A 72,089-nucleotide genomic window follows, 5' to 3' on the forward strand; every position below is an offset into this window, starting at 1 on the left:
GGAAGAACTGTTGTTCTAGAATTTTCTTAAAGCACTCTCTGAATACACTGCTTTTCAAAAAATTTATATGCTGCCTAAAGATATGGTCTAAATCAGGGGTCCCCAAACTTTTTGGCACCTGGGACAGGTTTCGTGGAAGACAATTTTTCCACAGACAAAGAAGGGGGTGAGGGAGATGGTTTTGGGATAATTCAAGCACACTGCACTGATTGTGCACTGATTTCTTTCTTTCATTATTGCATCAATTCCACCTCAAATCATCAGGCATTAGATCCCAGAGTTTGGGGATCCCTGGTCTAAATCTTTGGTCTACTTTTAAATCCTATTATGTCAAACTTCAGTCTACTTTTCTTGCTCTAAGGCCCCTTAAATTCTTAAGTGAAAATGTAGCTCAAGCTGAACTTGTCAACTTACCATCTCCAAAGGTACCTCGTGCTTTCTTGCTTTTATACTTTTACCTCTGTGATACTTGGAATATCTGTTCCTGACAATTGTGTCAGCAAATTCTGTGCAGTTACCAATGTCAAGTTATAAAGCCATATCTGCTGTGACATCCTGGTTCCTACAGCTAAAACTGAATTTTGCAACTAAACCCATTTGCACGTATTATTTGTGCCTAGACATTTCTCAGCTACCACTTCATATTTTTGCATTTATTTCCCAGTTCCATTTAAACTTATTGAGAGCAAGAAAGCTTGTCTTATATTTCTTTCTATCCTTTCACGCTCCTAGCATGGACCTTTGTCCAGGGTAGGAGCCTGATGTTTATTTCTTGATCAGACAGTGGTGTCGGGTGTTGAGTCCAAGTGTTGGAATTTTTTGCTAACCAGTGATTCTGGATAAGGGGGAGGGGGAGTCAACATTTGGCTCACAACAATGTGGAGGAATCAAAAATTGATAATTTGGCTGAATTGTCAATTGATATAGATAGCTGAGAGGGAATCGACAGTATTTTTTTAAAACTAAAACTAACACAAGAGCTAAGTGTTGGCGTGGTTAGTACAAGACCCAAACCTAAATTTCACATAAATATTTCTTCGAGAAGTTTCTCATAAAGTTCATTTTGGGTTTGATGGCCTCTTTGTTCTTAACCCTACCAGAGGCACAGGTGTGCCTTGCGTTCTTACAGCTACTGTTCCCAGAACCCAGACATCTGAAGTGTTTGACGGTGGGTTCAGTGAACCGTCAGAGTTGCTCTGTTCCAGAACATCTTAAGAGGTCATGTGGGATTCAGTGAGTCATAGTATGTAAAGTGCTCTGTGTTCAAAAGTTAATTTTCTTGTTATTGAAAGCATAATTGTGTCACTTTTCAAATTTAAACTGTGACTTGAGGGTGTTTATTTAGTTAATGGTAGACACTTAGAGGGCTTATCTTTTTTTTTTTTTTGTTAAACAGTTTTATTTTGATTTATAGATGTTTGCCAGGACTAAATATAGCTGATGAAATATCTGATCTTTTCTGCTCAAGGTAAATGATTTGTTACTTTATAAAAATACCAGGTACCAATAGAATTCAGAGTTTATATAAAAAGAGCCATTTGGTCATTTAATGTCATCCCAGACCCCAAAGAAATGGTACCTTTCAGGATTTTGTTACTACATGAAAAATGACATGTTATTGGTTCAGCCTGTATCAGAATAATCTTGGAATGTTTTAAATTTGTGTAATATGCATGTGCCTGCTTCCAACCAGGGGATTTTGGTTCCGTGTTTTTGGGGTTCTAGCATGTGAATTTTTCAAAATGCCAATGGGTGCTTTTGGTTTATTGTAGGTCTGTTTCATTGTGGCATATGTATGGCACTAGAGATGATGAAAATGGCAGGTAATAATGCCTTGGGAGTTAACCATAAGGGTGAAAGATAAAAAAAATTTTAAATTTTGCGCGCATGTGTGTGAGATGGTAGACTTACGCTTTCATTTTGCCTTTTATTCAATGAATGTTTTGATTATATTTTAAATAAAGCACTAAAAAGTTTATTTAACTATCTTCAGAGTTTAGGTTTAAACTCTAGAGTTATCTCAGCCTGAAAATTGCCATATCTGTGAATGAGACTTAAAATTTCTTTCATTTTGTTGCTTCAGGTTAATAAAGTAAGTTAAAGGAAGAAAGATCAAATTTTAAGTAAATAATTTCTTTAATATTCTTTATTTCAGAGGCTGATTTAATTGATTTATTTTCCTCACAAGTGAGAAGTCAGACACTATCAGATTTTCTCATAATAAAAAGTAATGGGTAAGTGAATGTTATGATAGAATTTTGATTTAATGAAGCTTTGTTATTCTCACGGGTTTTAAGGTTGTGATTTCAATGTTTGAACACTGATTTTAGTGAATAAACTTTTTCTGTTGCAGACAATCTTATCAGAAATACTCAATATTACAGAATTGTTCTCTTTATATTTTTTGACAGTTAAGAGTATTTAAAATATTAGAATTAAAATCTTAATGAAATTATTTCTTAAAAATACTATTTTCACTTTCAAAAAACAGCAAAAAGCTGCATTGTATTGGATTTATTACTTAAATTTGTCATATTTTGTATAAATGAGTATGTAAGGAAATTAAAAAAATTCTAACTTCTAGGCTCTATTCTCAGATTTACTAAATCAGAATTTTGGAGGATGATTTTTATATTCAGTCTGGCTTGGAAATCACTATATTATGAAGTGTTGAAGGATTATAGTTTTGGGCTTGAGGGTTGAAACTTGGAAACTATTCTTTGTTTAATAAATAAACTGTTCCTGTTTAACAAATAAACTATTCCTTTGTCTCTTATTGTTTTCATTAAGAGAAATTTTTGTTGGATTTCCACTAGTTGGAAAAAAAATCTTCATGTTTGGTTTATGTAATTGTCAGAAGAGAAATATCTTTTGCTTCTGAGGCTTTATTGGTAGCTATTTTGTTTTTTAGCAACTTTGTTGGATAAATTACTTTAAAATCTGCCTCTTTGTGGATTAAGCAGAAAATAAATGCAGTATGCTTTACTCTCATGATAGAGAATAAGGTGTTATATATGACATTGAGTGTTCACATGATGTGGGATTTTGTGTAGAAACATCATGGAAAAATTAACGAGCTTCACTAGAGTATAGTAAGTGTACTATTAGTAACAATTTAGGAATAGTAATTTCTTTTTATAAATTGAGTACTGTATTCAATACTGAACCACTTCCTGATAATTCTTAACAACTTACCAGGAAATCAGTAAAAATGTAGTCCTCAAGGCTTCAAGTATTGGCAACACATTATTCCTTTAGAAGATGCATAGGTCTCAGTGAAAGACAAATACTGCATATATGAGGAATCTAAAAAATAAACTAGTGAATATAGCAGAAAAGAAACGGACTAGCAGATACAGAGAAGAAACTAGTGGTTACCAGGGTGGAAAGGGAAGAAAAGAGGGGCAAGATAAAGGCAGAGAATTAAGAGGTACAAACAATTATGTATGAAATAGAGAAGCTACATGGATATGTAGTACATTACACAGAATATAGCCAATATTTTATAATAACTATGAATGGAATTTGGCCTTTAAAAATTGTGAATTGTGCTATGTTGTACACCTGAAACTTATATTGTGCATCAAATATTCCTCAGTTTAAAAAAAAAGATAGAAGGGTCTCAGTTCATTGCAGGCTCACTGATTGGTTCAGTAGCACATGGTGCCTTTTCTATTCTCATAGTTATTAGAAATACTAGTGAGTAGGACTCAAGAATGAATTTCTGTTCTATGGTGTTATCATAGCTATCTTCTTCACGGTAGTAAGGAATTATTGTGTTTTTGTCATTTTTCTTTTCTTCCAGTTTGAGTATTCAAGGACAATAGCCATCTGACTTTGGTTTTTCAACATGCAGAACAGATCAGGATATTGCGGTTTTTGTTGTGTATTCTATAATAACCTGGAGCAGGTGAGAAGATCCTATTACTATGGTTATACCACAAAGGACCTACTCATAACTTTCCCTTCTTTTACACAATCAAATTCATTTAACAGACCATATTGAGAATCTACTAATGAGGAGATGTGGCTTGTAGGGATATGGCTATGAACAAAATCAGTTTCTTTTATTCATGAAGCTTACAGTGTGATGCACCAAGACAGAAAATAAGCAGTCACATAAATTTAGTACATAGTATGTCAGGTTGTGATAAGTGATATGAGGAAGGTAAAATAGGGAAGAAGGTGCGATTTTAGGTAGAGTGGCCAGGTGAGGTTACGGAAGTGACATTTGAGCTGAGATTTGAATGAATTGTGGGGACCAGGCTTGCTTATATCTTGGGGGTGCAGAATTTCTAGGTTAGAGGGACAGGATAGCAAGGATAGAGACCCTGAGGCAGAAGGGTAGGATTACATCCTGATCATAATTTGAAAGTCTTTTAAGTTGATAATGCGTGTAACACACCTAACCTACTGAACATCACAGCTTACCTAGCCCACCCTAAAAGTACTTGGAATACTTACATCAGCCCACAGTTGAGCAAAATCATTTAATGCAAAGCCTGTTTTATAATGATTGGGTACCATGTAATTTACTGAATACTGTACTGAAAGTGAGAAACGGAATCGTTGTATGGGTCATTTACCCTTCCGTTAGAGAGACTGGTTTCCCTTTGCCTTTGAATCCCCTCCCCTGAGCACAGGTACAAACCACTTGCTTGTTTTTCTTCCCTTCGTACCCTTCCTGCCTCTCCTGTGTATCTTCCTTACAGCCATGGTTGTGCAGGAGTCCTTTTACTCATTTCCAGTTAGTTTTCAGTGAGAATTGTATCACATGTAGATGTATTTTTGATATGTTCATGGGGAGAAGTGAGCTCCATGTCCTCTAATATTCTGCATTGATTTGCACTCCCCTTAAAAGGTCCTCTGGAGAAGGAAATGGCAATCCACTCCAGTACTCTTGCCTGGAAAATCCCATGGATGGAGGAGTGTGGTAGGCTACAATCCATGGGGTCGCAAAGAGTCAGACATGACTGAGCGTCTTCACTAAATGGTTTTCAGATGCGTATTTTAGAATTGCTTTATATAAAGGGCATATCAATTTATACTTTTACCGGGAGTATGATGAATCTATAGTGTGATGCTCTCACTACTAATGAGTATTACCCATTAGTATGTTTACCCATTAGAATATTTAGAAACATTCATTTTCTTTTTACTTCCCAGCATCTATCCAGTGACTATCACAGATCCTTGATCACACAGAAAAGACAACGGATGGGTGCTGCTAGTTTGATGAAACGTTTCTTGCAGGATGTACTGCAGCACCACCCATGTCATTATCAAGAAAGCAGGTAGAGTAACTGAGTGAAATAATATTAGTATATCCATGTGTGCTAAGTTGCTTCATTTGTGTCCAACTTTGTGCGACCCTGTGGACTGTAGCCCCACCAGCCTCCTCTGTCTGTGGGATTCTCCAGGCAAGAATACTGGAGAGGGTTGCCATGCCTTTCTCTAGGGAATATTAGTACGTAGTTGTATATTACAGTAGATGTTTGTGTTAATGTCCTAATATTTCCTAAAATGAATCTTTGAATCAGGGAATATAAAGTGAACCTTTAGTAACTTATCTTTGCAGTTTAAAATTTTTTCTTAGGTTAAGTAACAAAAATCTCACTCTAAAAGATACGGACTACACTATGCTTTTTCTAAAGAAAAGTCAGGCCAGTAAATATGTATCATCAAGGATGTCACAGGATTAAGCAGGGTAAAAAGGTGGGAACAAACATAACTTTAACAAGATTACCAAAAGTTGGTGATAGTAGCTAAGTAAGGATAGTCAAGGTAAAAATTAATTGCACATTAATGGAACTATTTGCTAACTCTATGCTACTCTGTAAAACAGAATTGATTATTTTTATAATTTGTCAGTATCTTGATAGCTTACTTTTTATTAATATATTTTGATTGTTTTAATAAAAAGAAACATTTTGATAACATTTTAAAAAGTTAATGTCCTATGTTGAAGAAGAACTTTGGTAGAAAATCAGATGTACTCTGATGAGTTTGCTGCTACAGCTGTATAAGATAAAGCAACATAGATCATTAGCACACCTGTACAGTATTAGTTGACTTTAGTCCTAGCAGCAGAATAAAGGACAAACTTCTTGCACACTTTGCAAGTCACCAACCTAAAACTTAGCAAATGACGAAAAAGTTATGCTGGGGAAAAGTTAGGAAAAAATATTTGTGTTCTTAGCTGGTGGAAAGATGAAATTAACCTATCTTGAGGTCAGTATAAATTACCAGTTTATAGTGTATATAAGCAATGCTTCAACAAACATATTTGTACATCCAACTCTTTCTGTGGAGTAGACTTCTAGACTGTGAACTTTTGGGCTAAAGTTTATGGACATTAAAATATTTTTATTTTTTAACTTTGCATTTTAGAATAATTTCAGACTTAAAAAAATTTAGTTGCAAAATGTTTCTTGTGTAACATTCACCTAGCTTCCCCAAATGTTAAATCTAAAATAACCACAGTGGACTTCCCTAGTGATAGTGGATAGGAATCTGCCTGCCAGTGCGAGGGTCATGGGTTTGATCCTTGATCCGGGAAGATTCCACACACCGTGGAGCAACTAATCCTGTGTGCCACAGCTAGGGCCTATGAGCTGCAGCTACTGACACCCACGGGTCTAGAGTCTGCTCCACAACAAGAGAAGCCAGCGCAATGAGAAGCCCGTGCCCCTCAAGGAGGAGTAGCCCTGTTCCCCGAAACTAGAGAAAGGCTGCACACTAGCCAGGAAGACCCAGTGCAGCCAAAAATAAATAAGAAAAATAAAGTAACCACCCACTTGATCATGGTGTATGATCCATTAATGAATTGTTGGATTTGATTTGCTAATATTTTGTTGAGCATTTTTATGTCTATGTATCAATACATAAGTGATACTGACCTGTAATTTTTTCTTTGTGTGTGATATCTTTGTTTGGTATAGCATTAGGGTGGTGCTGGTTTCATAGAATCCTTTGGGATTTTCAACTTGTTTGATTTTATGATTACCTTCCTTTCTGTCCTTAGCCAGATGTTACAAAATTAATTTATTTTGAAACTCTCTGTTCTAGGAATCCGGCCCAGGATAGAAAGAACATAGCATTTATTATGCGTTGAAAAATCTTAAACGGATGTCAAAATAGTTTAATGGAATTTTCCCCCTTATTTTTTAGATCAGTGCAAAATGAGAGACCTCATATGACTACTGTGTCACCTTCAGAAGTGGTTCCTAATGATGATTTTAGTCCTGAAATAAAGACTGAGGATGTTGCTGGAGTCAGAGAAGAGATATCTACCAAGGCATCTGAACCCGTTGAAAAGTTGTATTCTAGGCCTCAGGGATATATGCATAGTGTTTCAGATAGACCATCAGTTATTCAAAAACTGGAGAAAGGACAACAGCATCCCTTGGAGTTCATTCATAAAATTGGGAGCAGTATGAAAGAGTTTAATCCAGTTGGTATTGGTCACAGTACAAATAATAGACAAAGTGTAATATGTTCATCAGTGATTTCTAATGCTCCTGTTAGTTGTTTACCTGAAAGTTCTGATGAAAGACCAGTTACAACTGACACCACTACTGGTTTATCACTTGGAGTCCATTTGGATTTAGTTAACAAATGTGACCCAAACAAAGCTGACAAGTACCTTAAACAGCTAAACAAGGGCTCTAGAAACCCTATGCTACTGTCCCATCCAGAAACTTCTTCAGTTCCATATCAGAAATCTAAAGAGTTAAACAGAAAGTCTTTATGTACAAATTCAGATAAGTTGACCTTACAGGAAGATGTAAATTCTCAGACTAAAGCATTGTCAACTGGCTTTAAAGTCCATGAATTTGTGGGTACTGAAAACTCTTTAAAATTGGAATCTCTTTCTAAATTTGCAGTAAATCCAGTAGTCAACCTGAGTAAAACTAATATAGGAATCTTTGAAGGTGACATTCCAAAGCACCATGAGAAATTCTTTCCTAATATGGATCATAACCAAGAAGGAAAGCATTTGGTTTTTAACAAGTCAGCCTTTTTGGAACAGAAGATCGCAGTGAGTTCTGAAATGAAGTTTGCTGGTGGCTCTCTTCAGTCAGCATCTGATCACTGTGAAGAGGCTGAACCAGACCTTTGGAAGGGGGAGCAAACTGACCAAGAAGATAAGAACTGTGAATCAAGAGATTCTGAAGTAAGTTTTGATGGCAGTTCCTCTTTTTATCCACTGATGGACCAATCCAAAGTGACTGCTGAAGAAATAAAGCTTTCAAAGGAAGTACATACTGATTTGCAATATAAGAATAATACATCTTATATTTCTGAAATAAGCTCTGATTGTGATGACTCCCTTCAGTTGACTACCAGCAGAACTCAAGTGAAAGAGGAAAGTGTTCAGAAGGTAATGCGTATTAGGCTGGTTGATGAAAGCTATGAATCCAGTGATTCTGAGATGAATTTTGATTGTGATGCCTCACTTCAGTCAACTGATGACTGCCGCCAACAGCCTGAGAAAGAAGTGAACCTTCCTAAGGGGGTGCTCGTTGGCTTGGTTGATATGAACTATGGATGTAGTAGCTCTGAAATAAGCGCTGATTCTGTTTCCTCGCTTCAGTCAATGCCTGGCCAATTCCCAGTGACTGTCACAGAAACAGAACTTCAGAAGAAGGTTCAGATCAGCTTGGTTGATAAGAACTATGGATCGAGTTGTTCTGAAACAAGTTTTGATTGTGATGTTTCCCTTCAGTCAGTCTTCGACCATCCTCACATGGCTGTCAGTGAAAGAAACCTGGAGGATAGGCCCGTCTCTCTAAAAGATAGGAATTATAAACCCAGGAGTGCTAAAGCATATCTTGATTGTGATGTCTCTCTTGAGACCGTGTCTGATGGACCTCAGAAGGATGTTGAAAATATTAATCTTCGGAAAGAAAAGAATGGCCTTGGGGATATGAACTGTGAATTTCATGGTCCTGAGATAAAGTTTCATCTGATAAAAACAGATCCTCAGTTAGTGCCTGCTCAATCCCAAGTAGCAGTTAAAGATGTAAATGCTCAGAAAGTAGCTCCTGACCTGGAGAACAAGAGTGTTAAGTCTAGCATTTTTGATCTCAGTTTTGATTCTCACCCTATAGGTGCTTGTGGTGAAGTAAATCTGAAAGCATTAAATGTTGACATGGAAGTTAAGAGCTCTGGATGCTCCAGTTTTGAGTCCACTTTTGACTCTGATTCTTCTTTTATGTCGGTTTCTGAGTATCCTGAGCTGGATGTTGAAGAAATAAGTAAGAAGCATGTTAACCTGGAAGATGAGAGCTTTGAATCAATTAGTTTGGAAAGAACTTTTTATTCTGATAGTCCTCTTCACCCAGTAGTTGACCAATCTCAAGTAACTGTTTATGAGGAGGATCCTGTTGATCTGGAAAATAAGATTAGTGAATCTTGTGTTTCTGAAATAACTTTTGATTCTGATGTGCCTCTTCATTCAGGGACTTATCAGCCTGAAGTAGTGGTTAAAGAAACATTCATTCAGAAAGAAGTGCGTACTCACTTAGGAGAGAAAGATGATGCACCCACCGGTTCTGAAATAAGTTTGGCTTCTTATATCCCTTTTCACTCAGTGATTAAGCAGCCAGAAGAAGCTGTTAAAAACCTAAATCCTCAAAAAGAAGAGTGGGTACACTTAGAAAATAAGGAAAATGAATCTAGTGATTCTGAAATTTTTGATTATGATATTTTTCGTTCAATGACTGGACATTCTGAATATCCTATTAAAGAAAGAAACCTTCAGAAAGGGGAGAATATACACTTAGAAAATAAGGATAATGTACCTGTTGTTTCTGAAAGCAGTTTGAAATCTGTTAGTACTTTTCATTTAGTGACTGGTCATCTTTCCATAGCTATTAAAGAAATAAACCAAAACGAAGAACACGTAAATTTAACAGATAAGAGTACTGAGTTAAAAGTTTCTGAAACAAGTTTGGATACTGATATCCCTGTTCAGTCAGTGACTCACGAACCGGAACTGATTGTGAAAGAACTAGGGCTTCAAAAAGAAAAGCATGCTAAGTTAAAAGGTCAAAGTGCTGAATATAGTGGTTCTGAAATAAGTTTAGATTCTGATTATTCAATGACCGAACCTCAAATAACTGTTAAAGAAAAAAGTGCTCAGAAAGAAGAACATGTTGTTCTAGAGAACAAGAGTGATAAATATAGTAGTTCTGAAATAATTTTGGACTCTGATGTCCCTCTTCAGCCAATGAATGAAAAACCTCAAACAACTATTTTGAAGGAGGACCATGTTGACCCAGAAGATGAAAGTACTGGACCTAGAGGCTTTGAAAAAATACTGAATACTAATAACCTTCTTCATTTAGTCATTGACCAACCTCAACTAGCCCTTTTGAAGGGAAAACATGTTCATTTGGAAGATACAAACAATGAATCTAGTGATGGTAAAATAGATTTTGATTCTGCTGACCCTCTTCAGCCATTGACTGAACAATTTCAGGAAGTGGTTGAAGAAACAAATGTGCAGAAAGAAGAGGATATGAGCCTGAAGAATAAGGTTGATGAACCTAATGATTGTAAATTAATACATAATTCTGATGTTTCCCTTCCAGCTGTGCCCAGTCAACCTAAAGTGGCTGTTAAACTAATAAACCTCAAGAATGAAAATCATGTGTACTTAAAAGATAAGAACAGGCAAGATAGTGGTTTTGCGATGAGTTTGATTTCTGATCTCATGGATCAGTCAGTAGTTGATCATCCTCAGATAACTATTTTGGAGCAAAAGCATACTGAACTAGAAGATAAGCACAATCAATCTTGTGGTTCTGAAATAAACTTTAATTCTGATGACCCCCTTCAATCAGTGGCCAACCAGCTTAGACAAAGTGTTAAAGAAATAAGCCCTTGGAGGGATGAAGTTGACATGGAAGATAAGAGAGATGAACCTAAGCATTTTGAAATTGAATCTGACTCTGATGTCTGTGTTCAGTCAGTGGCTGGCCAAACTGAAGTTGTTAAGGAGGTAAACCTTCTGAAGGAGCATGTTGACTTGGAAGATAAGGTTGTCAAACCTAGTGATTCAAAAATAAACTTTGTTTCTGATGAAGCCTTTCAATCTGTGGCTAATGAAGTTCAAGAGGCTGTTACAGAAATGAATCTTCCGAGGGAGGGACCTGTTTGTCTGAGTGCTAAGAGCTATGGACCTAATGATTCTGAAATCATTTTTGCTTCAAATACCCCTCTCCAATCAGTGGTTGAGCCACACCACGATTTGGAAGAGCAACAAGCCAATTTGGAAGATAAAAGCAATGATCCTTGTGGTCCTAAGATAAATTTTGTTTCTGAATATCCTCTTCAGTCAGTGACTGACCAGCTTCAAAGAAAAGCTGTTAAAAAAATAGGTCTTTGGGAGGAAGGCCATATTTACCTGGAAGATAAGAGATACAAACTAGGTGATTTTGAAGTAAGTTATGATTCTGATGTTGACTTTGTAGCTGGTCATTCTGCTGTGGCTGTCAAAGAAATAAACTTGCAAGAGGAGGATCAGAATAACCTAGAAAATAAGAACTGTGAACTTAGTGTTTCTGAAATAAAATGTGATTCTGGTGTTCATCTTCAGTTAGGAGTTGCCCAACCTCAGGTGGTTTGCAAAGAAATAAACCTTCAGATGGAAAAGTACCTTGGCATGCAAGAGGTTAGTGAACCTAGGGATTCTGAAATGATGTGTGATTCTGATGTTCCTCTTCAAATAGTGATAAATGAAGAGTCAGACAGAGAAACAGATAAGATGCTGTTTGTGGACCTGACAGCAAGTGATAATGACTGTGAAGTGATTTCAGATTCTGATGTCCCTTTTCAGCCAGTGATTGATTCACCTCAAAGGACTGTCAAAGAAATCAGCTGTATAAATGCGGAAAGTTTTGACCTAGATGAGAACTGTGACTCTTGTGATTCTGACCTAAGATATGTTTGTGAAGCCTCTCCTCAATCAGTGACAAATCATTCCAAAAAGGTCTTCAAAGTAGTAAAGCAGAAGCAAGACTATATTATTCTGGAAGAGACAAGCTGTGAGCCTTATGTTTCTGAACTGAGTTTTCAAATTGATTCCTCTCATCAGTCCATGACTTACCAGTCGCAAAAATATGAAAAAAAAAGGGCAAAATATAGTGACCCCAAAGATAAGAGCTGTCAATATAGTGGTCCTAAAAGAAACTTTGAACGAGAGGAGACTTCTCAGCCAGTAACTCAGCAACAGCAGAAGGTTGACAAAGGAGTCAGCCTTTGGAAAGATGTAGAAAATATTGGCCTAAAAGATAAGAACTGTGAATCTGGTGTTTCCGCAACGGATTGTAATGCATCTCCTGGATTGGTGATCCATCAAATGCCTGATCAAGAAAACCTTTTGAAGTTAAAACATACTGATCTAGAAAGTATGAGCTATGAACCTTGTGGTTCTGGGGTGAATTTTCAACGTGATCCTTCTCTCCAGTCTGTCAATGACTGGCCTCAAGAAGCTGTTAATAAGATCAACCTATTTACGAAGATGTCTTTTGACCAGAGAAAAATAAACGATAATAATTCCCATTCAGACTCTGTTCCCATGATTGATTCTATAAGGAACTTGGCAAAAGCAAAGGAGGTCATAGAAGATGATCTTCATGAACTACTTCCTGAAGACTTGCCTCCCGTCCCTCCTTCATTTGTGGGGAAAACGCAGTCTCAGATAATGAAAGAAGATGATGTGCAAATGAGTGCTCTTGTGAAGGAATTCAAGAAAGATCGTTTCTACTGTTACTTTGTTAGCGACTGTGAGATGAGAAAAATGAAAAAAAAAAATTTGAATGAAGAAAAAAAGATGACCTGGACTGACCTCAATCAGGATACCACATCAATTCAAGTTCTGTCAGATTGTGATGGTAATGCGGGTGGCATTTCAGATATTGATGACTTTTCAGTGGCTTTAGATAAACCTAACCATTATCCTTCAACAGGAAGGAATCATGAACAAACATGGCAAGTTGCCTCTCAAGGCCAGGCTATAAAAGTTAGCCATAGAACTCAAACCAGTCTCACAAGTCAGCCAGGGACAAAAAGAAGACTTAGTGGACAAGAGAAAGACTCTCCAGTAAGGAAGTGTTTACTTTTACAAAACAACGGGAAAACAAGAGAGAAAGTTAAAAAAAATGAATTTCCTGAATCATGTATTAGTGTTTTGAAGCCTTTGCAAGGAAATACCTTAATTTATATTCTTTCTTCAAATATTAAGTTGAAGAAAGGTGAATCCAACAGCTTCTCTAAAAGGAGGCATTGTAGTAGAAATAATTGGGATATTAACATACAGTACAAATTTAACCAGAGTTCCTTTAATTGTTATGACCCATTGAAAAAGAAAATTGTAATTGATCCTCCTCTGAACATAGAAGTACCAGGGTCTGACAGGAATACTGTTGAAATACATGTTAGCCCCTTAAATTCTAATGCAGAAGATAATGATCCTTTTGTACAAAGCTCTGCTTCAGTACCTTTTATGACAGTGCCAGTAAGACATGAACTAAACTCACGGCAGGAGGCCAGTGAATCTTCTGTGTTTCCAGAAAAATCCAAGATTTTTAGTTCTAGTGAAATTTCAAAGGAAAGTAATTTCCAGTCAACTTTTTCAAGTCGTGATGTTGCCAAAACTTCATCAAAATCATTTAGAAAAAAGTTTTTGAAAAGTAAAAGCAAAAATCAGACAAAGAAGGTATCAACAAATAATAAGCCAGATTCTCCCAAAAAAGATTGTAGATCAGTTATTCCCCAGCAAAATATCAGAATTGCTTCAGAAAAACGGTCGATTTGGATTCAGAGCAAACTAAGTGATATAATTAAAAAGTATATTCCAAAATACTCTGTTTTTTTGCGTCACAAATATCAGCCCAGGAGCACTTTTGTTAGGACCCATATTAAGAAGAAAAAACCTAATGTGAGTAGGTTAAAGAGGGCGAAGAAACCAGCTAATATGCTCTCAAACTCCTCAGTTCTGTCAGCAGGAGCTGAAGAGCAGTCACGAGCTATAGCAGGCTCTTCTAAGCAACGTGTGCAGACGTCTTCCAGCGTTGCACGAAGTAAGAAGAATGGCAATAAAAAACACCCTAGAAAACAACAGAGAAAGCCGTGTAGACCTATTAGAACATATGATTTGAGAAGTTTGTTTTCTGGTGTACCGTATTCGGACAGAGTGAAGACTCGATTCTCTAATAACAAATTGTGAGGTAATGAAGTAAACTAGAGGTGTTTCTGTTAAGGGCTGGTTGAAGATTCAGTGCTTCAGTTGAAAGTACATTTGGTACCTAGGTACTACCTAGTCTACATAGCTTTCTTAACTTTGGTGGAAAAAATGAACCTTCAACTGTTTTGCTATAGCCTTATTTTTCAGGGCTTTTAATATTCATTTAAAGTTAGTGTTAGGGTCTTTTTTTTTTTTTAAATGCCCTTTGTCCCTTTGTTGTGGAAGAGCTTCATCTTAATTTATATTACATAATTTAGCACAATGTATATACCATTTTCTACCTTCAATCATGTCCCATTTATTTTTTATGATTGTGTCTCATGTCAGCAGCTTAAAATATTGCAAGAATGAATGTGGCAAACATAAAATGCTCTCTTATTACTTACTTTTTAAAAATTGGAACAGATGAAGTTCCAATGTAGTTATGTAGTTATTTTCTGTGTGTTTCACAGTAGTGTTGTCAATGTCATATTCTAACTGGGTAGTTAAAAAGAAGAAGTTCTAATAGATTATCTCAGCTTTTGAGTGGGATTAACCTAAATAATCACAGACAAAATACAATTTATCTTTCTTTCAAAAGCATTACAGAGAATGAGATTTCATTTTTAATCCAGTTTTTTAAAAAAACTGCTTGGTAATTTAAATACATAACAGACTCCTGTTTCACTTAAACTGTATCTGCAGGCCTTCAACTTTCTTCACTGGGCCACATGCATATTGTATATATACAGGATCTGTAGGTTTTTCTTTAGCATTACTAGATCTTAAGGGGAAAATGATCTTGCCAGTGTGATTATGCTTTCCTACCAGCTTCCCTGGTGGCTCAAGCGGTAAAGAATCCGCCTGCAGTGCAGGAGACCCAGGCTCGATCCCTGGGTGGGGAAGAGTCCCTGGAGAAGGAAATGGCAATCCACTCCAGTATTCTTTCCTGGAGAATTCCATGGACAGAGAAGCCTGGCGGGCTGCAGTCCATGGGGTTGCAAGAGTTGAACACAACTTAGCAACTAAACCACCACCACCAATGAAACTGATAACCTAAGTGGAGCCCCATTTCGCTGTATTTGTACATTGGTTTGGCCTTCTTTCAACTTGCTAACTGATTTTAATAGTTCAAATGAAAGATGTCAAGATATGCAGTTTAGGTCTGACGTACTCAAAAGATCTTCAGATCTTTTATTCAGGGACACTGGTTGTGCTGGTACAGGTTCATTTGGTTATTCTGCTAAGTCAAGGAAACTGGATCCTTTTCTGTCATTGGTACTAAAAGGGAAACATGAATTTCAGCTTCTGTATTGTATAAACCATATTTAATTGAAATGATCAGTGTACCATGTTTTCAGAAATAAAAATGTGTTACTTCAGAATTAGGTGCAGTGTAACAGTTGGTTTCTAAATGTAGCTTTATTTCAGGTGCCATTATTTAGCCTGTGGATATGTTATGGTGTTACGTTGTATTGTATTAATAATTTCTTTTAGTTCTGTTCAGTTGCTCAGTTGTGTCTGACTCTTTGTGACCCCAGCACGCCAGGCTTTCCTGTCCATCACCAATATCTGGAGCTTACTCAAGCTCATGTCCATCGAGTCGATGATGCCATCCAACAATGTCATCCTCTGTCCTCCCCTTCACCTCCCACCTTCAATCTTTCCCAGCATCAGGATCTTTTCCATTAAGTCAGTTCTTCACATTAGGTGGCCAAAGTATTCCAGTTTCAGCTTCAGCATCAGTCCTTCCAATGACTATTCATGACTGATTTCTTTTAGGATGGACTGGTTGGATCTCCTTGCAGTCCAAGGGACTCTCAAGAGTCTTCTCCAACACCACAGTTCAAAAGCATCAATTCTTCGGCGCTCATCTTTATAGTCCAGTTCTCACATCCATGCATGACTGCTGGAAAAACAATACCTTTGACTAGACGGACCTTTGTCGACAGAGTAATGTCTCTGCTTTTTAATATGCTGTCTAGGTTGGTCATAGCTTTTCTTTCAAGGAGCAACCATCTTTTAATTTCATGGCTGCAATCAGCATCTGCAGTGATTTTGGAGCCCCCTAAAACAGTCTCTCACTGTTTCCATTGTTTTCCTATTTGCTGTAAAGTGATGGGACAAGATGCCATGATCTTAGTTTTCTGAATGTTGAGCTTTAAGCCAAGTTTTTCACTCTCCTCTTTCACTTTCATCAAGAGGCTCTTTAGTTCTTCTTTGCTTTCTGCCAGAAGGGTGGTGTCATCTGCATATCTGAGGTTATTTCTCCCAGCACTCTTGATTCCAGCTTGTGCTTCATCCAGCCTGGCATTTCTCATGATGTACTCTGCAGATTAGTTAAATAAGCAGGGTGACAATATAGAGCCTTAACATATTCTTTTCCTGATTTGGAACCAGTCTGTTGTTCCATGTCCAGTTCTAACTGCTGCTTCTTGACCTGCATACAGATTTCTCAGGAGGCAGGTCAGGTGGTCTGGTATTCCCATCTCTGAGAATTTTCCACAGTTGTTGTGATCCATACAGTCAAAGGCTTTGGTGTAGTCAAAGTAGATGTTTTTCTGGAACTCTCTTGCTTATTCTATCAGTGGATGTTGGCAATTTGATTTCTGGTTCCTCTGCCTTTTCTAAATCCAGCTTGAACATCTGGAAGTTCACAATTCATGTGCTGTTGAAGTGTGGCTTGGAGAATTTTGAGCATTACTTTGCTAGCATGTGAGATGAGTACAATTGTGCAGTAGTTGTACATTCTGGCATTGCCGTTCTTAGGGATTGGAATGAAAACTGACCTTTTCCAGTTCTGTGGCCACTGGTGAGCTTTCCAAATAATTTCTTTACTTCTAAATTTAAAGCAGTAATTTGGTTTTAAAATGGACAAATGTTTTTATTTTTAGTTGCAGAGCAACTTCAACTTACCCTATATTCAAATATTTTAATTTCTTTTCTTAAAATATCACTGTCAGCTGCTAATTTGGAATAATCCTCCAATTTTAATTTAGAAAGAAAACTGTCCTACTGATTAGGAAGTAAATAAGCAATTAATTCATAAAAATATTCTACTTGTGGTTATTGGTGTCTTTTTTCCCTATGAAGTAGACATGTAATTCTCTTGAGTACTGTTAATAGACATTCTGCAAGCTTTTAGTGTCAGTTTAAATGCAAGAGATCATATGGAAAAAAATGTACCATGTAATTGTGATGTATCATATCTACTGTGATTACATCATGCAGAGAGGAAAGTTCTTATAATTCAGCTGAACAAAAACTTGAAGAAAATTTACTACCATTTTCACATTGGAAACTCTTCTAAGTACCTTTTTTTCCCCCTAAGAAAAGGTTTATATCTAAAGTTTAAAGTATAAAATAGTCCTGATTATTTTAAAAAGCATTTTGAAATGTTTACTGAGTTCCCGTAGTCATTGTTATTTTAGACAGGCTTGAAATCTTGAAATTGTAAATGTTATAATTTAAACTAAGTAGTGAATAACTTTCAGAGTTTGGTAGGATACAAGTGTGTCCCTTTGTCAAAATTTGTTTGGGCTTAATTTACATATTAGATAAAAATTACATTTTTCTGTGTGTGTATTCAAGTATGCATTAAATTATTTTAATAGTAAAACATCAAGTGATAGCCATAGTCAGTATTTTATTAATCTTGTCCTTGCTGAGTAGCTTGCATAAATGTTTATTATAATTATTCCAAATTTTGTAGTATGTAGACAGTGTGTAAAGTGTGTTTTGGACTTGTGTGTTTAAATTTTTGTGCAACTCAGGCTCTGACTGACATGATTTTGCTAAAGAGAAACTATATTTAAATACTCAAATGATTATATATTTCCATGTAAAATGAATGTGAAGAGTAATGTATTTTTATAATGCAATTTAAAGAGTAAATTTGTTTTCAAAGTTAACACGATAAAATTTATCAAATATTGAAATTTGCCTCTATTTTCTCTTCACGTTAGGAACTTTATCTGGGAATACTTAAGGAATGTTAGAATAAGGAAAACAGAAGTTCATTTTATAAATCGTCATACAGATGATATAGGGGAATATAAATGTTGATGCCGGTGAGAAAATAATTTAACCAAAGATACGTAGGCTATATTCGATGAAGTAGTTATTTCAAAGGATTAAAATTAAACAACTTTTTCTTTGTCTGGTGGAGTGGTGAGTTAGCAGTTTTTCACTTTGTATACCTGTATGGAAAGAGTCCGTGAACAGATTGAGTTCAGGAGGCAGTACCTGTATCATTATTTGACACCTACTGGAAGAGAACTTGGTGCCTCCAATACCATAGCACTGTTTTAAAGAATGAGAAAACGTGGAAGAGCGTACGTATCTGTCAGTGCCTTTCTCACCAGTATTGGCTTCTAGCGTTTTGGTTCAGGATTATATTGGATTATATAAGGAGAAGTCTCTCTTATATATGTCTCTTAAATAAGAGACTTCTCCTTATATAAATATGTTAATAAAGTAAAAATGTTAGTTGAAGCCAATTTTCAATAAAGGACTTTTATGTATAGAAAAAATGTGGAAAACTGTGAAAAATCATGTAATTAAAAAAATCAGGAAGTTACCCATCAAAATGTCAAGATGAAAGGCTGAGGAAGAGTCTCAACATTTCCTTATACTTCACTGAGACCGCAAATATTAGGGAAATAACAGTATATTTAATAATTTTCATGTGTTCTTGTACTTGACTGTACATATTTAAAAAGTTCTCCTAAAGTCTTTTAAATTATTTACCTTGATTAGGATGAGCTATACTTAATGCTGAATCTTTAAAGTATGAGCTTGTACTGTTCTCTGTGTTTACCATTTATTACATGCATTTTTTTTACATGCATTTTATTTTCTGAATTTTTAAGCTGGACGTGTGTATGTACATGTTGAGCCCTATGTACCAGACATTGTTCTAGACTTTTGACCTGTGTTGTCTCCTTTGATCTTCAAAGAGCCCTTTTGAGCTAGGAACTGTAATTGTAACAAAATAGCCAATGAGAAAATTAAGGCATTGAGCTTCAGTTTGGTGATTAAAGATGTTTTCTATAATCAAATGAGGATTACAAATAATCCCCATTCCCTTCCTCATCCCCAATTTCAGGCTGCCCCTAATCTATTGTCTGTCTTTATAGTTTAGCTTTTTCTGGACTTTTCATATAAAGGGCACCATATAATATGTTGTGTTTTGTGTCTGACTTATTTTCATTTCCTGTAATGTTTTTGAGCGTTATTCATATAGCATGTAACAGTATTTGTTCTTTTCGAAATTGCTGAGTAGTGTTTATAATTAATTTTTGATAAAAATGGTAACAGAACACTGATCTTCTGATGACAAATATGATAAAAGCTATTAGGTGTGAGGTTAGATGTTTATGCGTCATATTCCTGTTACCCTTGATTACTGCCCTAGATCCACAACCAACTGGATATCTGCCTTTGTGAGTGCTCTTATTCCATACTTGAATGCTTTATACTTCCTGTTTTTGACTCTTATTTTCTTTACTGCCCTTCTTGGCATTCTTTTCATTGTGCTTTGTGAATTCTCATTTTCAGTGTCAACACATTACTTTCATTATGAATTCCTTGCAAGTAACTAAACTGAGAATCATATCCAAGTTGCCCATTTTCCTAATCTTACATGTACGTTAAAGCCAGGAAGTGTTGATAATGGTACCGGTCATAGTGAAAGTTCTTGTTTAAGATGACTGTCCTACAGGGACTTCCCTGCCGGTCCGATGGTTAAGACTTCATCCTTCCACTAGAGGGGGTCTGGGTTTGATTCCCTAGACAGGGAACTAAGATTCTACATGTCGCTTGGTGCAGCCAAAAAAGAAAAAAGTTACTCTCCTACATAACCACAGTGTACCTCATCAAAATCAGGAAACTAACATTGGTATGATTATTACCCTCTACTCGACCGGTCTCACTTGGATTTTACAGACTGCTCCAACGCATCCTCTATAGGTCCAGGATTTAATTCGGGATCACACATTGTCATGATTCTAGTTTCCTTCAATATGGAACAGTTCCTCAGCCTTTCTTTGTATTTTATAACTTGACATTTTGAAGTGTACAAATTTCTTTGTGGAATGTCCCTTAGTTTGAATTTGTGCAGTGTTTCTTTATAATGCTTTTTCTGTGGGCGGTGGGGTGGGGCAGAAAAATCTGTGGACTTCTCAGTGTATTAGAACAAAAGTCATGTGATGTCAATATGAATAAATGTGATGATTGAAAATATCTAATTTTTGTTTTTATTTTAGAGTAAAAGCGTTTAGTAATCTGAAATGGGGGCTCTCATATAAAGTAAATTATCAACAGTGGAAATAGTGTCAGACTTTATTTTTTTGGGCTCCAAAATCACTGCAGATGGTGACTGCAGCCATGAAATTAAAAGACGCTTACTCCTTGGAAGACAACTTATGACCAACCTAGATAGCATATTCAAAAGCAGAGACATTACTTTGCCAACAAAGGTCCGTCTAGTCAAGGCTATGGTTTTTCCAGTAGTCATGTATGAATGTGACAGTTGGACTGTGAAGAAAGCTGAGCTCCGAAGAATTAATGCTTTTGAACTGTGGTGTTGGAGAAGACTCTTGAGAGTCCCTTGGACTGCAAGAAGATCCAACCAGTCCATTCTAAAGGAGATCAACCGTGGGTGTTCTTTGGAAGGAATGATGCTAAAGCTGAAACTCCAGTACTTTGGCCACCTCATGTGAAGAGCTGACTCATTGGAAAAGACTCTGATGCTGGGAGGGATTGGGGGCAGGAGGAAAAGGGGACGACAGAGGATGAGATGGCTGGATGGCATCACCGACTCGATGGATGTGAGTTTGAGTGAACTCCGGGAGTTGGTGATGGACAGGGAGACCTGGCGTGCTGTGATTCATGGGGTCGCAAAGAGTCGGACACGACTGAGCGACTGAACTGAACTGAACTGATGTGCCTAGCCCTATGGTGGGTGCCCAGGATCCAAACATCAATTAAACAGGTCTCTAGTTGATCACTTTCATTGCTGATATGAATGAAAGACAATTTCTGTAGTGGTAAGTCTGTGGAATTGCAACATAATTCTTAGGCTTTCAAAAGATCATTAAAAAACCTTGTGTTAGATCAAGATAGTGCTCTTTGGCATTAAAGAATTCCCCAACTTTCTACATTGGGGCCCATTGCAAAGCATTTCTCATGATTATCTTGGAATGATTGTTTTTCTATATTTGCATTATTATGAATAGTCTCTCCTGTGTTGGTTGATGCCCCAGGATCAAGTGTTATTTATATAGATTCACTTAGTTACACATCTTATCGCAGCACAAAAATGACTTCCTAAGGAAAAGTTTATATTTTCATCAGATGTTTATTTGAAAATATTCTAATTGAGGTATAAGATGATTTACAATATTATGTTAGTTCAGTTCAGTTCAGTCGCTCAGTCGTGTCCGACTCTTTGTGACCCCATGAACCGAAGCATGCCAGGCCTCCCTGTCCATCACCAACTCCCAGAGTCCACCCAAACCCATGTCCATTGAGACGGTGATGACATCCATCCATCTTGTCCTCTGTTGTCCCTTTCTCCTCCTTCCCTCAATCTTTCCCAGCATCAGGGTCTTTTCAAATGAGTCAGCTCTTTGCAGCAGGTGGCCAAAGTATTGGAGTTTCAGCTTCAACATCAGTCCTTCCAATGAACACTTAGGACTAATCTCCTTTAGGATGGATTGGTTGGATCTCTTGTAGTCCAAGGGACTCTCAAGAGTCTTCTCCAACACCACAGTTCAAAAGCATCAATTCTTCGTTGCTCAGCTTTCTTTATAGTCTGACTCTCACATCCATACATGACCATCGGAAAAACCATAGCCTTGACTAGACGGACCTTTGTTGGCAAAGTAATGTCTCTGCTATTTATTATGCTGTTTAGGTTGGTCATAACTTTCCTTCCAAGGAGTGTCTTTTAATTTCATGGCAAATAGATGGGGAAAGTGCAAACAGTGGCTGACTTTATTTTTCTGGGCTCCAAAATCACTGCAGATGGTGATTGCAGCCATGAAATTAAAATTAAAATATTATGTTAATGTATAGCATATTGATTCAGTAGTTTTGCAGATTATATTTCATTATAGGTTGTTAATGAGAATAATTCCATGTGCTACATGGTATATCCCTGCAGCCTATCTATTTTATTATATAGAAATTTGTATTTGTTAATCCCATACACCTAATTTATTCCCCCCCCCATTTTCCTCTCCACTTTGGTAACCATAAGCTTTTTTTGAAAAAAAATCTGAGTCTGTTTCTCTTTTGATACATATATTTGTATTATTTTTTAGATTCCATATATATGGTATCATATAGTATGTTGTTTCAGGCTCTGTTTCTTTCTCCTCTGATATTTATGATTTCTTTCCTTCTACTAACTTTGGGTTTTATTTGTTCTCTTTTTTTCTTAGTTCTTTTAGGTTTAAGGTTAAGTTGTTTGTTTGGTGGGAGTCTTCTCAACCCAGGTGGCTGGCATGTTTCTCCCTCACTTGGCCATCCCGTGCCTCCTCTGCAGGACTCAGCCCATATACTTTGAAATCTAGCTCTTGTTTATTTCTCCCAGTTACCTTTTAATTTTCAAAACTTTGGTGTGGTGTGTGAATCTTTTTTTTTTTCAAATTTTGAAATTTAAGTAGAAGATCCTGAGGATGAAGAGGGTGAATTCACTGAGGGATATACACTTGAAGTGGCAGCATCCCTTTTTTTTCTTTACAATTTGTTTGAAAAAAAATTATACATTTATAACAATATATAAATTATATATTAAAATTCAAACACATAGCATTGGGATTTTGGAAGAGTTAATCTCTTGTCACTTTCCAAGCAATTTTTGACTTGTTATTATGAATAAGAGGTTCTTTTCCTTCCTTGAATTTTGTTTCAAAGTCCTCTCTCATAACTTGCCATTGAAGGATCCTATGAGTTTGTGTGTGTGCATGCAGCGTGCATGTGTTTGTGTTCACATGTGTGTTTTTTCTTAACTAGGAGTGGTAGGAGAGAGGGCAAACCTCATATGGGGGAAGATTGTGACATAGGTTAGATCTATTATAATCAATAATCAGTGAATGTTGAAGGAGCATTGTATTCCTCAGCAGCTAAGTGCCTATTCTACATTCTGACCAGAAGCTTCTGGGGACACTGGTGTGTGGGTAGTAGTTTTCCTTTAGGCTAGTTATTTGGCGCCACAGGACACTTTCACCTCTTACAGCTAAAATCTATGAGGGAAAGAGCTGTGGCTATCAAAATATTTATCTCTAGGATATCACCTATCTAGAAGTCATTTGTCACATTTACTTATTGATGTTCAAGTCAGAGGTGTTGAGGGATTTTCTTTACAAAAAACAAAAGTGAAAGCAAAACTTTTAGAAATTTAAGATAAGAGAAAAATAAATTTCCTTGTTTGTTCTGGAAAAACTTGAAGCTATGGACAAAGTTAAAATCATCCAGAAAGAACAGTTTTGGTATTTTGGTGTATATTTTTCCAGATATATTTTAATGAGATGATCCTGCAAATAGTGTATGGAGGATTGTTTTGTGACTAGTTGTCTCACCACTAAATACACTGTAATCATCTTTTCTTGCCACATTTTTGAATAAGGTACTTTTTTTTTTTTTAGGCCTCGCTGGGCAGCATGCAGGATCTTAGTCCCCTGATGGGGATTGAACCTGTGCCCTTTCATTAGAAGTGTGGAGTCTTAACCACTAGACCACCAGGGAAGTCCATGAACAACATTCTTTTTAATGGTCTTGCTGTACTCCCTTGCATGCATGGTCACATGTTTATTTAAATAATTCTAGATATATTAGATGGTTTTCAGTTTATTTTTTGCAAGTATGTAAAAACTCTGCAACTACTATTCCTGTGGATAAAGCTTTTGAATATTCATGATTATTTTCTTGTGGTAAATTCCTAGAAATAAAACTGTTGGAACACAGCCTATGTGCATTTTTAATAAGTGCTTTTCCTAATGTAGACAAACTGGTTTTATAATTAGTTGCTCTACCAAAAAGTGCAGCAGAGATTTAACATATGGCTTTTTCTTAAATTGTTCCATAATAAAAAGCTGAGGCTAATTTTTGTGCTATCATATTGTGAAAGGTAATTCTATTGAGGATAAGAGAGCAATGTAGTACAGATAGGCTCATTTCTGGCAGTCTGTCTATTATACTGTCTCTCTAACCCCATAGAATGTAAGTTCCATGAAGAGAAGGATTTTTTTCTGGTTTCTTTAATACTGTATTTCCAATGCCTGTATCTAACACAGAGTAGGCATTCAATAAATAACTGTTGAAAAATAAATAACTCTGGACTTTGGGGCTTCCCTGATGAAAATGAAAGTAAAAGAGGAGAGTGAAAAAGTTGGCTTAAAGCTCAACATTCAGAAAACGAAGATCATAGCATCCAGTCCCATCACTTCATGGGAAATAGATGGGGAAACAGTGGAAACAGTGTCAGACTTTATTTTTGGGGGCTCCAAAATCACTGCAGATGGTGTTTGCAACCATGAAATTAAAAGACGCTTACTCCTTGGAAGGAAAGTTATGACCAACCTAGATAGCATATTCAAAAGCAGAGACATTGCTTTGCTAACAAAGGTCTGTCTAGTCAAGAGCTATGGTTTTTCCAGTAGCCATGTATGGATGTGAGAGTTGGACTGTGAAGAAGGCTGAGCACTGAAGAATTGATGCTTTTGAACTGTAGTGTTGGAGAAGACTCTTGAGAGCCCCTTGGACTGCAAGGAGATCCAACCAGTCCATTCTGAAGGAGATCAGTCCTGGGATTTCTTTGGAAGGAATGATGCTAAAGCTGAAACTCTGGTACTTTGGCCACCTCATGCGAAGAGTTGACTCATTGGAAAAGACTCTGATGCTGGGAGGAATTGGGGGCAGGAGGAGAAGGGGACAACTGAGGATAAGATGGCTGGATGGCATCACTGACTCGATGGACGTGAGTCTGAGTGAACTCTGGGAGTTGGTGATGGACAGGGAGGCCTGGCATGCTGTGTTTCATGGGGTCGCTGAGTCGGACACGACTGAGCGACTGAACCGAACTGAACTGATAGCTCAGTTGGTAAAGAGTCTGCCTGCAATGCGGGAGACCCCGGTTTAGTTCCTGGATTGAGAAGATCCACTGGAGAAGGGATAGGCTACCCACACCAGTATTCTTGGGCTTCCCTTGTGGCTCAGCTGGTAAAGAATCTGCCTGCAATGTGGGAGACGTGGGTTTGATCCCTGGGTTGGGAAGATCCCCTGGAGAAGGGAAAGGCTACCCACTCCAGTATTCTAGCCTGGAGAATTCCATGGACTGTATAGTCCATGGGGTCATAAAAAGTCAGACACAACTGACTTTACTCACTGGACTTTTTATAGGTACATATTGAAGTCATTAACAAGTGCTTACACTGCATGGTGTTAAGTAGAGGCCCGTTGGCAGGATAATAGGTAGGAAATGTAAGTTATCTTTATTTAATTGATAAGAAAAATTTAATTATTGCATATATTCCAAGAAAAAACATAAATAGAGTTCGAAATGAAACTAGAGACTTATTGTGAAACATTCCTGTCAAATAAAAATGCCTGTGAAATATAAAGAGGGAGGGAGCAAGAGTAGGCAGAAAAGTTCTTCAGATGTAGTACATGTCTGATAGCTATGAAAGGAGAAGGGGGAAAGAAAGAGGGTTGGGTGGGGAGAGACACAGACTTGTACAGTTTGATAAAGTCTTGGCCAGCCAGAAGGGAGCTCCAGTGACCCATAGAAGAGTTCCACATTGGGTAGCAATGGCTCAGTGGTAGGCTGAGGGTTGTCCAAGAGACTCATGGGCTCAGCTCAAATACTTAGTGGATCCTGAAGATTCTGCAGCTAGAGGTGATAAGTTAACTGCACTCCTGGTTGCTGACCAGTGAATTCCTCTTAGAGCCAGGAGGTGTATCTTCTTGGTTGCCATAGTCCTTACCTTGAGCTGTGCAAATCCTCCTCTTCATGCACATTTTTGAGGACACCTTCATCAAGGTTTGTTATGGACTATTGCCTTTAAGCTTACACCTTAATAAGCCATGTCACTGCTGTTTCAGACTCATTGCTGTTTGGTGGTACTGTGTGTATTATGACCAGTGATTCCCATGGTCATGAGCTCATTACTGTACTTGCTTTGCTGTGAGGTAGCTTGGATGCGATGTTGTGTGTGGTTTTATGGTTGCAGATTAGTCCCTCTAAACCCTCAGATCAGGGATGTTGCTAGGAAAAGTGGAGGCAGAAAAGACATTGCCTTTACTTGAAACAAGTATCTGTTCTTGAGAGAACGAATCACTGGCTTTTCGAGGACATAGGGGGTCCAGAGTAGTCAACTGGCCACCAAGTGGTTGTTAATAGTTGGTTTCATTAAGAAATAGTGCCCAATCATGGGCCCAATCATTGGTCTCTATTGTTGGCAGTTTAGACATTCAGAGATAGCAGTACCTCAATTGGCCTTGGTAACTAAAAGTTCTTGCTCTTGGGACCATGTGCAGCCTCTATTCCTGCCGTGGCGGGTACTCTATTTGTATGTCCATCTTTCCTGTTCTCAAATGATTAATGATGAAAGCTATCTAATGTCACCATTCTATCTGCGCTGTTGTTTATTGCCTCTGTGCTTTCTGGTGGACGTTAACATTTGACATAAAAGTTTTTACACTTTGTACCTGTCACCAACTGTCCATCCACTTGTCTCTTCTCCAGAACTCTTTCCTCCAGTCACTCAGAATTTTCCTCTCAACCCCTTGACCAGCCTATCAGGCCATTCTTTTTTGTTTTGTTTTGTTTTAATTATTTATTTGGCTGTGCCAGACTTTCACTGTGACATGCAAATGCTTATTTTTGGCATGTCAGATCTATTTCCCTGACTAGGGATGGAACCTAAGCCCCCTGCCCTGGGAGCTTGGAGTCTTAGCTATTGGACTACCAGGGAAGTCCCTATCAGGCCATTCTTTACTGCTTATGATTTTGTATGTATTTTCACCTTGGACCATTTCTCCTTCCGCACAAGTGAGTGATCAGGTGTGCCAGGTGAGGCTCCTGTCATTGTATTTTTTTTTCTCACCACTGAATTTCAAAGTCACCCCTGGATGGGATGTAATGCAGCTTCCATTTATGTTCAGCTTTCACCAATATTCAGAGCCAATCCATCTGTGAACCTAGGTCAGGTTTTCTCCTCTTGATTCAGCTGTTCATGTGGGACCCTCCATATCACCATGAGGTGTAAGCTAAAGGAGGAACATTGATGCAACCAAGGAAGGCAAATCAGAGTCTGAACTACTTCCCCGTGCAGCTCACATATGCTTTCTCGTCTTGCATAAGCTTGATCTCAGGCCTATCTTTTCAATCTTCTGCTCTTGCTGGGCAGTTATGTGCCTGGTCTTTACCATTTCAGGGACCCATTGTCGCCACTGCTATCTCTGAGCCTCTCTGACTGGCTCTCCTATGGTCAGCCCTAATCTGCAGAGATGGACCACACTGAGCTTCCTAGTGACACTGGTGCATTTCCTCTCCCTATTGCATTTCTTTTTGTTGTATTTCTTTTTCTTAGGTCGTATGGCTTAATTTCTACATTATTATGCAAGTCCAAACTAAATCAGTTTTTCTTACATACATTAAAAACTCTACCTTTATGCACCCCACGAAGAGATATCTAACAAAATCACAGACATGGGGCTCAGATTCAAGACAGACAAAGCTAAGTCACAATACTAAAGAGAAACAGAGGGTCAGAGGAATCTAGGAAAGGTCAGAATCCAAAGGCAAGCACTTGACTGTAAGTCAGGGAGCACTGTTACCTCTGTAAGCGCCCCAGCACTCAGAGAGCAGAAATAGGTCAGGGGGCTCCTGTGGAGGGTCAGAAGGTTTACTTAAAATGCTGGCTCAGTTAGGAATACCTACATAGCTAGGGGCAAGTAATTAAATCTTTCTCAGGTTCATATTTCTCATATTAAGTGGGATAATAGCACACCTTTGCAGGTCTTTGTGAAGATGAAGTGAGTAAATGAGTTCTAAGTGCTCCCTACTGCATTTCTGATGGCCTTTGTGAACAGTGCGTCCTCCCGGTTCTCCTGTGGAATATTACTCTCTGGTTGTCTTCTGGCCCCACATATATATGCATTCTGGCATGTTCAATTCCCTGAGGCTTTAAATGACTTTTGCCACTGCTTTTCAGGGCAACTCATGCATTTAAACTTACTTAGCATGGCTCATTGCTTTCTCCAGGTGTTTAAAGTCACCCTACCAGTGAGTTTCTATCATCTCTTTGGGTCCTTGCCAGGGTGCTAAATCTTGTGTTCTGAGACAGTGTCTCTTAAGCCAGTAAACTCTTGCTTGTATGGGAATTGATCCAAGCACACTCAAAAATCCAGTCCTTTGTCTTCTACCTGTATGTCTTAGCTAATCCTTGCTGGTACTTTAGGGTGTAATCTCTTCTTCCCTTATTATTTCCAACATGTTTCCAGGGATTTCACCCTAGTTATTGATCAGACAGCTGAGGAGGTGGAAACAGCTTGTGAGATGGGGTGCTGGTTGACACACAAAGGGAGACATCTCCATAGTGTCTTTCTCATAGGGGAGGTGCTCACTCAGAAGGGAGCCTCATGGAGGAAATGCTGTCTTCATAGGGAGGGATAGGTAGTCTGTGAGGGATTGGTCTACAGAGCCAAAGTCTTATGGGAGACTTCATTCTTATCCTATATTTTAAAGTCCTGTATTTTCTAACCAGAGCCCTGATCTTAGTAAAACAGACTTGCCTTGGCTGAGTATACAATAGTCTTTGAAGACTGGCTATCCTAAATTGGCTCCACAGCTGTCTGTTCTCTGATTGTGGGAGATATATCTCTTTGGAAGCTGTTTTTTGTCTCACATGCTTAGTTTTAAAATAAGTGGCTTCAGTTTCTCATTGCCCCTTTATATCCTACAATAATAACCAGCCAGTTCCGTTGTCCTTGTGTGCATAGTTCACCCGCAAATGCCTGAATTAACGCACTGGCCAGAGAAGTCTCCTGCATCAGGACACGCTCTTGGGTCACCACTGGTGAAAGTTTGACGAATAGTGCCATTTTTTGCTGGGAACTATCCATGCCACTGGGGCACAGGGTCCTCATTTGCAGCCGGGCAGTGAGTAACCTAAGCCTGAAAGTCCCTTTTCTATCCATTGTTTTGGACCACTCTCAGGATCAACTGACTGAGTTTGAATCCTCTGGGAAAAAGAGGTCAAGTCCAAGTTGGTAGTGAAAGTGATGGGAGTGACTCTGTGAGATATAAACAGAAATAGGAACAGGCAGGTAAAAAAAGGGAGATAAATTAAGTACGAAAGGGCTAACCCTCACTCAGCTCAATGGAGGGCTCTGGCATAAGGACTGTGGATAGAGGGGTCCTATGTTGGGAGATGACCAGTCCCTTGCATACCTGCCATGCACGGTCATTGGCTTGGGGTTGCCAGGCAGAGTATGGCAAATCCTGAAGGTGTTATAGTTGGAGGCTGTCAGCTAACTTGAGTTGGGCTTGAGCTGACTGACAAATCTATATGGCACACATCTACAGCTGCCATATTACATCAGTTATTTATACATAAACCCAGGTGTGGTAGATTGATAATAACTCACAAATGTCCTTATTAGGAAAGAGGAAGGTCACACACACACACACGGTAAAGTGATATGAAGACAGAGGCAGAGTTTGGAGTAATATGGCCAAGGAACATCAGCAGCCATCAGGACTAGAAGAGACAAAGGTGAATTCTCCCCAGAAATCCCAGAGGGACCACAGCCCTACTGACACCTTGATGTCAGCCTTTGGGCCCCTAGAATTGTGAGGATAAATTTCTGATGCTTTAAGTTACAGTTCTGTGGTTGTTACAGAAGCCCTAGGAAACTCATGCACCAGGTTCATAATTTCTTTTTAATGTAATTTTTAGTTGAGATTTAATTCACATACCATAAAATTTCCCTTTTAGAAATATAGAATCGAGCGATTTTCTAGTATAATCACAAAGTTGTACAACCTTTACCACTCTCTAATTTTAGAACATTTTCACCATCCCCAAAAGAAACCCATGCTTGTTCACAGCAACTTCCCAATTTCCTTTACCCCATTCCTTAGCAGTCACTCATCTATTTCATGAACCTAATAGATTCGCTTGTCCTGAACCTTTCGTATAAATGGAATCTTGCCATGTGTGGCCTCTGATCTGTCTTCTTTTGTTTGGGATAATGTTTTCAAGGTTCATCCTTATTGTAGCAATCATCAGTACTTCATTCCTTTTTATGGCCAAACAACATATCTCTTTCAGGACTCGATCTGTGGCTTTGGTTGAACTATGGAAAAAAAAAAAAATGGCCTTAAGTAGATGTCAAATGGAACAAACAAGAAGTATTTTAAAAGTCTTGTCAAGTAATTGTGGACGTTTGTTTTTGAAATTACATTGAAACTTGACAAGTGGTAGTTTCTTAAAGGATAGTTGCAATGTGAAATCTAAAATCATACCAGTGATCATTTTATACTTTGTTACTTCAAGGTCCATTGGTTGATTTTGCATTTTGAATGAATCTTTAACCCTTGCATGATTTTGTAACTTAATATGCATTGATCATTTGGGAAAATGCCATTTCACCGAGATGTGCAGATCTTCCAAATGTTGACACCTATTATACAATATCAAAAACTTATTTATATTACTGCTAATTGTATCAGAAAGTTCTTAAAGTATTGGCAAACTGTTAAGTTCACAGTGTTGGATACAGTTTTCTAAAATTCTAATTTTCAAGTGAAAAAGCTTGCACTTTATCATTGGTAACAATACTGTCAGTTGTTTTCCTTGAAGTTAAAGGTTCATTTTGTTTATTTTCAATAAAGTGTCTGCCAAATATATAAATCTGAATAAGCATATCTTGCTCTTTTTTGTTTTTTCAAGAAAAATGAGGTTATAGGAAAAAGTCTAGTTCACAAATCAACTGTGCAAATTCTCTTCCTAGAGACTATTTTAGTTTAGTGCACAATAGTTCTTATTAATTTTATTTGATTTATTTATTTATTTTTTTTTTGATTTATTTTTATTGAGTTATATTTGGTTTACAATATGAAGTTTAATAAACTAAATACATAAGTTTCAGGTGTAATACTCAGGAGATTCATGTTTACTTACCATTTCATTTTATGGAATATTTAAAAAATACGTACCTAACCACCCAGATAGACTATAACTAATAATTTTTACTGATTCATCAAAGGTATTCTTAAATGAACCTGTTTTTCCCCTCAATAAGCACATTTTGGTAAAGACTATAATAACCATTGGTACAGCACCACTTTTATTATGTACTTATGTTCCAGCACTTTGAATCACTATCGTTTTGTGCTATCAATAGAAATGTTAACTTGGTGAGGCAAGCCCCTCAAATGATGTCTTAGTAATATTATAAAATTAATTTTTTGTCTTATGACCTCCTAAAAGGGTGGGCTTCCCTGGTGGCTCAGATGGTAAAGAACCCGCCTGCAATATGGGAGACCTGGGTTCAGTCCTTGAGTTGGAAAGATCTCCTGGAGAAGGGAACGGCTACCTACCCCAGGATTCTGGCCTGGAGAATTCCATGGACAGAGGAGCCTGGCAGGCTATAGTCCATGAGACTGCAAAGAGTTGGACATGACTGAGTGACTTTCACTTTCCTGGAAGAGTATCCCTGATCTCCAGTGGTCCATGGGTCATGCTGTGAGAACAGCTGCCTTAGATCATCTTGTGTTCTGAGTGCAATGCTGCTAGGAGCTTTAAGCACCCCATTATCTCAGCTAAGAAGCCTTGATAGCGGAGGTAGGGGGCTGCAAACTTCATAATTTAGCAGTAAAGATAGGCGTGAAACAAAGAAGCTTTGACTTGTTTAATCTACCAACTGTTTATCATCTGGCTTGTTTGCTTATTTATTTATATCACTTTGTTCATATGGTTTTTATTATAAGCTACAGCAGTGAACTCATCAATGCAATTTTATAAATATTTATATGGTATTAAATAGGTTGATGAGGTAAAATAAACTCTCAGCTTGACAAATGAAGCTGTTCAGTTTCCATAGAGCTCTAAGTCGTCCAAAGATAAAAGTCACTTATAAGAGCAAAGAACAGGGACAGAAATCGATTCTGGTATCTCAAGTGGGCAAAATCCATTTTCATGTTCCAAAATGATCGTTACACCAGAATCTAAAAGATGTCATTTTCAATATGAATTCTGTTTCTGTGAGTTGTTCAAAATGGATACCATTTACTGGTTAGTAGTTTCACAGAACAAGGAAGTTGTTTTCTTTTTTTTAATCATATGTTTCAATTCAGGTCAGTTTCAGGGTAAAGCATCAACAAGATCAAAAAGCAGTTATGTGGGCAGGAGTTATACTATAAACATTTTTATTATGGTCATGGAGATATACAAAAGGAGAATTTCAGGGTGTCTTCAAGTGCTATGAAAGGGCTTGCTTTATTTTAGTAGTAGCCAGTTAGAAAAAAACTAGAAATCTATAGGTAATGATACTTTAAGGGAACTAAGATGTGATATGCAGTTGCCTTGAGAGAGAAATCAGAAGGTTTGACCAAATATCTGTTAGGATTTCTTCTAGATAAAGTGCTCCTTGTCAGGGAACTTGCTTGAAACAGTAATCCTAAAAAGAGTGATACAGCTCATTCATTCAGACAACACTTATTTATTATGTTTTTTTAAATGGGCTGACTATATTCCAGGCACAATGTATTTGATCTGATAGAAAATTATGAATGTGTGTCAAATTTGAGTGTTGGAGTAAGCCATAAGTTTGACAGTAGTTCAGTAATATAGTGATATGATACAGGAAAGTGGAAGCATGCTGCAAGCTCGAATGCCCACTTAGTCTTCCAGTCCCTATTTATCTACTTTCTACCTTTCTATTTATCTACCTTTTATCACTCTGAGTAACTTGCACTTTTACTCTTTTAGTCTTCCACCCTCTGAGTAGGTCCCAGGTGTTACACATCTCCTTCCATCCCACTTCACTCATTTATCCAACAAATATTTATTAGTCACTGGTTGTGTGCCAGGTGCTCTGCTAAGCACTAAGCATGCAGCCATGAACAGGGCACGTGGACCCATGTGGCACTTGCAGTCTATTTGAGGAGATAAAATTAGACACACAGTTGGATAACTAACAAGCACAGTTGTGATAAGCAAGAGAACTGACCTAGACATGTGATTTGGGACTTACTTACCCTCTGTCTTGTGTACAGTCCGGCAGCCAGAATCACCAGGAAGATGATCAGTTGTGCAAATCCAAGGGCTTAAGGGTATATGGACCCATGTTATGGTGACCAGATTTGCCTGGGACTTGACATTTCTGGCACACGAGTCTGTTAATAAACCACGATCATCCCAAGCTACCCCTATCCTAGGACATTTTCTATCAAGTGGAAGGTCAGAGGCTCCTTTGGAATGGATGGACCGTAAAGACAGTGCCTGGTAGTGACACAGAATTTCCCCTTCTTGCCATTTAAAAGGGGGGGGGGTGGCAGTGGGTGGGATGCAAAGGGTTAGACTGGAAAATGTATAAGCTTGGTCACAGCAGGTGAGTCCCGAGGGCAGGTCTCCTCTGCCAGTGCAAAACATTGTTTAGTGTGACTGGAAATTTCCAGTGGTTCCAAGCTCAGTAAATACTCTTCAGTTACAGAGGGAAGTGTGATTAAGTGATTTTACTATGGTTACAGAGCTAGTTGAGAGAACAGGTGATGCAAGTCTGGTTTCCATGGAAACAGAATCGAGATGATGATTCTGTTGCCAATGATTTATTAGAGCTTGCTCTTGGGAGCAAGGAAAGCAGGAAGAGAGATAGGGGAGAGATAGGTTGAATTGTGATGTGTTTAGCCAGGAAACTCTGAAGTGGGAGATGTGCCATCTCTGAAGATGTGCCATCTCTGAAGATGGGCCTTCAGAGATGTGTGGATTGAGGCAAGAGATCTGGGTCCATGAGTCATTGTATGTAGATTGACCCTGGGAAGAAGCATAACCTTTTGACTGAGAGTACTTTCTTTCATTCAGCTGGGGCAGTGAGTACTTAGCTCTAAACACGAGACTGAGTGGCACATATTCTAGATACCAGGTCTTTGAGTTTCTATTCAGTGTTCCCATGATACCATGTGTCAGCACTTAATCAAGAATCACCTGTTTCTTTCGACTGTTGACTTAGTATGTAATAAAAAAAATTTCCTGTCTTCAGAAAGATGCTGATTGATATGTAAAATCATAAAATTATTAATAATGAATGAATCTGTAGATGCAAATGGGATACAATTACTGTGTTGTGTTTTCACTGAAGAGACAGTGATTATTTCAGGTAGAAGCTGACTTTTAAAGTATAAACTGTGATATACTCATGAACAAATAATCAGGTTTTTGTTTTTTTTTTAAACAATTTCAGCATCTACCAAAACAACATGTGAGGTGACATTTTCCTACCAGCTTAGAAAGTATTCTGTGGACATCTAAGAAATTTCAACAGTAAGTTAACAGAGGAAATTGGAGAAATGTGTCTAAAAACTTAATTTTTCTTAAAGATTTTTTTTTGATGTGAGCAATTTTTAAAGTCTATTGAATTTGTCACAATATTGCTTCTGTTTTATGTTTTGGACTTATTTTTTGGTTGCAAGGCATGTGCGATCTTAGCTCCCTGCCCAAGGATGGAATCCATGCCCTTACCTTACACTGGAAGGCAAAGTCTTAACCACTGGACCACAAAGGAAGTCCCTAAAAACTTAACTTTAAAAGACTCCATCAATTCTTTTTTTAAGTAATAAGTCTCTAAATCAAGTTTAAAGACTTTATTCAGCTTCTTGCTATATGTCAATATAGCATAATGTAAAAAAAAGATCACCATGTTTCATTATATAAAATCAGTCCATTTAGAGTTGAGTTGATCATGAACAAAAAAGATAGATAACTGTTTTCTTGCCTCTAAATCTGCTATGGTGAAATTGTAGAATGGCAGCCTTTAAACACAGCTACATATTAGAACCACCAGGGGAATATTAAAAAATGCTCAGACTCCACCCCAGACGTAATGCATTAGAATCTTGATGTGGCCCTATATATAGCTTGTATTATGGCCAAGCTCTGAAAGTAATTCAAAATTTACAGTTAACTGGGCACTAGGCCAATGCCCTGCTTTACTTTGGGGAAGTTCTGTATGAGAGTATAGCTTCAGTTGTGGGTTGTGTTTTGTTGTAACTGACTTTTTTTTTTATCGTGGTAAAACATATATAACATAAAATTTACCACTTGAACCAATTTTATGTGTACAGCTCAGGAGCATTAAGTAAATTCACATGGTTGTGGAGGTACCACCGCAATCCATCTGCAGAAAATAATCAACTTCCCTGACTGAAACATGTTACCCATTAAACAATAACTTCCGGTTCTCTTCTATCCCCAGCCTCCTAGCAACCACAGTTCTATTTTCTGTCTTTGTGGATTTGACTGTTCTAGGAACCTCATACCACTGGAATCATACAGTATCCTTTTGTGACTGGCTTAGTGTCTTCAAGGTTCATCCATCTTATAGCATGTGTCAGAATTTCCCTTCTTTTAAAGGCTAAGTAATATTCGATTGAATGTATATACAGCATCGTAGATGGATACTTGGATTGCTTCCACCTTTTGCTATTGTTAATCATGCTGCTTGAAAATGGGGCAATCTCATCATTTTAGCCAGAAAAGGGCCAATTTTTTCTTATTATCACGAAAACTTATTTTCTTTAAAAATAACCATCCTAATGGGTGTATAGTGGTATCTCAATTTGATTTACTTTTCCCTACATGGCGTCCGGTCCCATCACTTCATGGGAAATAGATGGAGAAACAGTGGAAATAGTGTCAGACTTTATTTTTTTGGGCTCCAGATGGTGATTGCAGCCATGAAATTAAAAGATGCTTACTCCTTGGAAGAAAAGTTATGACCAACCTAGATAGCATATTCAAAAGCAGAGACATTACTTTGCTGACTAAGGTCTGTCTAGTCAAGGCTATGGTTTTTCCTGTGGTCATGTATGGATGTGAGAGTTGGACTGTGAAGAAGGCTAAGTGCCAAAGAATTGATGCTTTTAAACTGTGGTGTTGGAGAAGACTCTTGAGAGCCCCTTGGACTGCAAGGAGATCCAACCAGTCCATTCTGAAGGAGATCAGCCCTGGGATTTCTTTGGAAGGAATGATGCTAAAGCTGAAACTCTGGTACTTTGGCCACCTCATGCGAAGAGTTGACTCATTGGAAAAGACTCTGATGCTGGGAGGAATTGGGGGCAGGAGGAGAAGGGGACAACTGAGGATAAGATGGCTGGATGGCATCACTGACTCGATGGATGTGAGTCTGAGTGAACTCTGGGAGTTGGTGATGGACAGGGAGGCCTGGCGTGCTGCAATTCATGGGGTCGCACAGAGTTGGACACAACTGAGCGACTGAACTGAACTGAACTGAACATGATTTCTATATGATTTGTGATGTAGAGCATTTTTTAAGTGCTTATTAGTTATTTCTCTTTGGAGAAATGTCTATTCCAATCAGTTTATATTTCAATAAATCCCCTAGATTTATTGAAATATAATTGACATATAAAAATGTACATATAGCACAATGTTTTAAAACATGTACACATTGTGAAATGATTACCATAATCAAGCTAATTGACATATCCATCATTTCTCATAGTGCTCATTGTATGTATGTTGGTGAGAACACTGGAAGTTTATTCTCAGCAAATTTCAAGTAGAGATCTTCCTTGACTTACAATGAAGTTAAGTCCTGATGGTGAGTAGAATATTAGTATAAACAATATTTACAGTATACGTCAGTATCTCTTAAAGAGCCATATATATAACAATACACATATTCTCTTGGTTTAGTCGTTTGTCATAATCCACAGGCTTAGTCACAGAATTAGCCCAAGCAATTTTGGAAAACTCCAGTCGTGATCAATAAAAGTTATCTAGGCAGGAAGGTAACAAGATGGCTTGGCAGTAGGTACCAGACACAGGGGCTTCCTGTAAAGAATGACTCAACAGGCAAAGAATCTGCTTCCAATGCAGGAGACACAGGAGATGTTAGTTCGATCCCTGGGTCAGGAAGATTCCCTGGAGAAGAAAATGGCAATCCACTCCAGGATTCCTGCCTGAAAAGTCCCATGGACATAGGAGCTTGGCCTGGTGGGCTACAGCCCAAAGGGTCACAAAGAGTCAGAGATGAGCAACTAAGCGTGCACCAGACATTAAGCACAAATACTTACATTTTCCCAGGGACCTTCCAGAGAATGATCTCATTTAATGGAAGGTTATAATAGTGAGGATTTCAGGTCCTATGTCAAGCCAGAAGTGCAAAAATTTAGGGGCAAATGGACTTGTCTCTCAAGTCACACTATCTAGTAGGTGATTGCTAGTTTTGATTTTATGAATAATTAGTCCCAAATCTGAACAACCAGTGTCTTCCAGGAAGTTAGACTACTTATTTCTTTATGAGGTACTTTGAATTGAAGAGTTCATTGGGCTGACGTAAGGCCAGTGAATTGGCAGGTGAGTAGAATTCTGCTTTACATTCAAGCCCCATTTTCTCTGACTAATCTCCCCACCATCCCTGTTCTCTCCACCCCATTTCTCACTTGTTCTCACATCTGCTGGAACTGTTTTCAGAATTTATTTTTCTGGCAACTTATTTTGACATAACCGGCAGGTTGACTCGTGAACAGTTAAATTAATCATGGGTTAAAAGTTTGTCATTATGGTAGCACATTAGAGCTATCATAACTCCAATGTTGTCTTTGCATGAATTTTCCTTCCTTGTCCTCAGCTGAACATCTCATTTTCAATTTAAATGAGAGGTTCCTGAATCTGTCTTTTCTGTCTTGTTCACTGTTCTGGTTTGATTCACTATCTTCATTGCTAAGCTAATTGGAGTTGGAATGTTATTTCCTCTGTTTTAGAAGAGCTAGAAAGTGGCTAAACTATGATTCAGAATTAAATAAGATAGTTTCTGTATCTATTTTACAGTAAACACAATTATAATGTTTTGGGCATATTAAGTATTCTGTTTCTAGGGGGTGTTAGGTTCAGAGCTTAAAGGAGCTCAGTTGGGATTTGTTGAGACCAACCTATAATAATTTGTCACACTGAAGAGCTTCTTAGTAGTGAATTGGAAGCTATCCTCTTCTTTGGGAATAAAACAAATTGAGAGGACTTCCCTGGTGGTCCACTGGTTAAGAATCTACTTTTCAATACAAGGCATGCAGGTTCGATCCTCGGTTGGGGAACTAAGATCCCACATGCTGCAGGGCAACTAAAGGCCTTCGACTGGAGAGCTAGTGCACTACAATGAAGATTCAGCACAGCCAAAACCCCAAACAACCCCCACCCCACAAAGCAAACAAACAAAAGCAAACTGGAAGTCTGATGGACATATGACATGAAATACATAAAATGGACATGTAAGTGGGACTTACATTTATTCATCTTTGAATGCCTAGTATGTAAGTACTCACGAAATATTTGGCTGATTTAAAGGTGTTTCCCTTGTTTTACCTCCCTTTATTTATCAGTCACCTACATAAACGGCATGATTTACGAGATACTGAAAGATCCACTTGCTTTCCAGTTTTTGCCATGCTAGTTTGACATGGTATCTGAAATCTTTATCGTAATAATCATTCCCTGGAAGGTTTCTGAGAATATGCAAATATTAGCATTTTCTGTTAGTACTTTCTGCCATTTACCTCCCTAGTAAAATTGCTCACTATTATTGATGCTACTCTCACTTTGCCTATTCAGACCATTCATATCTCCTTCCAAAGAACTTTCTATAGCACAATGTTTAACCAGATGGTGATTGTCTCTACTTCTGGTATGGTCCCATTTAACCTTGAAGTAAGATTTAGTTATTTTTCACGTTTCCTCAAAGATGAAGCTAATCAAGGGCTTATTTTAAGGAGTCTTCCAAGATTGTTTCTTTTCAGGTTCTTTTCTAATAGACCCACTTGATACTTCGGCTTGTACCTCATTGATTGGAACTTAGCTACAGGCTGTACCTATCTACGAGGAAGTCTGGGAAACATGGTCTGTATTTCAGGCAGCAATGTACTTGACTATAGATTGGATCTCTACCAAAGAAGAAGGTGTGAATAACTATTTGCAGGTAGCCAACTGTCCTTGCCCTGTGACTCCATACTGTCTTTGGGTATTCCTTCTCACGAGGCCTGTCTGGGAGGTGTACTGCTTGGGATGGCCGGATGAGCAGAAAAGCATATGACACGTGTAACTCTTCAGCTGCCACATGGAAACCGCAAGTCAGCTGACGTCTCAGCCTTTCCGTGTGCTCTGCTTCCGTCACGGGGAATTTTCCTGTCCTGTTCCTTCCTGCTTGCCATATCGAGGGCCCTGCCATCGCTGCAGATATCCTTGATGCTTGTTTCCTCCCTGTTTCCCAGCCTTACATCCTGCTTCTTCCTCTTCAAGGGTATGTTTTGTTTTGCCACCATTGGCTTGTCCTCAGCTCTCTCTTTTATACTTCTCACAGTCACTTTGAAATTAGCAGCTCCAAAATAATTTTAGTCTTAGTGGTGGGGGTTGATGATGGGAGAGAGTAGGCAGGCGTGTATGTGGGGACGTTATTAGGTCTTCTTCCAGGCTTATCTCCTCCGCCATACCTGTCATGATTGTTGTTCTTCTGTAAGAGACTCTCTTTAGTCACAGAACTTGGCTTGAATTCTGCCTAACAGCAATGCCAAGCATTACCTTAATTATTGTTAGTTACAACTGAATGAGTGAATACTCCCCCATTTACTTTCTAGCATGAGGTCTCTATTTCAGATGGTTGGGGCTTTTAACTTTTCCTTCCCTCTCACGTCCCAAGCTCAAAATCAGTAGTTTGTGGAATCTTTTCCACTTTTGCCTTTTTGTTCTCTTCCTACTTCCCCACTTATCTGTGTCCATTCTTTCAATCAGTATTTTACCTGATTCTCAAATAGTAGCTCAGTAGCAACCAGGCACTTCATGCTGTCTTCCCTAACTCTTCAGTTCAGTCACTCAGTCGTGTCCAACTCTGTACGACCCCATGGACTGCAGCATGCCGGGTTTCCCTGTCCTTCACCATCTCGTGGAGCTTGCTCAAACTCATGTCCATTGGTGATATCACCCAACCATCTAATCCTCTGTCGTCCCCTTCTCCTCCTGCCTTCAGTCTTTCCCAGCATCAGGGCCTTTTCCAGTGTGTCAGTTCTACCCATCAAGTGGCCAAAGTCTTGGAGTTTCAGCTTCAGCATCAATCCTTCCAATAAATATTCAGGACTGATCTCCTTTAGGATTGGCGGTTGGATCTCCTTGCAGTCCAAGGGACTCTCAAGAGTCTTCTCCAACACCACAGTTCAAAAGCATCAATTCTTCATTGCTCAGCTTTCTTTATAGTCCAACTCTCACATCCATACATGACCACTGGAAAAACCATAGCTTTGACTAGACAGAACTTTGCTGGCAAAGTAATGTCTCTGATGCTTAATATGCTGCTTAACATAGCTCCTCTTCCAAGGAGCAAGTGTCTTTTAATTTCATGGCTGCAGTCACCATCTTCAGTGATTTTGGACCCCCCCAAAATGATCTCTTTCATATTAGAATACTTTGAACATTGGTAGTTTGTATTACACACTCAAGCAGTTGACTGTGTTGTGTCATTTATCTAGTTATTTCATGAGAATAATAGCTCCTCAGTAGCACTGTAAGATTTTAGAGAGGAGGAACTATGTGACTGATCAACCTTCTGCCTAACCCGCTACCTTTCTTTATCTATCATCTATCTGTCTATCTATCTTCTATCCGTCTGTCTATATTCTACTCAATATTTAGGGTAATATAGGAAAGATAGTTGTCATTATATAAGCATCACCTTGACAAATAAAACAGAGTGAAGATAACCTATAAAGAAGAGATGCTACACTTTAATGAATCATCGTGTTCATGCTCAGTTGCTCAGTCATGTCCGACTCTTTGTGACCCCATGGACTATAGACTTCCAGGCTCCCCTGCCCATGGGATTTTCCAAGCAAGAATACTGGAGTGGGTTGCTATTTCCTACTCCGGGCAACCTTCCTAACCCTAGGGGATCAAACCCACATCTCCGGCATCTCCTGCATTGGCAAGTGGATCCTTTACCGTTGAGCCTCCTGGGAAGCCCAGTGAGCGTATAGAAGGGCTATAATCCTGGCGATGAGATCACCTTCAGTCATCGTGATGACACAGCAAGGGCGGTATGAGCAGCAGTGGAGGGGCATGGCAGCTGTTGTGAAAGCTGCACCTGCTCTTCGTCACGTCACTGTGGCATAGTGGGGAGGCCGTGATGCTGCTGCTACAGCAGCAGCAAGAGAGCCATCATGGCCTCTCACGAGGAAACACAAGCCGCTAGAGGCTCTGCCTGGCCAGTGGAGGAGATCAGAGGCACTTAAGGACTCTGTACATTTATCTGTGATGAGACACTCTGAAGTCCTCTTCATTGGCTCAGAATTTCCAGAATGTTCCAGAATAATTGAGAAGGAATAAGACTGATTCACCATTGCCTAATAACAATAATAATCCTGATGATGAGAATAGCTAGCACACTCTGCTAATGGTGTGCTAGATGCTGTTCTAAGGGCTTCACATACATATTAACTCAGACCTACCACCAGCCATTACCGAAACCCCCAAAGCACTTATTGGCCCTTGCTGGCCTCTTGAGACTGGGAGAGTGCTGAAGAGTGTGTGGGGAGCAGAGAGGAGCTGAGAACTGTCTTGGAGAGCAAGCTTGTAGATTAGGTCTTTTTTCTTCTGAATCTACTCTTTCTGCTAAATTTTGAAAATTGCTAAGCAAACCAGGTTTGTTTTTTGTTCAATAGTTTTCTCTCTCTCTATTCTAAATTAGGAAGTAATTTTCATTTGGAAATGCATTTGGGGGTTGCCCTGGAGAGCAAAGGATAACAGAGTAGTGGTGGGCAGTTATGACTCATAGGATGCATGATCTGTGCATCATTGATTTCCAGAAAAGCAACAGGGTTAGACGAGGAACATAACAGGGAGCTGACAGATCGCACTTCTAGGACTATAGGTAGAGTCTTCAATAGTAGCTGCCATTTCTGCTTCTATTCCTATCTTAGAGAAAACTGTTTATTAAGGGAAGGTTTCTCCACAGGCCACTGGGCAATTATCCATTGCTATCTGGTAAAGCACGACACTTAGTGTACTTTGGGGAGCAAAGTAGTTTTTGTATTTCACTATTTGACACAATATAAAGCATTATCTTCCGGGTATTTGACAGTCAAAGAAATAGTCAAAAACCTTATTCTTCATCCAAGTAATTAAAACCAGAGTTGATATTAAAGGAAAGCCAGTTATATTCTGCAGAAAATTAGTTGAAGAAATTGAATGTATTCTTATTTCTACTATTTTAAGTATTTATTGATCTTTCCTGGTAGCTCAGTGGTAAAGAGCTTGCCTGCCAATGTAGCAGATGCAATGGATGCAGGTTCGATTGCTTGGTTGGAAGATCTCCTGGAGAAGGAAATAGCAACCCACTCCAATATTCTTTCCTGGAAATCCCACGTACAGAGAAACCTGGCAGGCTATAGTTCACACGGCTGCAAAAGAGTTAAACACGACTTAGCAACTAAACAGCAACAACAAAGTATTTATTATTGTAATCACTTTTTAATTTTTTATTGGAAGATAATTGCTTTACAACATTTCATGCAGAGATGGGCACAATAAAGGACAGAAATTGTATGGACCTAACAGAAGCAGAAGATATTAAGAAGAGGTGGCAAGAATACACAGAACTGTACAAAAAAGATCTTCATGACCCAGATAATCACGATGGTGTGATCACCCACCTAGAGCCAGACATCCTGGAATGTGAAGTCAAGTGGGCATTAGGAAACATCACTATGAACAAAGCTAGTGGAGGTGATGGAATTCCAGCTGAGCTATTTCAAATCCTAAAAGATGATGCTATGAAAGTGCTGCATTCAATATGCCAGCAAATTTGGAAAACTCAGCAGTGGCCACAGGACTGGAAAAAGTCAGTTTTCATTCTAATCCCTAAGAAAGGCAATGCCAAAGAATGCCCAAACACCTGCACAATTGCAGTCATCTCACACGCTAGTAAAGTAATTCTCAAAATTCTCCAAGCCAGGCTTCAACAGTACGTGAACTTCCAGATGTTCAAGCTGGTTTTAGAAAAGGCAGAGGAATTGCCAACATCTGCTGGATCATCAAAAAAGCAAGAGAGTTCCAGAAAAACATCTATTTCTGCTTTATTGACTATGCCAAAGCCTTTGACTGTGTGGATCACCACAAACTGTGGAAAATTCTTCAAGAAATGGGAATACCAGACCACCTGATCTGCCTCTTGAGAAACCTATATGCAGGTCAGGAAGCAACAGTTAGAACTGGACATGGAACAACAGACTGGTTCCAAAAAGGAAAAGGAGTACGTCAAGGCTGTATATTGTCACCTTGCTTATTTAACTTATATGCAGAGTACATCATGAGAAAGGCTGGGCTGGAAGAAGCACAAGCTGGAATCAAGATTGCTGGGAGAAATATCAATAACCTCAGATATGCAGATGACACTAACCTTATGGCAGAAAGTGAAGAACTAAAGAGCCTCTTGATGAAAGTGAAAGAGGAGAGTGAAAAAGTTGGCTTAAAGCTCAACATTCAGAAAACGAAGATCATGGTATCTGATCCCATCCCTTCATGGCAAAGAGATGAGGAAACAGTGGAAACAGTGGCAGACTTTATTTTTTGGAGCTCCAAAATCACTGCAGATGGTGGCTACAGCCATGAAATTAAAAGATGGTTGTACCTTGGAAGAAAAGCTGTGACCAACCTAAATAGCATATTAAAAAGCAGAGACATTACTTGGCTGACAAAGATCTGTCTAGTCAAAGCTATGATTTTTCCAGTAGTCATGTATGAATGTGAGAGTTGGACTATAAAGAAAGCTGAGTGCTGAGGAACTGATTCTTTTGAACTGTGGTGTTGGAAAAGACTCTTGAGAGTCCCTTGGACTGCAAGGAGATTCAGCTGTCAATCCTAAAGGAAATCAGTCCTGAATATTCATTGGAAGGACTGATCCTGAAGCTGAAGCTCCAATACTTTGGCTACCTGATGCAAAGAACTGACACATTGGAAAAGACCCTGATGCTGGGAAAGATTGAAGGCAGGAGGAGAAGGGGATGACAGAAGATGAGATGGTTGGATGGCATCACCAACTCAATGGACATGAGTTTGAATCTGCTTCATGAGTTGGTGATGAACAGGGAAGCCTGGTGTGCTGCAGTCCATGGGGTTGCATAGTCAGACACGACTGAGCCCCTGAACTGAACTGAATTGCTTTACAATGTTGTGTTGGTTTCTGCTATACAACATTGCTAGTCAGTCATGACTATATATATATATCTCCTCCCTCTTGAACTTCCCTCCCACCTGATTATATTTTTGAAAGTGCCCAACACTCCATGACTTTTGGTGTATTCTTTAATCGAACTGAAAATTTTAAGTGAATGGACCAGAATTTTTTATAAAAGTAATCATTTACATTTTTTTATGAAAAGCATCTCTTACACAAGAACCAATTTAGACAGATGCATAGTAAATGGATAGACGGAGTAACATCTAAGATTTATCCTGAAAAGAAATGTTGTGTCATGTTGTCCCCATAGACAGCTTTGAAAATTTTAATTTTTAGGAAAATTTCCAGAGATGTGAAGGAAAGCAAAATTAGGCTACATGAAATAAGCATCTTTTCCTTTTTGATGATTATTATAATTTTGATGATTTTTTGATTATAATGATAATTATTTTTGGTTAAAATTGTTGCTGTAGTGGTTAGAGTTAATATATCTGAGATCTGAGCTTTAGATCAATATAATCTGTGTAATGGAACTTAAAATGCAAGTTTTACTGTCTTTAAAAAAGAGATTTAAGTTCTTGTTAGTTGCAAGTGGACAATTTAAAATGATTTATAAAAATTATCTCTCTTAGTGATGTAAAAGGGAACTCTGGTGCTATAGCTACTATTTTTAGGTTCTAAAGTACTCTTTGCGAAAAATTTATTCTGAAGACATTACATCTAGAACATGGGAAAATCAGCCTGAAAATTAGAAGTATGAGAGTGAGCACGGCATATTTTAGGAATAAGAAATAAAGGAAAGTATTTCAACTTTATAAAAAAAAATAAAAGCTCGATTTAAAAAAATAAAAGCTTGATTGTGTGCTTCTTGCTACTCTGATATCCATGTAGATGGCATTTGTGCACAATATAACTTTATGTGGATAGAAAACATCCTCAGTGGTACTCAGTTGTGTGCGTGCTGCTAAGCTGCTCGGTCGTGTCAGACTCTTAGTGACCCCATGGACCGCAGCCCTCCAGGTTCCTCTGTCCATGGAGTTCTCTAGGCAAGAATACAGGAATGGGTTGCTGGGCCCTCCTCCAGGGGATCTTTCTGATCCAGGGATCAATCTCTTACATCTCCTGCATTGGCAGGCTTGTTCTTTACCACTAGCGCCACCTGGGAAGACCAGGGGTCCTCAGATGCTGCAGTAATTTCCAACCAAATCTGGCAGACACAGCATCATGTCACAATTGTGGTACAGAATAAGATACTGCTTCAGGCTCTTTTCAGTTTTGTGTTATATTCATGCTGGTTTTAAGGCCAATATGGACCTTACTTTTATCCTGGTTGTCTGGTGGCTAACTTAATGAAGCCTTCCCTCTAGCTTTTACTAGGTCCTTACCATCTACACTTGGATCACCAAAACCCCACCTAACCAGGCCTAGACATGAAGCCAGACATGCTTCTAAAATGCAGTTCTGATCACGCCATTTATCGTTTAAAAATCATCCCCATCCAGTTTTCTGGCAGAGATGCAAGCTTGTACACATCTGTTGGATGAGTGTTGCCAATATTTATCAAGAATTTAACAAATATATCTGTCTTATGATTCAGCAGTTCTACTTCTCAGCATCCGTCCTCAGCAGATAGTCCTAAGCAAGGTGTTTTGAATACAGAGATGTTTAATGCAGCATTATTTAAGATAATAAAAATTGGAAACAAACTTAATATACATTTACATAGTTAAGTAGGCCATGGTCAATAAGATTTTTTTTGGCAACTAAAAGTACTTAATTACAGTATTTTATAGCATTGAAAGATCTCCTGTAGAAGGGAATGTCAACCCACTCCAGTATTATTGCCTGGAGAATTCCATGGACAGAGGATCCTGGTGGGCTACCATCTATAGGACTGCAAAAAGCTGGACACGACTGATTAACACGTTCACTTTTATAGCCTGGGACAGTGCTTATGCAATAATGTTTACTAAACATCTTAAAATACAAAACTGTATCAAAATCCAAAGCCATAAAATATAGAAAAAGAGTTGAAACCTTCTCTTTCCTCTTCTCATTTCTGCATACTCTGCCCCCATCCCAACCATCCAGGGTGGAGTAGGGAAGGATAATAAACCTCATGTTGCCTTTTACTACTGACAAACCTAGACTTGGAGATAGATGCCCTACCTAAGACAACGATTTGATATAATAGAAAAGCAAGTGATTTCAACGCCTTGCTATTTCTTTGTGGAGCCAGATGTGGCCATCTCAGATGCTTGAAAAAGATGCAGAAATTACAAACCTGGGAAGGATTTGTGAGCAGGAAGACTCACAAGAGTGAGTTTGACTCTTTGCGACCCCTTGGACTTGTAGCCCACCAGGCTCCTCCATCCATGGGATTTTCCAGGCAAGAATACTAGAGTGGGTTGCCATTTCCTTCTCCAAGAGATCTTCCCGACCCAGGGATTGAACCCAGGTCTCCTGCATTGTAGGCAGACACTTTACTGTCTGAGCCACCAGGGAAGTCTATAATAGAAAAGCAAGTGATTTCAACGCCTTGCTATTTCTTTGTGGAGCCAGATGTGGCCATCTCAGACGCTTGAAAAAGATGCAGAAATTACAAACCTGGGAAGGATTTGTGAGCAGGAAGACAGGAAGCAGTTGTGGGGTGGTGAGGTTGTTTTGTGTGATAAGGTAAACAGTATCTTCGGTATATGTAAGGCCCATGTTAACTCACATCTAGGAAACTGTTTCTCTAACTCCTTGGTATGAGCTGAGACTGAACTCAGAATTTTCTTTGTCTCTCTGTGTGTCTACATTTGATTCAATGATTACTTGCTGAATCTGTCAGGAAGAAAGCTGCCTGTTTTTACCTTACAATGGTAGACACCTTTCCTGGAATATTATTCTGACTTTGGGAGACGTTCTCCTGAGAGTGGCCCATGGACTGCTTACGAGAGAAAGGAGCTGAAGGCAGAGGTCTGGGTCTGCCCACAGACTGCTTTGGTAGTGATGGCTCTTTTTCCTTGAACTGTGGAGCCTCATCTCTGGTGTCTGGTTTGCATTTTTCTTTGCTCTGTGTTTCACTTCCATTACCTTCGACCTTCCAGAAAGTCTGTTCTCTCTTTTAGGCTTGTGCAGTACTGTTGAAGGGAGATTAAGGAGCAGGTCAGTAAAAGGGGTTTGCCTGGTAGCTCAGCTGTAAAGAATCCACCTGCAATGCAGGAGACCTCGGTTCGACTCCTGGGTCAGGAAGATATACCTGAGAAAGGATAGGCTACCCACTCCAGTATTCTTGGGCTTCCCTGGTGGCTCAGCTGGTAATGAATCCGCCTGCAATGTGGGGGACCTAGATTTGATTCTAGATTGGGAAGATCCCCTAGCGAAGGGAAAGGCTACCCACTCCAGTATTCTGGCCTGGAGAATTCCATGAACTGTATAGTCCATGGGATGGCAAAGAGTCGGACACAACTGAGTGACTTTCATTTTCCCAGTAAAAGCATCATGTAGCTCACTACTGTAGTAGCTCACTGACTTACTATGCATGAACTCAGCAGCACAAATAGCAACATTGTCCCAGGAAGGTGTGATTCCAGGCACTGGTGGGCAGAGGAATGGGCCACAGCCAGAGCAGGGCTGGGCGTAGGGGAGTAACTACTCCTTAGGAACAGGGGGCTGCCAAATGGGTGGCTCTATGGTGTACTGAGACCATTTGCTTCTTCACCAAAGAAATGAAACAGAGGTTCTGCTCCAGGTTGCTCTGGAACAACCTAGGAGTTTTCAAAGCTACTGATACCCGGGGCCCAATTTGTAACAACTGAATCTGAACCTCTGGAGATGGGGTCTGGGCATCAAGATTTTGTAAGAGGTCCCCAGGTGATTCTGATGAGCAGCCAGGTGGAAACCACTGCCATAGAGATGGTGAAGAGGAATGGGAGAGGCTGACCTGGGTAAGAAATATATATCATACAGATCTCAACAGCAATAGTGCAAAAAACTGAAGCATATTAAAAAGTCTGGGAGAAAATGCAGTCCACTTTCAAACTGGTAGTTATATTCCATAAAGTCTGGAAACACTGAATTAGTGAATACTGAATCACTGTTGCTAGGAGAAATACGTTCTTGCATATACATCTCTCACATACATCATAATCTTAAATACTAAAAACAAATCGTCCTCGTAGAAAACCATGAGGTTCAGAGGTGTTAAGTGACTTGCCTGAGACCCTCCCATCACAGGTACCAGAGTTGAGATTCAAACCGCGTCCAGGTGATCGCAGAACCAGAGATTCTTTCGCTACACCACACTGCCCCCTACTGGCTCCATCCTCTGGTCTTTGCAGGAGAGCTGAAATAGAAGGCAAAGAGTAACCTTCCTAATCTGGAAACCAGTGCAGCTCCAGTAGACTGCTCAACATTTTTCACTCTATATCATACCCACAAGTATTGATTTTGGAGTTCCAAATAAATTTTAGAGAGTAGGTGCATTTGCAAATTTAGAATCCACTAATAATGAACGTCAATTGTAAATAATCATATTACTGGCAATTATGTTTGGACATAATTAATTGACTTTTTCTTTCTCATTTTTCTATTTTTCTAATATCCCTTTAATGTGTATGTATAAATTTTATAAGAAAAATGTAAAAAAGACAAACTAAACAGGTTCCCCACTGCATTTGTCTATAGCTCTTTTTCTTCCCAAAGTGTGGCTTTGACATAGTTACATCAGAATCACTTTAACTGGTAGCTGAAAAAGTTTAATACTGTCCCATCCCTTCCAAAAGTACTAACCTAGCATCTCAAATGAACCCAAGAAAATCTGCATTTGGCAAATTCCCCCCAATTATCCTTATGCATGCTGTGTGAAAAACATTTGCTATTGCAGTCTCTAAAGAGTGAGGATGAAATAATGGTATTTCAGATAAAGTGACTGAAAAAATTTACCTGTCACAAACCTTTGCTAAAAGAACTACTTAAGGATATACTTTGTTTTAAGAAAAGAATTAAAACTAAAAGGAAGGATTGGGATGCAAGAGGTAATGGTGAGCAAAATGATTGGTAAACATATGGTAAACCTGAACAATTACGTATAGCAAATGAACAACAACAACAAAAAACTAATAAAAGGGGAGGAAAATGAAAATGAGGTAAAATTAAATTAAAAGGCAACTGTAACAAGGAGAGTGAAAAAGTTGGCTTAAAGCTCAACATTCAGAAAACTAAGATCATGGCATCCGGTCCCATCACTTCATGGGAAATAGATGGGGAAACCATGGAAACAGTGTCAGACTTTATATTTTGGGGCTCCAAAATCACTGCAGATGGTGATTGCAGCCATGAAATTAAAAGTCGCTTACTCCTTGGAAGGAAAGTTATGATCAACCTAGATAGTATATTCAAAAGCAGAAACATTACTTTGCCAACAAAGGTCCGTCTAGTCAAGGCTATGGTTTTTCCAGTGGTCATGTATGTATGTGAGAGTTGGACTGTGAAGAAAGCTGAGCACCGAAGAATTGATGCTTTTGAACTGTGGTGTTGAAGAAGACTCTTGAGAGTCCCTTGGACTGCACGGAGATCCAACCAGTCCATTCTGAAGGAGATCAGTCCTGGGTGTTTTTTGGAAGGAATGATGCTAAAGCTGACACTCCAGTACTTTGGCCACCTCATGTGAAGAGTTGACTCATTGGAAAAGACTCTGATGCTGGGAGAGATTGGGGGCAGGAGGAGAAGGAGACGACAGAAGATGAGATGGCTGGATGGCATCACCGACTCAATGAACGTGAGTTTGAGTGAACTTCGGGAGTTGGTGATGGACAGGGAGGCCTGGTGTGCTGCGATTCATTGGGTCGCGAAGAGTAGGACACAACTGAGCGACTGAACTCAGGGCTGATGGTATAAGTGGTGCTAAAGTATGTTGAAATCTTTGTAGACTTTGGAAGAAGAAAGGAGACACTGATCAAACCTTGTTTTTGGATGGCATCACTGACTCAGTGGACAAGAGTTTGAGTAAACTCTGGGTGATAGTAAAGGACAGGGAAGCCTGGCATGCTGCAGTCCATGGGGTCACAAAGAGTTGGACAACACTGAGCAACTGAACAACTACAGAAATGGACAAGTGTTTTTAGCAGAGTTTGTGATGTAGTGTTCTCTGTGCCATCTCTGGGCTGATAAGAGTCTAGTGTTGTCTCTAATGATTGAGAGTCTATCTGCCCTTTCTGGTGGAGAGGGGAAGACAGGAAGTTTTTCTTGCATCTGATTGTGGTTCGTTTTTTATATCTTTAGTTATAGACAACTTTTCTGGTAGGTTATGACCTTTTCCACTGATGGTTGTTCTGAAAATAGTTGCAATTTTGGTGTACTCCGCTATCTTATCTCTAAGTGCAGACCTTTCATTGGGTTGGTGAAAACGTTTGTTTGGGTTTCCCCATAAGATAGTACAGAAAACCCAGAATGAATTTTTTGGCCAGCTCAATAAAATAGACTTAGTCTGTTTATATCCCATGCCAATATTTCCTTTTTGAGGAGAGATACCTCTAAGAGCTCTTTGTGAATGAAGAAAATTAGCCCTTTGTTACATGTGCTGTAAATATTTTCCTGAATTGTTCCTCCTCCTTTTTTATTGAGTTATAGTTGATAAACATATTATATAAGTTGCAGATGTACAAAATAGTGATTCAGAATTTCTTTTTTTGGCTGTGCCTTGCAGCATATGGAACTTCCCCAACTAGGGGTCGAACCCGCAACGGAAGCACAGAGTCTTAACCATTGGACCACCAGGAAAGTCCCAGTGATCCACATTTTTTAAAGGTTGTGTTTCACTATAAAATATTGGTTGTATTCTCTGTGTTTTGCTATATGTCCTTGTGAAGGTGAAAAGTGAAAATGAAAGTGACTCAGTAATGTGTGACTTTGCAATCCTGTGGACTATACAGTCCATTGAATTCTCCAAGCCAGAATATTGGAGTGGGTAGCTGTTCCCTTTGCCAGGTTGATCTTCCCAACCCAAGGATCAAACCCAGGTCTCCTGCATTGCAGGCGGATTTTTTTTTTTTACCAGCTGAGCTATCAGGGAAGCCTATATGTCCTCGTAGCTTATTTATTTTGTACATAGTAGCTTGTACCTCTTAATCTCAAACCTCTATCTTGTCCCTCCACCCTTCCCTTTCCCCACAGAGTTGCCCTTTGTTTGTTGAATTGTTTGTGGCCTTGGAGAAATGTTTAATTTCTTCTTCTTCTTTTTTTTTAATGTAGTCAAATGTTCCATCAGATATTCAGTTCAGTTCAGTTCAGTCGCTCAGTCGTGTCTGACTCTTTGCGACCCCATGAATCGCAGCACACCAGGCCTCCCTGTCCATCACCAACTCCCGGAGTTCACTCAGATTCATGTCCATTGAGTCGGTGATGCCATCCAGCCATCTCATCCTCTGTCGTCCCCTTCTCTTCCTGCCCCCAGTCCCTCCCAGCATAGGGGCTTTTCCAGTGAGTCAACTCTTCGCATGAAGTACTGGAGTTTCAGCTTTAGCATCATTCCTTCCAAAGAAATCCCAGGGCTGATCTCCTTCAGAATGCACTGGTTGGATCTCCTTGCTGTCCAAGGGACTCTCGGGAGTCTTCTGCAACACCACAGTTCAAAAGCATCAATTCTTCGGCGCTCAGCCTTCTTCACAGTCCAACTCTCACATCCATACATGACCACTGGAAAAACCATAGCCTTGACTAGACGGACCTTAGTCGGCAAAGTAATGTCTCTGCTTTTCAATATGCTATATAGGTTGATCATAACTTTTCTTCCAAGGAGTAAGTGTCTTTTAATTTCATGGCTGCAATCACCATCTGCAGTGATTTTGGAGCCCAAAAAAATAAAGTCTGCCACTGTTTCCACTGTTTCCCCATCTATTTCCCATGAAGTGATGGGACCAGATGCCATGATCTTTGTTTTCTGAATGTTGAGCTTTAAGCCAACTTTTTCACTCTCCTCTTTCACTTTCATCAAGAGGCTTTTTAGTTCCTCTTCACTTTCTGCGATAAAGGTGGTATCATCTGCATATCTGAGGTTATTGATATTTCTCCTGACAATCTTGATTCTAGCTTGTGTTTCTTCCAGTCCAGCGTTTCTCATGATGTACTCTGCATAGAAGTTAAATAATCAGGGTGACAATATACAGCCTTGACATACTCCTTTTCCTATTTGGAAACAGTCTGTTGTTCCATGTCCAGTTCTAACTGTTGCTTTCTAAGCCATTTCATTCTCCATGAGCATTACTGTGCCTTAATTTTTTCATGTAGAAATCATTAATATATTATTTGAGGCTTAAATGAGATGCAATATTGGAATAGTGCTTGGCAGAGAGTGAGTGCTTCCTAAAAGAGAAAGAGAACTTGGGTTAGGTTTCAGGTGGACTGGAAAAGAATAGACATAGAGAGGCTTGTAGATTGTAGGTGAGTGAGTTCAAGAGGAATGAATGATCAACTGTCTTTCTGTGATTAAAATCATGACCATATTATGAAAACAACAATCAAATGCTGTGGCTTGGAGGTTCAACATAGAGACTCTAGAACCAGACAGCTTATTCTAGCGCTAGCCCATTACTGGTTTCATGACATTGGGTAAATCACTTAATGTTTCTCTCTCTTGGTTTCTTCAACTAAAGATGTGGAATAATAATTATACCTATCTTATAGATGAAGAAATGAAAAGTGAGCTAAAATGTATAAAGCACCTAGAAAGCTACCTGACACAGAGTCTGTGCCCGAAAAATAGTTATTATATGACTACTAATCATTTGCACATTTTGTATCATACATTTTTACTATTACCTCATTTGAGTTTTCTGAGATACTTGTTCTTTTCAATATATATCCACCTATTGCCAAGATACTGTTCCTGATCTCACCAGGTCCTAAATTTGGGGACTGACTTAAGCCTGCTTTTCCATGCCCTGGATCTTTCATATGCTCTGCTAAGCTAATCATATTCTATGTTATTAATAGGTATTGATAACTTCATGTTATCCTTCTCAGATGACATTTGCATTTTAACAAGAATTTTCAAGGCCTTGACTCAAAGGAGTGAGTAATGTGGTTATTTTAGGGATCTTGGCAGAGAGAACCAGTCCTTGGGTTGGGAGAGCTTTCCTAAACTCTAAATTTGTATCAATCTGGCAGCTGCCTACTCTTCTCACTCAGAATATGGTGTGGGGTTGCATTGGTGACCTGGGAGTGATTTAAATCAATTAATCAATATTTTCATCACTAGTTATATGCCAGGAGCTGTATTAGATAATATGGAGAAGAATATAAAAATGAATAACCCTTGTTTCAAGGAATCTATGATCTAACTGAAGAGCTTAAGATGTGGAAAAATAAAAAAAACATAGTTATTCTCATTGCCAAGGTCAGAACAGACCTGAGAATCTTGCCTTCCATGCATGCATGCTAAGTTGCTTCAGTCATGTCTGACTCTGTATGACCCTGTGGACTGTAGCTCACCAGGCTCCTCTGTCCATGGGATTCTCCAGGCAAGAATACTGGTCCATATGCTGGTGTGAGGTCTTGAGGGCCAGGTCAAACCAGGAAGATGATTACCTAGAAGCTACTTATAGGATTGTTTTACTGCAGGGCCATAGTGAGAGCAACTGCTTAGAAATGGGTCTGGCTCTGCAGTCAGAACCTCTGAAGGGGGAGATACCGCACTCAGTTATGCAGTGGATAGAGAGTCTGGATGAAGCATTATTAGAGAGGGAGAGCCTGAAACAGGATGGGAGTGCAGGGCAAGTGAAGGTGGAGGATCCATGTGACTTAGCAGGGACCTCTATATAAATTCTGGCCAGACTTTTGAGGTAAGGATGGCATCTTAAAGAAACAAAACTGGGATGAACAAATAATATCTCTTTTCTCATTTGTGGGGTTTCCCTGATAGCTCAGTTGGTAAAGAATCCACCTACAATGCAGGAGACCCGGGTTCGATTCCTGGGTCAGGAAGATCTGCTGGAGAAGGGATAGGCTACCCACTCCAGTATACTTGGGCTGCCCTTGTGGTTCAGCTGGTAAGGAATCCTGGGTTTGATCACTGGGTTGGTAAGATCCCCTGGAGAAGGGAAAGGCCACCTACTCCAGTATCCTGGCCTGGAGAATTCTACGACTGTATAGTCCCTGGGGTCGCAAAGAGTCGGACGTGACTGAGTGACTTTCACTTTCACTTCTGATTTGTAAAATAAGGAAGGTTGAAACACATGACTACAAAGAAATTGCCCAGCTGTAGAAGTTTATAAGTCAAGCATTCTAGAACCAGACAAAAAGCATTAATAGGTAGTATTCAGATCAGCTATATAGACTGATGTTTCCAAATCATAGCCCATCAGAGTTCTTTTATTCATTTGCTGTGAAATCTTTTAATTTTCTTACACTATCACTTGAATGTGTTGAGGAAAGGTAGATTCATAGTTCTCCAAAATTGAAGTGATCTTCTTTTCAGAAGAAAAATAAAATTAATCCAATTCAGTGATTTAAACCTAAAGTTAAGCATGTTGAGTCAAAATGATAGTATCCCTTCTCCATTTTTTTCCGTTGAGCATCAGATCAGCTCCGATAATAGCTTTTTTTTTTTTAAATTATCCTTCTCTGTTTTTAATGTATTAACAGCTCATCACTTGTTTATTGTATAATTCTTCAAAAAGGCCTCCCAAAAAGTATTGCTGAAAGGAAAAACAAAAAGTATTGCTGAAAAGAAAAATAAAAAGGAATCTATGAATATGAAAAAAACCAGTTTAACTAATCTTATTGGTCTTTGGTCTTTCTTCGTCCTTCTTGTTTCACTGCAAGATGGTGTCTTGGTGTATTTGCTCAGATAATCTTATGGTATTGAGAGGAGGATGTCCTTGTGTTCATAAACCATGTCCTCTGGCTCTTTGGTGCTCTCAGTTCTCTACCCAATTAGTGCCAGACCTGATTGCACTCCACGGTGAAGCCTAGGGTAATTTGTGTCCTGGCCTCTCTAGTTTGATCAGGGCCAGTGTTTTCCCTGGTTGACAGGATCTATGGAAACCCCTATAGACTGGTTTTGACTCCCATTTGGCCCTGGCCCACAACACTCTTCCCTCTCATTACACATTCAACTTCTACCCTGACTTGTACTTTTTCTTTCAAACCCCCTTGCCAGTTTTCAATGATAAATGAACCCCATCTATACCACATCTCCCAAACCATGCTTACCACCTGATTTACTTTCAGGAGTTCACGTGTCTCTGAGGGGTGCTGGGGCAACTGGAAAGGTGATTGCATTCCAGATGTTCAACAGGAAGCAGAACGAAAGTCTTCTGCCCATGGAGGTCTCCAGCTTATATGAGTGTTTCCAAGTCTCCCTTAGTTTCTTCACTCATTCAATCAATATATGTTGAGAACAAGATAAGGTCCCTATCCTCTGGGACTTTATAGAGTAATGGGGGCTGGGGAGTACACGTGATAAAGAGCTCAGGAAATAAGTGAATAAATGCAATTTTTAAAAGTGCTATGAAAGAAACAGGATTTTGAGCCCCAAATAATAAGTGAGAGTTACTAAAAAATCAATTTTAGAAGTAGTTTGGTGAAGATTTCTCTGATAAGACGATCTGTTAAGGATGAGAGGCAGCCAACCATGTGAAGATGGGAAGAGTAATGCCGGGTAAGGAACAGCAAATGCAAAGGGCTTAGATCATAAAGAGCCTCCAGATGGGTTGGGAAGTGATCTGCAGATGTAAGATTCTCCTTACATGCTTATAGGAAAGTGACGTGATTTTTGAGGTATGATTAAAACTAGAAACTAGAAAATTGCTGAGTTTTAAACAAGGCCCAGGCTAGAGTAAGACAAGTGAGGCACTCACCTCAGGTACAAAATTTAAGGATGCACCAAAAAAAACTGAAGTTTGGAAGAAATTATCTTTATGAGTGCATTACTAGTTTTGACTTGATTTGGTAATGGAGTTCTATTGTTATACATATATTCATTCACTTAACAAACATTTATTAACATAAGAAAATTATCACTAGCTTTTCCCTTTGTTAGATTTTTTCCTTGTATCATCTTGATGATTCTCAAATTCTTTCTCCATTGAAAATTAAGAATGAATGAAGGTCAAGCTTCCCACGTGACACAGTGGTAAAGAATCTGCCTGCCAATGCAGGAAATGCAAGTTTGATCCCTGGTTTGGGAAGATCCCCTGGAAAAGGAAATGGCAACCCATTCCAGTATTCTTGCTGGAAAATTCTATGGACAGAGGGTCCATGGTGTCATTAAGAGTCAGATACGGCTAAGTAGGCTGCATAAAAAATGTTTGAACAGTGCCAATATAGCCCCCAAATCAATGTTTGAATTATTTTAGAAAGGCTTTATGGTAATCTAAGACAGAAGGATGGCATTAAGATTTAAGCTGCTATTTGAGTCACTTGCCACTTCAACGAAGAATGAACAGGGCTGTGGCAATAGAACTGAGACGTGGAATAGGGGCTCCAGCTGTATTCTGTGATGAAGCTAGAAATGTAAACAAAGCTGAAAACTGTTGTGCAGGAGTTCTGAGATTTAAGGGCTCATAAGGCAAGCTCTGGGGGTAGCCACAACTGAAGGCAGCTAGGATAGCCATGTTGGAAGCAAGTCATGACTTCTGCAATCTCACATCCTCTGGGTAGCAGCTGGAAGCTTTACTAGACTGGGAGCCCTGAGGATAGTAAGGGTAGAACCAGACAGTATCACCCACTTAGTTATTCTCCTTCAAAGCCATCTGAACTGTCACCTTCCCTTGCTCTGTCTTCATGCGTGTATGTACGTGGTAGTCGCTCAGTTGTGTTCAACTCTTTGGGACCCCAGGGACTGTAGCTTGCCAGGCTCCTCTGTCCATGGAATTCTCCAGGCAAGAATACTGGGTAGCCATTTGCTTCTCCAGGGGGTCTGCCCCACTCAGGGATCCAACCTGGGTCTCCCACATTGTGGGAAGATTCTTTACTGTCTGACCCACCAGGGAAGCCCTTGTCTTCATGCCTTTGCTCAACTGTACTTAGAGCGCCAAATTATTGTAATTAGGCAAGCTGCAGAAAGGGCAGGGTAGATCTCCTGGCATATTTTTTTCTACGTTTCTTTCTTCTTTTTAATCCACCTTCCATTTTTGTCTTATTATACAAACTATACACCTTCACCTTTACACACAGACCACACACATTGTGAGTCCCAGGACATCTGAAAACTCATGTGGACATAACTTCAGAACATACCCAACTCTCAGCACTGGTCTTCTCGGGTAGGAAGATAATATTTCCCTGCTGTTAATTTCTAAACTGAAAAAAGGAACCCGGTTTGCCTTGAGTTCAGAGTCCTTTCCACTGGCTTTACGGATGAAGACACTTGAGCAGGTAGGATCCAGTGTACCTGATACATTGTGTACATGGGTACATATCCCATGTACTGTAGAGAGGAAAGAGATGACCGAGGGCTGCCACAAAGAGAGAACCAGGACTGGATCAGGTCTGGGACCAGGTCCTGGTATATTCTTTACCAACCTCACCGCTAGAAGTCAGTGTGCTGCCAACTCCTCATTTTCTGGACTGCTGAACTATCTCCTTCGGATAATCAGAAATCCTGAGGTATTCCCATAGACAAAGGCTTTGGATATTGGTTGGCCAAATTCAAGACACATTACTCTCTTGATCTTGAGTGTCCATATGATAACTATAATTAGCTCAGAAAGCCAGGAACTTTGTTTTTCCCCTAAAACACAGCTGCAGTCCCTGTACCCTTGATTCTGAATGTTGTGCTAGGACTGAGGCCACCTGTCCCTGTATCTGTAATTTTTTTCTCAAAGAGCTGAGTGATTGCCTTGAACAGCTGTGGGTATTTGTGTTTTATTTTTATAAGCCCTAAGTGACTGAGTGAAAAGCAAAGCCAATTATGTCATTGAGTCTTTTAATATGTATGAACAGAAGAGCAGAAAACTGAGTTAGCCATGGCAAATCCAAGGTTTACATAGAAGCAGCAGCGCTGAGTTTTACTGGGAAATCAGTGAACAAAGAGGCAAAATGTTTGCTTTCGGGAGGAAAGACTATTTTTATTTTGTTTATGTTCATTTAGATAAACTATCTTTACACAAAGTCTCTTTAAATTCTACAAGCACTGAATCCATCGATACAAAATGGTAGAGGAAGCGTGTTTGGAGGACACGCAAAATCTAAGTCCAGCAAAGAGAATTAGGCCTCTAAAGGCAGTAATCCCTACAGACTTATTTGTCTTGGGGGTGCTTAAAATAATGTTCCCTTTTTCTGTGATTTTTTTATGGAGTTTAAATGTTACAGTCAAGTTCAGTATCCCCTCTGAAAACCTACTTGTAGCATCATCTCAGTAAATCAAGAATTTGGAGAGCGGGAGCCTGATTTCTGGCATTCATTTCAGATGCCATTGGCTCTTTGATCACTGACTATCACTGGAGAATCTTCAGGTCAGTGTTTAAGGCAGAAGGCAGTTTAACCTAGTGTTGTGTAGCATCTTGTTTGAAATTACAGGTCATATCTTCGATGGCTACATTTTTAGTTATGACGATAGTAGTGAGTGGTGATGTTTTGGGAAGTTAAATACGTGGACCTTCCAATCTCCATATGAAAACTTGTAGAAGCAGTCTACTTAAAAAATTATGACAAAATTTGAGATGTTTTGATCTCTTTTTCTCATTATTTTCCTTCTTATTTTAAGGTGAATGCAGTTTATCTCAGTTGTATTTTTTTCTTCTTTATCATGAAAATGCCACTTAATTATTGCCTTTTAAAATGATAGAAAATATAGGAAAACTAAAGATGATAAAAATTCTATTCCAAAAGGCAGTGTTTCAAGTACCTTATTCTTGGCCCAGATTTTTTATGTGTGTGTATGTGTGTTTGAAATCGCTCAGTCGTATCCGACTCTTTGCGACCCCATGGACTGCAGCCCACCAGGCTCCTGTGTCCATGGGATTTTCCAGGCAAGAATACTGGAGTGGATTGCCATTTCCTTCTCCAAGGGATCTTCCTGACCCAGGGATCGAACCTGGGTCTCCCGCATTGCAGGTAGATTCTTTACCATCTGAGCCACTGTGTGTGTTTCTGTATTCATAATTGAGTCTGTATTGTATGTACGCTTTTGAGTTCTTTAAAAAGTTAAGCATCATAAGCCTTCTCCAATGTTATTAAAAATTCCATAAGCAATTTTGCCACTTCTTTTACTTCTCCTTCCCTACCTTTCCATTCACTTTCTTTTCATTTAAAAATTCATCTATCTATTTATTTTGGCAGCCCCGGGTCTTCATTGCTGTGGGTGGGCTTTCTTTAGTTGCTGCTGGGACAAGTGGGGGCTGCTGTCTAGCTGTGGTGCAGAGGTTCTCACTGCAGTGGCCTCTCTCACTGCAGAGCACAGGCTCTAGGCGTGTGGACTTCAGTAACTGCAGCACACAGGCCCTGTAGCACAGACGCAGCAGTTGTGGCGCGTGGGGTTAGCTGCCCCATAGCATGTGGGATCTGCCCAGACCAGGGGTCCCCTTTGTCCCCGATGTTGGGAGGTGAATGCTTATTCACTGTACCACCAGGGAAATCCCCATTCTCTGTCTTAAACAGTATTTATTTTCTTACTTTTTCTTTCTTTCTTCCTTTTTGCTTCATCAAAATGCCATTAAGAAAATGTTTGCTTTTGGACAAGACAGACTAGGAACTGGATTTTCCCTGGAGCCTAAGAGGAGGAGGCAGTGTGAGTCTAGTGGGGCCACAGCAACTGGGACTCATGGGGTATAGTAGCAAAGAGATAACTGCACAGAAATAGAGCTCTAAAGATCTGAAGAGCAGCAGAGTTTTCACCTGAGTACTGAACGGCATATTAGTGTGAGGAAATTATGAAGTTTGGGGAAAGAACTGAATAAAAGGACTAGAAGGAAAAATCATTGGGATTCACATAGGGCTTAGAAGAGCCTGTAATCCCACTGGCCAGGGTGGATAGATGGCGTGAGTTATGGATGTCAGAGTTATATACCAGAAGGATAAGGCTGTGCATCAGTGGGACAAAATTGTCCTTAGATTAAAAGCTGTTCTGGTCTCACATAAAAAAGTATAAAAGCAAGCCTCAAAAAACTTGAAATCTTTCTAAGTATTGTTACTCCAAGAACAAAGCTCAAGAATATTTGTATAAATATGGGAAAATAAAAGCCAGTACCCAACAGGTAAAATTAACAGTGTTTGATAGCCTATAAAAAGTTAGCAGTTATACAAAGAAGTAGGAAAATATGAACCATTATGGAAAAAAATTGGTCAATAGAAATAGACTCCGAAATAACATAGGTGATAGAATTAGTAGACAAGGACATCAAAACTGGATATTGTAATTATATTTTATATATCTGAGACAGTAAGTTAAAGTATGAATAATTAAGGAGAGTCATGAAAAAGTTTAAAAAACTCAAACAAACTTCTCAAGATTAAAAATATATCTGGAAGTGACTTCCCCAGTGGTCCAGAGGTTAAGAGTCTATGCTTCCAATGCAGGGGGTATAGGTTGCATAAGATCCCATGTGCTTCAGGGTGCAACCGCCCACAAAAAAGTCTGAAATAAAATATGCGTTGGATGGAATTAACAGTGGATTGGTCACTGCAGAAGGGAAGATTAGTAAATTTTAAAGCATAACAATAAAACCATAAAAAATGGAACACAGAGAAAAAGAAAAAAACGGAAAAAAGTGAACTCAGCTTCAGTGAACTTGGGACAAGTTCAAACAGCTTAATATACATACAAGGGGAGATCCTAAAGGAGGTAAGTGAAGATAGAAAAAGATGCAAATAAATAGTGGGTAAAAAGTTTCTAAATGTGATAAAACTCTAAATCCACATCCGAGAAGCTCAGTGAACTCCAAGCATAAGGTTTTCCTTCAGTTCAGTTCAGTTACTCAGTCATGTCCGACTCTTTGCGACCCCATGGACTGCAGCATGCCAGGCTTCCCTGTCCATCACCAACTTCTGGAGTTTACTCAAACTCATGTGCATTGAGTTGGTGATGCCATCCAACCATTTCATCCTCTGTCGTCCCTTCTCCCGCTCTCAATCTTTCCCAGCATCAGGGTCTTTTCCAATAAGTCAGTTCTTTGCATCAGGTGGCCAAAATATTGGAGTTTCAGTTTCAGCATCAGTTCTTCCAAAGAATATTCAGGACTGATTTCCTTTAGGATGGACTAGTTGGATCTCCTTGTTGTCCAAGGGACTCTCAAGAATCTTCTCCAACATCACATTTCAAAAGCATCAGTTCTTTGGTGATCTGCTTTCTTTATAGTCCAATTCTCACAGTGATAGAAAAATCTTAAAAGTAGGCAGAGAAAAAATTTATATGTAAAGGAGAAGAAAGATAAGGGTAGCCACAGACTTCTCACTGGAAACAATGCAATTAAAAGAGACAACTAGATGGAGGAATATACTGTGTTCATGAATTAAAATAGTAGATATTATTAAGATGCCAATGCTCCCTAAACTACAATCCAGTATGAATCTCAACAGTTTTTTTTGTTTGTTTGTTTGTTTGCAAATGACAGTCTGATTTTCCAGTTTATATGGAAATTCAAAGGGCTTGGAATAACCAAAAACTTTGAAAAACAAAAAGAAAGTTTTGGGGCTTATAATGCTTGATTTCAAAACTTATAAAGATACTATAATCAAGGCAGTGTGGCATCAGTATAACATTGGAAAAATGGTGAAAAACTATATATAAAACTGCTTCCATAAGAGTCTTGGGTACCAGGTAGGAGATCATGAAAACTTGGTACAGTTCAAGACCAAGGAGAGCTGTTTTGGCAAGACAAGCTCATAGTCAGGTGACTGACTAGCTGTGGTCCCAACTGCAGAAACACAAAACAATAGTATTTAAAACAGCATGATCCTGGCATAAAAATAGACACATGGAACCATAGAACAGGACAGAGAGCTCAGAAAAAACCCACACATTTACCATCAACTAATATTTGACAAAGGAGCCAAGAAAATTCAAAGGGGAAAGGATACTCTATTTTGATAAAGTGTTGGGAAAACTAGAAATTCACAAGCAAAAGAATGAAATTTGATTTCTGTCTTATACCACTCACAAAATTACAATGTTTAACTTGAAATGCGTTAAACACTTAAATGTAAGGCCTGAAACTGTAAAACTCCTGGGAGAAAATATAGGGTAAAAACTTCTTGACACTGGTTTTGATAACAACTTTTTGGATATGATACTAAAAACACAAGCAACAAAACCAAAAATAAACAAGTGGGTCTATATCAAACTAAAAAACTTCTGCACAGCGTGTCAACAAAATGAAAAGGTTATGTACAAGATGGGATAAAGTGTTTGCAAATCATATATCTGATAAAGTGTTCATATCCAAAACATGTAAGAAACTCATATAACTCAATAGGGAAAAATAATCCAATAGTTTGATTTAAAAAATGGATAGACATTTTCCCAAAGATATACAAAACAGGTTCATGAAAAGATACTCAACATCACTAATCATCAGGGAAATGTAAATCAATACCATAATCAGATATCACCTCACACCTGATAGAATAGCTGTTACCGAAAACAAGAGATAACAAATATTGATGAGGTTTTTGGAGAAATTAGAACTCTTGTATATTGTTGGTAAGAAAGTAAATTAACAACAGTATGGAGTTTCCTGAAATTTAAAATTAGAATCCCCGTATGGTCCAACAATCTCACTTCTGGATATAGATCTGAAGGAAATGAAATCAGTATCTTGAAGAGATACCTGTACCCCATGTTCGCTGCAGCCTTATTCACAATTGCTAAGACATAGAAACAGCCTGAGTGTTCATCTACATATGAATGGATAAAGAAAATCTGGAATACATACACATAGTAGAGTATGATTCACTTATAAAAAAGGAAATCCTGCCCTTCACAACAATACAGATAGAACTTGAGGACATTATGCTAAGTGAAACAAGTCAGAGAAAGATAAATACTGTATGATTTCACTTACATGTGGAATCTACAAAAGTCAAACTCATAGACGCAGAGAGTAATATGGTAGTTGGCAAGGGCTAGGAGGCAGAGGAAATGGAAATAATTGGTCAAAGTGTAAAAACTTCTCATATAATTGAGATGTATCAATTATATCTCAATAAAGTTGGATAAATAAAGAAATAAACAAGAAGGCTAGAGAAAGTCCTTTGAATAGAAAGCTAATTACTACATGTGGAAGAATTGATGATATTAGAAAATCTCCATTTGGCAAAAATTACAGTAATGATTAATATTAATGGGTGTCAAAACTAGTGAGTGAAAGTGACGTAAAGAATCAGATTTTATATAGTTGTCTCTCTAGGAAATATTTACTGATGACAAAAGGGGAAAAACACAGCTTTACACTCTTAAGGATCTGGCAAATACTGTCTTGACCACGCGAAGTTAACACCTCAAGTAGCAAGGTTTTTGTAGAGATGAGATGGACCACCTACCCACAGTTGGTTCAGGTGTTAAGACTGGTGATCACACACACACACACACACACACACACCCCAAGAGGACAAAAAGAGGTTTATCACTCACATTTTGAGACATTTTGAAAAAAGTAGCAAGCCTGTCTCAAAGTGGCTTGAGAGAACAAGAAATGTGACTGCTTTTGGCTTTTATTGCGTTAACGGGTGGGGCTACAGATTTGGCTTCCAAGGCATGGGCCAGGGCTTGTACAGTTGGAACTTAGCTGCGTGAAAGAAGGGAGCATCTGTGCTTTCTTACCAGCTTGCCCAGATGTGGGGCAGCAGAGGGAGAGAAATAAGACTTGAAAACCGTCAGCTTGTATTCAAAAATAAGTTGTCCAAAGTCTATTTTACTGCACGTGAATGCATCATTTTAGCATTTCAAACATCTGTTAACATGTAGACAAAATGTTATCTTGTTTTAATTTTTATTTCTTTGATCTCTTTAGAGGGTGAAGTATTTGCAAATTTTGTTGCTCATTAGTGTTTCCTCTTTTGGAAATAACATTTATACCTTTTTTTGATCGAGGTTATAATCTTTCTCCCAGAGTTTTATATAAGTGCTTTATCATAGTCATTGCAGTATTGCCCCAATTTGTGGTTTGCCTTTTAACTTCAATTATCTTACTCTTTAAAGGAAAGAACTTTTTTCTTTTTGAAATGAGAAAATATGCTGCTGCAGCAAGAAAAATTGCCAAATTCAAGACTAGCTCTATATCTGGAAGGAGTTCCTAAGTCAGAGGAGGAAGGAAATACTGCCAGCTTTGGCTAAGGGGCTCTGTGTTTTGTGCTCCTGAGTTATACGGGAGTGAGGAATGTAGGTGGTGCTAGTGGTAAAGACTCTACCTGCCAGTGCAGGAGACATAAGAGATGCGGGTTCAGTCCCCGGGTAGGGCATGACAACCCGCTCCAGTATTCTTGCGTGGAGAATCTCATGGACAGAGGAGTCTAATGGGCTATGGTCCATGGGGTTGAAGAGAGTTGGACACAACTGAAGTGCCTTAGCATGCTTGCAATATGGATCAAACTCAATAAGTTTTGTTTTTTTCTTTTTTTAAAAAAAGATTTTACTTTATTTATTTTTGGCTGTGCTGGGTCTTTGCTGTTATGTGCTGGCTTTTTCTAGTTGCAGTGACTGGGTTCTACTCTTCGCTGCAATTCAAGGGCTTCTCATTGCAGTGTCTTCTCTTGTTGCAGAGCATGGACTCTTGAATGTGGGGTCAGTAACTGTGGTATTTGGGATTAGTTGCTCCATGGTATGTGGGATCTTTCTGGACCAGGGATTCAACCAGTGTCCCCTGCATTGGCAGGTGGATTCCTAACCAGTAGGCCACCAGGGAAGCCCTTATTTTGTTCTTAATTATATAGGTCTAGATGACTTGTTTTGAGAACTAGTTTAGAGTGAATTACACACACACACAAGTCATTTCTCTCCTCTGTCATAGAATATTTGGAAAGTCTGGTACTAAGTTAATTGTATCACAGCCCTAAAAAAAAAAAAAAAAAAAAAAGCTCAAAAAATGAGTTCACATAAATAGTGCCATGTGGGTTGACAAAAACAGACAGAAAAGAATAAGCAGATTGTACAATCTATTATTGAGAAAAATTCTTTGCTAACCCCAGTCATAAATACTGTGATATTCAATGTTTCAGGATAAGAACTCATCACAAAATAATGTTATTTCAGAAAACACTATTAAAAAAACACATCGAAAGAAGATAAATGGATTGCACACAGAGTTCAGAAGTTCAGAATAGCTAGGAAAAAACCCAGCCTACCCATCCGGGTGAGCAGAAGGTTTCAGCCACTTTGTTGTTCAGTTGCTCAGTCGTGTCCAAAGTCGCTCTTTGCACCCCCATGGACTGCAGCATGCCAGGTTTCCCTGTCATTTACTATCTCCCTGAGCTTGCTCAAACTCATGTCCGTTGTGTTGGTGAGGCTAACCATCCATCTTGTACTCTGTCATCTGTCCTGCCTTGAATCTTTCCCAGCATCAGGGTCTTTTCCAGTGAGTCAGCTCTTTGCTTCAGATGGCCAAAGTATTGGAGCTTCAGCTTCAGCATCAGTCCTTCCGATGAATATTCAGGGTTGATTTCCTTTAGGACTGACAGGGTTGATTTTCTTGCAGTCCAACAGACTCTCAAGAGTCTTCTCCAATACCACAGTTTAAAAGCATCAATTCCTCGGTGCTCACTTTATAGTCCAACTCTCACATCCATACATGACTCCTGGAAAAACCACAGCTTTGACTAGATGGACCTTTGTTGGCAAAGTAATGTCTCTGCTTTTTAATATGCTGTCTAGGTTTGTCATAACTTTTCTTCCAAGGAGCAAGCGTCTTCTATTTCATGGCTGCAGTCACCATCCACAGTGATTTTGGAGCTCAAGAAAATGTCTGTCAGTGTTTCCATTGTTTCCCCATCTTTTTGCCATGAAGTGATGGGACGGGCCACTTCAGTTCAGTCCAATTCAGTTGCTCAGTCGTGTCCGACTCTTTGCGACCCCATGAATCGCAGCATGCCAGGCCTCCCTGTCCATCACCAACTCCTGGAGTTCACTCAAACTCATATCCATCAGTCAGTGATGCTATCCAGCCATCTCATCCTCTGTCGTCCCCTTCTCCTCCTGCCCTCAATCCCTTGGTACTCTTTGCATGAGGTGGCCAAAGTACTGGTTTCAGCCTCAGCATCATTCCTTCCAAAGAACACCCAGGACAGATCTCCTTCAGAATGGACGGTTGGATCTCCTTGCAGTCCAAGGGACTCTCAAGAGTCTTCTCCAACACCACAGTTCAAAAGCATCAATCCTTCAGCACTCAGCTTTCTTCACAGTCCAACTCTCACATCCATACATGACTACTGGAAAAACCATAGCTTTGACTAGATGGACCTTTGTTGGCAAAGTAATGTCTCTGCTTTTCAATATGCTATCTAGGTTGGTCATAATTTTCCTTCCAAGGAGTAAGCGTCTTTTAATTTCATGGCTGTAATCATCATCTACAGTGATTTTGGAGCCCCCCAAAATAAAGTCTGACACTGTTTCCACTGTTTCCCCATGTATTTGCCATGAATTGATGGGATCAGATGCCATGATCTTAGTTTTCTGAACATTGAGCTTTAAGCCAACTTTTTCACTCTCCTCTTTCACTTTCATCAAGAGGCTTTTTAGTTCCTCTTCACTTTCTGCCATAAGGGTGGTGTCATCTGCATATCTGAGGTTACTGATATTTCTCCCGGCAATCTTGATTTCAGCTTGTGCTTCTTCCAGCCTAGCGTTTCTCATGATGTACTCTGCATATAAGTTAAGTAAGCAGAGTGACAATATACAGCCTTGACATACTCCTTTTCCTATTTGGAACCAGTCTGATGTTCCATGTCCAGTTCTAACTGTTTCTTCCTGACCCGCATATAGGTTTCTCAAAGGGCGGTCAGGTGGTCAGGTATTCCCATCTCTTTCAGAATTTTTCACAGTTTATTGTGATCCACACAGTCAAAGGCTTTGGCATAGTCAATAAAGCAGAAATAGATGTTTTTCTGGAACTTTCTTGCTTTTTCCATGATCCAGCGGATGTTGGCAATTTGATATCTGGTTCCTCTGCCTTTTCTAAAACCAGCTTGAACATCTGGAAGTTCACAGTTCATGTATTGCTGAAGCCTGGCTTGGAGAATTTTGAGAATTACTTTACTAGCATGTGAGATGAGTGCAATTGTGCGGTAGTTTGAGCATTCTTTGGGACTGGAATGAAAACTGACCTTTTCCAGTCCTGTGGCCACTGCTGAGTTTTCCAAATTTGCTGGCATATTGAGTGCAGCACTTTCACAGCATCATCTTTCAGGATTTGAAATAGCTCCACTGGAATTCCATCACCTCCACGAGCTTTGGTTGTAGTGATGCTTTCTAAGGCCCACTTGACTTCACATTCCAGGATGTCTGGCTCTAGGTGAGTGATCACACCATCGTGATTATCTTGGTCGTGAAGATCCTTTTTGTACAGTTCTTCTGTGTATTCTTGCCACCTCTTCTTAATATCTTCTGCTTCTGTTAGGTCCATACCATTTCTGTCCTTTATCAAGCCCATCTTTGTATGAAATGTTCCCTTGGTATCTCTAATTTTCTTGAAGAGATCTCTAGTCTTTCCCATTCTGTTGTTTTCCTCTATTTCTTTGCATTGATCGCTGAGGAAGGCTTTCTTATCTCTTCTTATCTCTTTCTTATCTCATCTTGGTATTCTTTGGAACTCTGCATTCAGATGCTTATATCTTTCCTTTTCTCCTTTGCTTTTCGCTTCTCTTCTTTTCACAGCTATTTGTAAGGCCTCTTCAGACAGCCAGTTTGCTTTTTGCATTTCTTTTCCATGGGGATGGTCTTGATCCCTGTCTCCTGTACAATGTCACGAACGTCATTCCATAGTTCATCAGGCACTCTATCAGTCTATTCCCTTAAATCTATTTCTCACTTCCACTGTATAATCATTAAGGATTTGATTTAGGTCATACATGAATGGTCTAGTGGTTTTCCCTACTTTCTTCAATTTCAGTCTGAATTTGGTAATAAGGAGTTCATGATCTGAGCCACAGTCAGCTCCTGGTCTTGTTTTTGCTGACTGTGTAGAGCTTCTCCATCTTTGGCTGCAAAGAATATAATCAATCTGATTTCGGTGTTGACCATCTGGTGATGTCCATGTGTAGAGTCTTCTCTTGTGTTGTTGGAAGCGGGTGTTTGCTATGACCAGTGCGTTCTCTTGGCAAAATTCTATTAGCCTTTGCCCTGCTTCATTCTGTATTCCAAGGCCAAATTTGCCTGTTACCTCAGGTGTTTCTTGACTTCCTACTTTTGCATTCCAGTCCCCTATAATGAAAAGGACATCTTTCTTGGGTGTTAGTTCTAAAAGGTCTTGTAGGTCTTCATAGAACCATTCAACTTCAGCTTCTTTAGCATTACTTGTTGGGGCATAGACTTGGATTATTGTGATATTGAATGGTTTGCCTTGGAGACGAACAGAGATCATTCTGTCGTTTTTGAGATTGCATCCAAGTACTGCATTTCGGACTCTTATGTTGACCATGATGGCTACTCCATTTCTTCTAAGTGATTCTTGACCACAGTAGTAGATATAATGGTCATCTGAGTTAAATTCACCCATTCCAGTCAATTTTAGGTCACTGATTCCTAGAATGTTGACATTCACTCTTGCCATCTCCTGTTTGATGCTTCCAATTTGCCTTGATTCATGGACCTAACATTCCAGGTTCCTATGCAATATTGCTCTTTACAGCATCGGATCTTGCTTCTATCACCAGTCACATCCACAACTGGGTGTTGTTTTTGCTTTGGCTCCATCCCTTCATTCATTCTGGAGTTATTTCTCCACTGATCTCCAGTAGCATATTGGGCACCTACTGACCTGGGTAGTTCTTCTTTCAGTACCCTATCATTTTGCCTTTTCATACTGTTCCTGGGGTTCTCAAGGCAAGAATACTGAAATGGTTTGCCATTACCTTCTCCAGTGGACCACATTCTGTCAGATCGGCCACTTGGGGGAGCTCAAGTCTCACATCCCTCAGTTACTACACCACTTGCAAAGAGGTTGCCAGCAGACACTGGATGATTGGTCAAGTCCAAGAACACAGTTAGGGCATTGTGCGAGGGCCTGGAACTTTCTCTATGCTGAAAGGAAGGGGAAACACAATTCCTTTTCAGGGTCTCATATTGCAGGGTTTTCTTTGATTGAGTTTTTAGGAAAACAGGTTTCCTATGGAGTTGGGGTGATCAAAGAGAGCTCTTCCTGGACAGAGATGCTCTACTGTCCCCTGGATGGTCTAGGGGGACAACGAATGACTTTCGGTACTAAGAAGAACTTTTCTTTCTCTCCTTGATTTTATTGAAATTTCATTGGAATTGTCTTTTCTCTCCATCAGAGCCAAACAATGAGGATGACTGCACGCCAGTTAACCTTTGGATAATGGAAAAGAAGTGGTCACAGTGCACCAAGAACTAGTTTCAAGGGCAAAGGAGGGCTCAGCTCACAGAAGAAAGAGCTCTGTAGAGAATTTTGGACTGGCGGTGCTCGCATTTGTGGACAGGAGAGTGTATGCACTATCCAGGGGTTTTATTTCCCTTTAATCTCCTTTTTCTCAATATGGGCTGAGATAAATTCTAATAATGGCATAGATATTAGATCACTAGAAGTGTCTGATAAGAGAGCACAATGAAATTCATCACTAAGCAGATAAAGAGTCCTTTTCTCTCCTTTTTAGTTACCACTTTCCTTCCCTTCATTCATTCCTTCAAGCTAGAAAACATATGGGAGAAAACTTCCTCCCTCCCTCCCTCCTTTTCTCTCTCTCTCCCATCCTTCTTTCCTTCTTCTCTTTGTTCACTCATTCATCTTTTCCTTTTTGATGTGGTTCCATCTAAGATGTATCAGTAATTGCTTTTCCTATTTGGAATTGACTTTTAACAATATAAGTGATTCCTGAATACACTCTCCTTTCAACAGACAAGAAACCTACAGTTAAAGTGGCTATGAGGTCCTCTTGGAGCACTATCTTATTGCCCCCAGTGTGTATCCCAAGCATCATTATTAAAGGAGGCCTATAGCCAGATTATCTTGGCTTAAGTTGTACTCTACCAATTAACTGGCTGTGCAACTTTAGGCAAGTTACTTAACCTGTCTATGCCTAAGTTTCTTTATCTGGAGAATGGAAATGTTGTTAATACATACCTTATAGGGTGGTTTTAAGGATAAAATGCAATAATTTTTGTAAAACACTTGAATACTATATCATATTTAATAAGCTCTTTAAAATGTTGGCTGTTACTCTGGTTCCCATTTGTGATACATTCTTTTCCTCCATTCCTGGAGGTTATTACTATTATGAGTTTTCAGAATATTGTTTTAATATCATGTGTGTATGTGTATTTGACAAATGGTGACCTATTAGTTCACCAGGCTCCTCTCTCCATGGAATTTTCCAGGCAAGAATACTGGAGAGGGTTGCCATTTCCTACTCCAGGGGATTTTCCTGACCCAGGGACTGAACTGATGGGAGGCAAATTCTTCACCACTGCGCCACCTGGGAAGCTCCCAACATATTACACATATTATTCTGTAATTTGCCTTTTTAAATGAATGTTTATGTTTTATGATTTATCCATGCCGATGCAAATTGATTTAGTGTACTCCTTTTGCTAAGTCACTTCAGTCGTGTCTGACTCTGTGTTACCCCATAGACGGCAGCCCACCAGGCTACCCTATCCCTGGGATTCTCCAGGCAAGGACACTGGAGTGGGTTGCCATTTCCTTCTCCAAAGCATGAAAGTGAAAAGTGAAAGTGAAGTCACGCAGTCGTGTGCGACTCTTAGCGACCCCATGGACTGCAGCCTACCAGGCTCCTCCGCCCATGGGATTTCCCAAGCAAGAGTACAGGAGTGGGGTGCCATTGCCTTATAATACTGTAAATCTAACTTGTTTAGCTATTTCCTATTTGATAGATAAAATGTTACTAATTTCTTCTCTCATAAATGGTGCTGCATGGAACCCTCATATAAGTTTCTGGGCCATATTATGATAGAAATCTATGTGCAGAACTTATGAGTTGTAGCAAAAGTACAAACTGGTTGAGCCAGTTTGTATCCCCACTACTAACATCTGAAAGTACTCATTCCCCAAAACCTTGCAAAAGTTCAAGAGGAAAATCAACCATTTTTGGCAATCTAATGCATAGAAAGTTTGCCATTATTGTTTTAACTTATATTTCTATGGTTACTAGTGAGATTGAACATCTTTTCATGTTTAATGGCCATTTGTATTTTTTGTGAATCATTTGCTCATAGTCTCTGTTTGCACTTCTATTATATCATTAATCTTTTTCTTATTACTCTGTAAGATAATCTTTAAAG

At 39.1% G+C, this 72,089-nt stretch overlaps 1 protein-coding gene across 1 annotated transcript; it reads left to right on the plus strand.

Annotated features, from left to right (window-relative positions):
• The first annotated feature begins 3,850 nt into the window (after positions 1-3,850).
• ZDBF2 (zinc finger DBF-type containing 2) lies at positions 3,851-27,845 on the plus strand. The gene is made up of 6 exons (XM_069573764.1): positions 3,851-3,910; positions 5,167-5,294; positions 7,171-9,802; positions 9,935-10,239; positions 10,357-14,090; positions 27,832-27,845. Exons 1-6 carry the CDS (start codon positions 3,851-3,853, stop codon positions 27,843-27,845), a joined length of 6,873 nt encoding a protein of 2,290 aa, XP_069429865.1.
• Positions 27,846-72,089: the final 44,244 nt, after the last annotated feature.

The sequence above is a fragment of the Ovis canadensis genome, chromosome 2 (assembly GCF_042477335.2).
Source record: "Ovis canadensis isolate MfBH-ARS-UI-01 breed Bighorn chromosome 2, ARS-UI_OviCan_v2, whole genome shotgun sequence".
Taxonomy (NCBI): domain Eukaryota; kingdom Metazoa; phylum Chordata; class Mammalia; order Artiodactyla; family Bovidae; genus Ovis; species Ovis canadensis.

What these genes read in the sequence shown, in the direction of transcription:
- ZDBF2 (XM_069573764.1), top strand. Translation starts at nt 3,851, where the DNA reads ATGCAGAACAGATCAGGATATTGCGGTTTTTGTTGTGTATTCTATAAT. An exon ending in TCTATAATAACCTGGAGCAG is followed by an intron (nt 3,911 to 5,166) that starts GTGAGAAGATCC and finishes TTTACTTCCCAG; the next exon opens with CATCTATCCAGTGACTATCA. An exon ending in ACTTAGAAAATAAGGATAAT is followed by an intron (nt 9,803 to 9,934) that starts GTACCTGTTGTT and finishes AAGAGTACTGAG; the next exon opens with TTAAAAGTTTCTGAAACAAG.